Source organism: Chiroxiphia lanceolata, chromosome 10, assembly GCF_009829145.1.
Source record: "Chiroxiphia lanceolata isolate bChiLan1 chromosome 10, bChiLan1.pri, whole genome shotgun sequence".
Taxonomy (NCBI): domain Eukaryota; kingdom Metazoa; phylum Chordata; class Aves; order Passeriformes; family Pipridae; genus Chiroxiphia; species Chiroxiphia lanceolata.
In genome coordinates this window covers 12,584,638-12,656,726 of record NC_045646.1, presented here as the reverse complement: position 1 = coordinate 12,656,726, position 72,089 = coordinate 12,584,638, and the positions used below count along the sequence as shown (strand labels likewise).

Below are 72,089 nucleotides of genomic sequence, written 5' to 3'. Positions count from 1 at the left end.
CTTTGAAAGTTGGCGTGTGACGGAGCGTCCCCCCGGGGAGCGGGGCAGCAGCGAGCGCGTGCGTCTGTGAGCGGCCCTGGCCGAACGCCACACTCCTTCCGTTTATTGACGGTGCTTTATCAGGGGCTGCGGGCTGCGATAAAGCTTATGAAAATAAAAGGCATCTCCAGCAGGCCGGGCGAGAGCAGGCCCTGCCGTTGCTTTCCCACACTGATTAGGATCTGGGCAGGCTTCGGCACTCCAGATCTCCGATGAAAGCAGCAGGACCGGCAGCACTTCCCTTCCTGGCCCCCGCTCAGGGCCAGAGGCGGTGAGAGGTCAGCAGGCTGCACGCTGTGCATCACACAGCACACACTGTGCTTCACATGGGGCACCACGCTGGGCACTGTGTGCACCACATCGCACCACATCATGCACCAGGCACCGGGCACCACTCTGGGCACTCTGGGCACCACACCACATCATGCACCAGGCACTGGGCACCACACCAGGCACTTTGGGCACCACGCTGTGCCACATGGCATACCAGGCACCGGGCACCTCACTGACCACTCCAGACACTCTGCATTGGGCACCCATACTGGGCACTGCACCACCCACCATTCACAATTCTGTGCAAGCCAGGCACTGCACACTGTGCACCACACCACGCACCCCGGGCGCTGTGTACCCCACACCAGACACCATCCTGATTCCCACACTTCTCTGTTGGAACCTGGGGATGGATCTGCAGCTTTTCCCTTTGAAGGAGCCCATGGATGTGCAGCAGCACCCATGTAAGACATCTGGCTGGGATGCATCTGGGGCAGGACCAGGCCTGTCCCCTGTGGAGATAGCATGGTCCCTGCCCTTGCTGGCAGCCATCCCCATTCCCAGGATGTTGGCCAAGGTCACATCCCCTTTCCGCCAATTGTTTGGTGGTGGCCGGGCTGTGGCTTCCTCCTGGTCATGAGTCTGACTGTCACCCTGGCATGAGCACTGGGGCTGGCACCTCAATCCCTGCTGGGCACAGGCACTTCCAGGGCAGGCAGGCTCCAGGGAACAGAGTCTTCTGCAACACCTCCAGAATTCACCAGGCTGCACTGCCAGGCAGTCTGGGCAGAAACGCTCAGGCAGACAAGGAGCAAAACACAGGGTGTACTGGCTAGAAAATAGAAGTCTGATCTGACTGCCTCTGGGGTTAAAAGGAATGTGGGCAATGGCAGTAATGGAAGGTTCTGTCCCCCAAGTGCTGCAGGGCTTGGAAATGTTCAGTTAAGTGTGGGTTTTGTGGGGTATGGTTTTATTGCCCCTTTTCACCTCCAGCACACTCTTGAAGAGGTGCTGGGAACCGAAGCACTTAAAAGCAGCTCATGATGAAACCTCAAACCACACAAATCATGCTTGGTCTGGGGTTTTCTCACAAGCTCAGAGCGCTGGCTGGGTCCTCAAAGGAGCTGTGACTCCCTGAATGAGGTTGGCTCGCAGCTTGTGGTTTTAAGAGAAATGCAGCTCCTCCTCCCTGACACCTTCTCCCTTCTTATGGATTGTTTCCCTGCTTGAAAAAAATCAGGTGGATGCTCAGAGGCAAACTTTGCTTTGGGTGGTGCAGGATCCCTGCACAGACCCTCCTGCTGCCCTGGCAGCCCCCCCACTGCCACCCTCTGCAAACCAAACAGTGGGGAGGGCTCTTTCCTTTCTTACACCGAGTGTAAAGATTTATGGGGCCCTGGCAACAGATCAAAAGCAAATTCAGTCATTTACAGTAAAATCAAAGCAGGCAGAACAATGAATATGAAGCGAGGTTAAAACACCTTGTTACAGGAACAAATTGTGCAGCTGACATCAAAATAATGGAATTTATGTCCCTGTTGGTTGAAGCCAAATTATTTTTGGTGACATTTGTCTAAGCACGAGCTCTGGGAGACGTGCTTGATGCTGCTGCTGAGATATTTTGGGTTCAGGCACCAGCCTCACACATTGGAGTCGCAGGCAGAAGGTGGCCAGTGGAGGGCTGCCCACGGAGCCCAGGGCTCAGGACCTGGTCCCTGTCGACTGTTTCCCATCCTCTGAAGTGGGGTGATGTGGGGAACCCCCTACACCTCCTGGGGTGGATGATGCACTGCCTGTGTGGTCTGTATAGGACTTGCCCCAGCTGGAAAACATGGATGTGTTTCTGCTGCTGGCACCTGCCCAGGAGATGCTGCTTGCTTCATAATGAATTCAGCATGCCCTGTAGCCCCAGAGCCACATATCAGGTGTGACGGGCCCTGCATGCTGCTTACTCCTCACCCGAGGTGGCCTCCTGTCTGGGAGGCATTGCCAGCTCCCTGGGTGGCAGCCGGAGTTTCATCCCACCCCTCAACTCCTTTGTCTTCCCATCACTTTTGGGCAGTATGTCCTTTTTCCTTGCCTGCCTAACCCTGGCTGTGCTCATATATCTCGCGCTTGCCTGACTCTGGCATGTCCCAACAGATGACACAGCTCTAAAAATCCACTTACTCCTTCCATGTCCCCCCATCACAGAAATAATCCCAGTGCCACTCCCAGAACATGGATTGGGATGCCTGGTGCGTTGGGACAATCCCTCCCTGTCCCCTGCCCATGGCCCTTTGCCAGGCTGGCGGCCCCTTGTGTGAGATGACCACTCCTGGGAAGGCAGACAACACATCCCACTCCAGCAGCTCAATCTGCGTGCAGCATGGCTGGGCTTGTTTTGAAAATATATTGTGAAGCACTTCATTGCTATGGAGACTTACTTTATGGACAAATAAATATTTGGCTGTTTTTCCTCTTGCCTTAAAAGTCTGTCCCTTCTCCACTATCTCTGCATTCTTTCAACTCTCTGTATGGGTGTTGCCTTGCAGGGTCTCTTTGCTCCTTCAGCCTTTCTTATCCTCCTCTTCTGTCCATGCTGCGCATCTCTGCATGTCCTTCGTCACCTCTCAGTCTCCTCCTTCTCCTTCTCAGCCTTCAGCTCAGTGTCCTGGGGACCATCCAGCATGAGAGAGAAGGAGGCTCCCTCCCATCTCCATTTTTAAGCATTTATGCATTTACCGAGAATCAAAATTATTTTATCCTCTTAATTCTTGAGATTTGCATCCCCGCAGCAACAACGCAACTGTTTTCAGCTTTCCTGGTCCCAGTGCTGTCTCCTTGGTTGGACTCCACTTGCCACATCTTGTGTTTCCATCAGGATGGTCGATCCCATCAGAGTTGCTCCTCTCTGTGACCCCCATGTTTCTTTTGGGACTTTTTGGGGCATTTCAGGAGATCTGGGTGAAGATTTTGCTTTGCACAAAATTTTGCACAAGCAAGATCTTTGCCCAGATCTCTTGAAAACCCCCAAAAGCCATTAAAAATAGCAACTGGCAAAGCAACACCACCAGTTCACTGAGCAGGGGAAGGGAAGGCAGGATACAAATGAACCTCCTTCATTAATAAATCCTAACAGCTGTGGAAAGTTTGAGGCAAGTGAGAGCACCCAGACAGAAAATTAAAAAACTAATAAAGTCCTCAGTGTGGGGGCACTGGCATCAGGTCAGTTTTACTTCTCTAGGCACCTCGTAAAGAGACATTCCAGGACACTAACTCATAAGGGAAAGCTGCAGGGGTCAAGGAGAACAGTGGAAAGCTAACCATGGTAACTCAAGTATACTAGAAAGGCAGCAGAAAACCAGCAAGGAGTTGGGTCTTTTTCTTTTCCCCCTCTTTTTTTCTCTCTCTGTTGGTTGTTGGGCAAACAGAGCCTGCAGTTGGAGGATCATGGTGGGTATGGTGGGACAGCCAAGCAGAGCCTCAGTGAAGAGCCCTATCCGTTGGAATGGTTGGGAATGGGAACCTGAAGCACAGGCTCTTTCCAAGCCAGGAGCAGAAGTTGCTCACTGCCCTCTCTCCCACACTGCCTGACCCAGCTGCACCACTTCTTCTGGTCTGGGGATGTGCAATAGCTTGACACCGTACTCTAAAATGCACAGTACGCTTCAGTGTTAACTGTAAATCTAAATGATGATGCTTTAGTGTAATAAGGGCAAAAGCTGAAAATTATTCCTTAATATTTTGTATTTTGTTTTGTGCCCCCAGCTGGTGCTGAAGCTCTTACCCCTGGAGCCCACTCCCTGCCTTCCCACTGCCTCCCCTCCAGAAGGTGGGGAAAACACAGACCCTGGGGTGGAGGGAGCTGCTCCCCTACAGCACAGCTCTATGTGGAACCAGGGATGCTCTCAACTGGGTGGGGGGATGTGTGTGTACCCCCCTGCAAGGGAAGCTGCATGCCGTGCCTTTGGGGGCCCAGCACTATTCCCAGGAGCTTGCTGACCTCTCTCTCTCTCTCTCTCTCTCTCCTCTTTTCCAGCCTTCAAGGTAGAAAGAGTAAGGGAAGAAAGTAGTCTTGCCTGCCCTGGGAGATCAGACTCACGTGAAATTCCAGCCTGCAAGTGCTTTTTGCAGCTCTTTAAAATAGGCAAATGCATATATATGTCAAGAGCAGCTTCCCGGAAGTGGGAAGGGATGGGATTAAGGGAGGAGGCCTGGATGCACATTTGTCCCATGGGCAGGCAGCACACCCCGGGAGAGAGCAACCAGGGCAGAGTGAGATCCGGGCTCAGCATGCTGCCATCCAGGAGAACCTCTTACAGGGCTCCAGCCGCAGCATAAAAACCTCCTGCCAAGTCCTGGGCTGGAAACATCCCTCAGCCATGGCTGTCTATCAGGCACCTGGACCAGGATGCACAGCTCTTGGTCTGGCTCCAGGGGAGGGACATCATGGGAGCACGGGGATGGTTATTGCAGAGGAGTGTGAGGTGGCTTCCTGGTCCTTGTCTGGTGGCCAGAAGCCTTCAGAGTCCCAGTCCCACACCCTCACCCTGCCACAGCTCACCAGAGGTTTGGCCCCTGGCTCTGGTGCTGTGCCTCTGGTTTGTTTGTTGGTAAATTCACCTCGTTGTTTGCATTGTCACATTGCCTGGGATCCCAGGATCCCATGGTGCAAGTGCTGGCCAGGCAGCCCTGCCCTGCCCTGCTCTGCCCTGCCTGCCCTGCCTGCCCTTCCTGCCTGGGGACGCAGCACTCTCCCTGAGGCAGGCAAGGACCAAGGACCACTCATGGGGTCTCTCAGGGCTACCAGGGCAGTGTGCCGAGCCCTGCTGCCCACATAGTTTGCTGAATGAGCCCCTGTGGTTCGCCTGCCAGTGAGAAGCAATGTGCAAGTGTGGGAGCAGCTGCATTGAATATTTCAGCACAAAACCATGAGTTTCCCTGGCTTTCCAGAGCCCAGCCTGGAGGCCACTTTCACAGCCAAGCTATAAACCTTGCAATCAGGGGTTTCTAATGGAAACATTGACATAACCTGTAGCTGACAGAGCAACAGCTCCGTTCACATTAAGCCTGAGTTTTCATCCCTAATCCCCCCAGCTCCTGGCCTGTCTCAGAAACGGACCTGTGCAGCTGGCTGAGCATCCCGAGGGACACGGTGGGCGGCTGGGCTGGGGGGATCACAGGGGTTCGGCTGCTCCCTGCAGTGCCAGCCCCGACCTGCCGCACTGCAGGCAAGGGGCTGATGGCTGGGGGAACCCTTCTGCTGCAGCACAACGGTCCTCTGCCACCAAAAAGGCAAAAGAAAAAGGCAGAGTGGTTCAGTTGGTTGTAAAAATTAATGAGTTCAGATACAGACTTGCTTTATTCCGGTCCAGCTGCGTAACCACGGCGATCGTGTCCGGCACACTAGACAGTTACATCAGCTCCACACCCCTGTACAATAAGACTCTGTTTGATCTCAGAAACAAGATCAGACTCCTGGGCTTTGCACATCCTGCTTCCTACATATGTAAAATCATTTTATTACCAGCCAGGAGAGTTCATCTAAGCCGCTCTTGCTGTGCAGCTGATGTGGAGAGAACATGCCCCTGTCTGCACTTCTTTTACCAGATGGAGATCTACAGAGAGATTGCAGAGCTGCTACTTCTCCAAATTTGTTTTGTTCTGTTGGTTATTTTTTTTCTGTTTGTTTTGTTTTTGTTTTTGTTTGTTTGGTTGGTTTTGTTTTTTGTTTTTTTTTTTCAAATTCCTTATCTTAGGTTGGAAACTCGGGGGGCAGGACCTGAGTGTCGTCCTGTGCTTGTGCAGTCCCAGCACAATGGGAGGTGTGTATGGCTCAGCTCTCCTGAATATAAGTGATAAATAAGCAGCCATGTGTTTTTGCTTGGCTTTACCCCCTTTTGTCCTATCTGCCTAGGAGAGGAAGTTCCTATAAAAAGTCTGCTCTGCCCTTCAAATGTCTGTTTAAATCCCCCTCTGTTTGTCAGGTCCATGAGACACTGGGGAACTTACAGATATTTAGCATCCTCCTTGTGTTTGAACATTTACCCTACCCCACATGAGTAACCCCACTGTCACCAAGGCAGTTATGAATATGCCCAAGCTGCTGCAGCCTCATCCTGACCAGCCTCAGCACCACGACTCTGCTGATCACAAATCACTCAGCAGTGTTACAAGGCACTGTCTCCCTTTTAACCATGGCTATTCCAGTTACATGTTACAACTGGTGCTGTTCTGTCACAGGCCTGATGTATCCTGACCGCTGAGCTGCAGGACACGGATGCTGGCTGTTGTGCTGGGTGGCACAGCACTGGTGTGCAGGGACTGCTGGGTTTCAGGATGTGTCTGCAGCACCGGTGCACATCACTGCATCCCGGGATGCCTCTGCAGCACTGGTGAGCAGAGAACACTCCAGGGCTCACCCAAGTGACAGCACATTCCCACAGAAAATACACTTTTCAGCCCAGGTGTTCTCTGCTGCTGATGTCTGCAGGGTTGCATAGCCAGAGCTCAGTGACTCACTGCACACAGGTCATCCTGCAGCTGCTGGGTGGTAACTCTTATTTGCTGCTCACTTGTGGTTGGATTTAAAGCAGCTCAGGCGAAGGGAGGGGAAATCCCCTCCTTCCCATCCCAGCCCTGCAGAGTCATCCAGTTTAACTGGAGCAGCTACTCTTAAGTGCATCTAGTTTAGGGCCTTGCTTTACCCTGAGCTTCTAGCTGAGCTGTCCTGGTTTTGTTAAATTTCCAGTCCAAAGGCTTCAGGGCTCTTACAGCTCTGGAGAAAGCTCTTTGAGACCTAGCCCAGGTCACACACCCTGTAGTGCAGAAAGCTAACACCAGGACAGGTCTGTTCAGCAGTAGCAATGAGAATTTCTGTACTCACCATCCTGTTTGCAAAGAGAAACCAGTGACCCAGTATACAGCCCAATGTAGTACCTACCAGCATGGGCATGGGCTTCCTCATCCCATACAGCCCTCATACACCTCCTTGGCAGCTTGGGAATGCTAACCTGCTTGAATCAGACATGACAAAAGATGCTGATGAATCCCTTTTGCTGAAAGCCATTGCCACACATGTGCCAAACCAGATTAAAGTTCAGCTTTCCTGTATATGTCCCCTGAAGAGCTTTGCAGATCAAGTCATGCACTTGGGCCACTGTGGCACTGTTCTGACTCACATAAGATGTCAGTCCCCTGTACCTCCCGTCCTTGCCTCCTGGACCCATGAGTCAAACAGGGATCTCATCCCCTTCTGGGGCCTTTCCCTCTAAGACGTGGTTTGGAGAAACTGAGGCTGGCACATGCTTGCAGGAGAGGAGGCTGTAGGAAGCTCTGGCCACTACTGTCCCAGCTGCTTTCATGCTCTTAAGTGTGTATTTATCCCATTGCCGCCAAGATAATTGCCAAAGATTTTGCATGTAGCAATGACTTCCTCCTCCCTGGGTGCTCCCCAGCTCTTCCAGAAACATTCCAGGCAATTTTCTACTGCATCTCTCCCCATCCTCTCTACACCCTGCTTTTTGTAAGCAGATTTTGACCTCAGCTCAGGACCATGTGTGCATGTTTTTTACAAGCAAAGTAGACCAAAAAAACCCCAACCGCCTCTTCAACCATTCCATCGCAGTGCTGGAGTGCCTGCCACTTCCAGTGGCTTTTCCTGTTGGTTTGTAATTACCTTGGGATGCCATTCCCCACATTGCTCCAACAACTGGGATTTAAGGCCCTGCAAAGAGCAGAGCTGCCTGATCTCCAAGCCCTCCCAGGTTTACAGCCAGCATCGTTCTCATTAATCATCTTCTGTCAGATGAGGAATTTGAGCAACTCCAATCCTAATCGGAATATGGAAGGGAAGCCCTCTCTGTCCCACCCTCCCCTGTTTGAGAGCCATGCTCGAATAAACAAAACCTGAAAGGGCCAAGGCAGCTCAAAAGGAAACTGTAAACGATCCCATCTGTGAGCCTTGGCGAATATCTCCTCCAGGAGGGGGGTGTGGGGGAGAGAAAACAAGTTGAAGGGTCTTTTTTTTTGCACTTAGAAGGAAATACCATTGCATTCAAACGTTGCTACTGCTCCAAATGTCATTCCAGAGGCCAGACCGAGGTTCCTCCTCAGACAGGTCTCTTATCCTGGATGGTGGCAGGACCCTTTGAGAGAGACTGTCGTTTGCAGGGATAATTAACAGTAAAGCCGTTCACATGGGTGAACTGAACTCAGGGTTGAAGATGTGGATCAGGAAGCAAAAGCAGATGATATGTGTAGAAGTCATATTCCATAGTGATAAGTGTGTTTTGCAAGGCAGTAAAACAACATCCCTGCTCACACTGGAGAACCCCAGCTTGCCATCTTCCTGTCCATGACTCACAGGCACTGGTCTCTGGACCAGTGCTCTCTTGGTGCTCAGAGCTCAGTGAGTGGTAGCTGGCTGGGGACCTGGAAAAAGGCAGGTCCTGGGGTGGAAGCCAGGAACAGCAGCATCTGGGTTAGGCAGCCAGCCTGGAAAGGTTGTCTGTGCCCAAGTTTAGAAAGTCAGGATAATCCAGGAGCATCCAGACATTCATTATCCTCTGCCCATTCTTGAAGCCTGCCTAGTTTTCCAGTTTTCAGGGCTATGGCATGGCCTGTTAGACTGTCCCCCACCACCCTGAGACTTCCCAGGCAGCCTCTCTGCCTTCTGGCCCCAAGCTCACAGGTTGGGCTAAGCACTTGATAAGGGACATTGCAATTGTATTGGTAGCCTCGGTGCATGACAAAAGCACTGGCATCACAAAGCAGCTTTATCTTACTAAGTTCCCATCTCTGTTCCCCAGTCTCAAAGGCTGGGGTTGTGAGTAAGGGCACTTTGCATCTTCAAAGAGCAGGAGCAATTTCAGGCTCAGCCCAGGGTGCCCTGGGAGACCCCAGCAGTCTGCTCTGAGGGAGTCTGAAATGCAGGTCTGGGATGAGGAGCAGAAGCCACACGTGCCAAAGGCAGCTGGGCAGACCCAGGGGACAGGCTTGAGAAATGCTCTGTGCATCACCAACAACCACTAACAACTTCCACTTGGTCAGTCAGAGAAACAACTCACCAGAAACAGATGCAGAAGGCAAAATATTCCAGTGCTTTTGACTTATGATTGGCCTTTAAACACGAGTTAATATTTAATTGAGAATTAGCTTTCAAGCATGCCAGTGAGAGTGAGGAATGAATGTTTAAGACAATGTTAATTGCACTGGAGACAGGGAGCTGAGGCAGGGAGAGGGGACCAGGTGATGGAGGGCTCAGGATGAGAACTAAGGGCTTTCTGGTCCTTGGAAGGATTTGGCTCCAGCAGAGTGCTGCTGTGGCTAAACACCAAGGAGGTCCTGGAACACTGTCACAGGAAAGAGCTTATCACCTTGTGGTGCTCACACCGCAAAAATGTGCTGAAATGTTGGTGAGTGCCAAGAGAGTAATAAAAATTACTTGAAAACAAAAACTAGCTTTCTGGAGTGAGAGTTGCTCAACCAATTTTGCACTGAAAAACGAGCATTTGGTTAAATTTCTAAAAGTCACGATAGGAAGAAGAAATAGAAGAATATTGAGTCTAGTAGCCAATGTTATAACAAGATTCAAAACCAGGAAAGGGAATCGGGGCACATTTAACAGGAAATCAGGCATTTAAGTGATAGGGTTAGAAACCACTGTAACAAGCAAGGAAAAGGAGAGACACATGCTCAGTCCGAGGAGAGATGATTTTCTAGCTCTTCCTGGGGTCAGCTTAGGCATTTCTGGGCAAAATGAGATACCTGTGAAATGCAGACCTGAACAAATCCCACCAGCTCCTGCAGCTGTAAGCAATACATGCTCATAGACCTAGGAAGAAAATGGGGGCAGTGTCATCCATGAGCAGAGTGGGTGGGTAACAGGCACTGGTCCAGCGGCTGCAGGTGAAGTAAATGAGCGTGAGGGTGTAACTCCCGTGGACACTTGTCCCTGGGAGGGGGGGCAGGCAGTTCATTTGATGCCAGGCTCTTACCTTCCACCCTCCTGGAAGTGCCACCCCTTCAGCTCACCAGGCACACACATGGCCCTCACTTGCCCTGGGACATGGATCCCTGGCTGCTCCCTGTCCCTTTTACAAGCACTGTAAAGCAGAGGGGGACGCTGTTTCTGCACCTCTACCTCTGCTCGTTAGCTAATGTGAATTAAATCCCTTTTATCTTTACACTCATTTTCTAAGGATAATAATCTCTTTTTGTGTGTACCCACTTTAACTGTTCCCAAACTGAGCTGTAATTGCTGATAGTAATTAAGTTAATACATATTTATAGCCATGTAGAATTACAGAAGGTCTCCTGTAGTTTTATTTGAGGCATTTTCTTTAACCTGCTATAAAATCATCAACAAGTTGTTCAGTGTTAATTGCCTCCAATGCCGATCTCACCCCCTTGCCTCCGGACAAGGCAGGGCAGCAGATGGCTTCCCTGGATGGCCACTTTCTCCCTGCTCCCACCCTGGCTTTATTGTAAGGCAGAAGTGACCATCACCTGTCTTTCCTACCAGTTTTGCTGCAGTTTTTTGCCAGTTCATCTCTATGGATAACTTTCCAAGCAATTTGCCAAAACAGCCTTGTAAGGGTTTACATGCCCATGTCCACGTATGCCATGAGGATGGGGAAATGGGACCCTGGGAGAGCAGAGATGCAGAAGGATGAAGCCTTGGCCGCTGCCTGCAGCTCTATTGAGCACCGTGGCAGCAGCCCCCCCCTGCCAGATTTTCTCCTGCTTGCATTTGTGTTTTTGTGCTTGCCAAGTGCCCCAAACCCCTCAGCAAACAGTGTGTGTGGTGAGAGATCACCGCATGTAATCTCCAGGCGAATCTCCCCATTATACAGTTGGCTAATTAACTCTGGGTACAGGGTCAGGATGAGCTATTGGCTCCAGGAATGTCCTCCCCAAAGGGAAGTAAATATCACTGCAAGAGCAGGGAGCCCCTTTCTATGGCAGTGCATCCTGATAAAGAGCTTCACTCCCATTCTCCTGCTGCTGGCTCCAGCTTAGTGTTTTTAAAGCTGATTCTCCCTGTGCTAATCTGGAGGGTCCATTCAGCCCAAAGCTCAACATCAGAGTCTATTTGCGAAGTGTGCAGCTGTGTCAATTTGCAAAGACAAAGGAAAGCCCCTCTGTCAACAGGTCGGGGAGCTCAGGTAGCACGAGCGAATTGAGGGCAAGAAGTCAAAGTGGTTTCACAAACCATCAGACCATGCTTAAATCCCCTCCAGCCCGAGAGGCCAGAGCAGTGCAAGGGATAAAGGCAGTGCAGAGGAGTGGGCTGAAAGGCCAGGGCTGCAAGGCCGCCAATTAGTGTTATTAAAGAAAGATAATTAGATCTGCTCCATGGAAACCCCAGAGGAGGCAGAATGCAATTTCCATTTGGGCTTATTTTAATAAAAGTTAGAAATGCCAGGGCGTGCCAAAATTGCACTGTTGGCAATATGAGCAGGGCTCTCAGTGTGGGGTAGAAGGGTTACAGGGCAGCAAGAGGGGACCACAGCCCTCCCAGGACACAGACAACTGTCTACTCAGTATTTGTGTCCAAGGGATGGAAGTTCAAAATTTTGGAACACTTCCAGATAAAGAAATCCAACCTCCTTTAGAGTTTCTGCTTCTCCATCAACTTTTTAGGACTTACTCTGCACAGGGGTAGAAGCTGTGGCGATGCTTAGTGGTGATGTGCTCTGAGCTGAGAACAGGGCTGGGAGCAGCCATTCCTAGGGTGCCCAGGATGGAGCTGTGAGGAAGGCAGGAGGCATCCTCCGAAAGAGTACGAAGAGAGTAAGTCCTGAGGAGGAAGTGGGACTTCTTGCCTAGATCCTTAATCTCAGTGCCATCAGGTCAGGGAAACCCTTATCCCTAGTTCACAAAGGCAGAAGGAGAGTCTAGGGAAGTCAAGCCTAAGATTTCTGAAGTCAGCCTGTGGTTTAGGATGTCTTTTAGCCAAGGCTGGGCACTCCTTAGCCATTGGCAATTGAGGACCACGACACTGCAGAGCCCTTGGGGCTGGTGGCAGGGACCAGCCAGTGCTTGAATGGAGCATGGGAATGTTACTGTGGGCATTTGTAACCTTCAGAGAGTTAATGAGAAAAGAGAGTAAGGAGTCATCACACAATCATGTGGGAGAATGTCCCAAGACTCTTCATTTCTAAAAATTTAAATAATTCCCTATGATTCAGAGATCTACAAAATAAGCTGTGTTTGAGCAAATTCATTTTGCCACTGAAAACTTCCCTATCAGAAAACCTTCCACTGGAAATAAAGGCAGCTTCAGTCCTTCTTTGAATTTTTAAGATACAAAGTAAGACTGGCTCATAAGGATTTTGCCAACACTATAACTCTGGCTCATAAGGATTTTGCCAACACTATAACTTTGCCTGTAGGCTGACACTACAGGTTGAAAAGAGGAATTTCAAAGAGAAACAGCTGGAAGGCTGAAACAGCCGAGCATGGTTGATTTTGGTATCAGTCGTGTGCTGCTCTCGCTCCCAGCAGCTGGACCTCCCGGTGCCTGCAGAGCAGGGAGCGAGTGTAACTTCAACCAGTCCTGTTTGGAGGAGATTTAGGTCCATTAGGTAAATATTGACAGATGTGCAATAATAAACACCATTAAATAGCGTTAACTTAGCAAAATATACATCACATATACTGTAGGTGTATCTCTAAGTGAGCATGGAAAGCAGGTGAGCACTCATGTTTGTGTTATTTCATGATACAAGGTCCAAAATTATATTCTGCCCAACTACTTCTTCCTTCTAACACAAATTGCCAGGGCACATATATAGAGATGTATAAAATTTGACTCGATACTACATTTTTCTCTCACAGATAAGCATATTTATTTTGATAATGTCTGGCAATGTAACACCTGTAACATTAATAAACACTGTCATCCTTTTCAAATATATTTTATACCTACTGTACATTTTAATTTTGAGATAATAAATCACTTACATAAACCTTATTAATCATTTAAGCAGGCCCTTAAAACACTGTTGAAAAGATTTTCCAACTCAAACACCTTTTAAGACGCAATGACATCATGTCTGTTGGGACATTGTTATGCAGTGAAGATTGTGAGACATTTTCCCCCCATAAAGTTGCTGTAATAAAGTGTCACTGCAGTCATTAAATCCATGCTTTCTCCTCTTAGCTTCTTCCTTACTCTGAAGCTACCCATTGTTAGGGAAAAAGAGAAAACATGTCATGGTGAAAAATTTGGGGATCTAATCATGAAGTCTTCCACAAAGCATAATATCCATTGATTTCAACAAGGGTTGTAATCTACCAGTCTGTCTTAAGTCCTGGGGTACTTGGCTTCCCTTGAGCAGGCAGAAAAAGTACAGAGAGAAAGAGGAAGGAAAGACTTCAAATTCTAGCTGGAAATGGAGCAAATCTGAGGAAATTGTATTGTTTCATGGAACTGAACATCCTGGAAGGAATTGATCCTCACTCACCTTGTGAGTGAGTGATCCTCACTCCTCCTCACAAGTGAGGGAGTATTCACTTGTTCATCTCCTGGCCTAGATGAAGGTTCTGGCCCAGCTGACAGGTTCAGCAGAGGCTTTGCCTGCTGAACATAGCAAAGGTTTGTTTGACTAAGCTAAAAGAGATCAGACGATACTCACAAGGTGATGAGTTTTATCAGTTGGAGGCTGCGGATCCTGCAGATGCTTGGATGGTAGCAGCTTCTGAGTGAGCTGAAAGCCATGATAAAGATGGTGTTTGGCATCTCTTCCTCCTGTTCCAGGAGCTCATCTCTGTGCTGCTTTGAAGAGCCCTCGGAGGGTGCCACAAGCCCTGTCCCAGCAGCTCCACACAAGCAGCTCTCACCCAGCTGTGGTGATGGTACTTTGGTGGTCTGTGAAACCAAAACCTCAGACTTACCACCGGTGCCTGTAACTCAGACCTGCTGGGTGCCTCCTCCCTCATCCTGCCCAGAGAAAGGGAAGCACATGTTCAGATGAATCTGTTGGGTTTGGCTGCTTCCAGAAACATCTCTCCTGGCAGATGGTCCCTGCTGGGAAGGGCAACGCTGTGGAGTGTGTCGTGTCCTGCAAGTGGGGACATATGTCTGGCAGCGCAATGAGCAGAGCACCTTTCAGAGCAGTTTTGGCCTCAGTATCTCAAAGGTGAAGGCTAGAAGAGCCTCCTTCATGCACACAGAAAAGTTCAGCTGAATTCAAACCTGCTGGTTGGCAGAAGACAGCTCCACATGGCACAGGGATGTGCTGGCTGGTCCCAGTGGGGACCAAAACAGAGCTGAACTTTTCTGACACCCAGCTTCCCAACTGCCCTCACAAATTAGCTCACAATAAAATGCCTAAACCAAGCTCTGACCGAGCCCTGCAATTCCTGCAGCAGGTTTCATTCCCAAAAGATACCCTGGCCAACTTTAAGCCAGTTACCAGGAACACACCTGATGCTGATTAGAAACCATCTCAGATGCCCAGTGATTCAGTGGAGGGCTGTGCACTGCACTGCCTGTGATTCCAGAGGTCTGCCTGAGGGAAGGTGGCACCTCCTCTGCCTAGGAACCTGCATTCCTGGTCATCTTTCTTCTTGCCTGAAAACTAGTCAGAATGCAGACCCCTCGCTAACTGAACAATTAAGCTATTAAGTAACTCAGTTAATAAATTCAGATTTTGCCTTAATACATTTCTAATGACCTTGTCTAATAAATTCTAAGCAATTTGGGAAGAATGCTTGTTACTATATTTTAAAGCAAAAGTGATTTATATTTGCTGAGAGAACAAAGACAGCCGCATGTGATTTATTAGTATCAGTCACTGTATCTTTCATCTCTTTAATTATTTTCTCTACAGGCAGCTTCAAAAGTGCTCTCGAAGGCCGAATGGTGAGGGCCTTTCAAGTTCAGATACTTACTGCTTCGGTCTGAACTGCTGATTTTTGCCTTCATATCTGTAGCTTCAAGTATTAATCACAGAAACTACAATTTAGTTGGTTTAGGTTGGACTTAATGCAACAGATGATTTTGCATGCTTGGTACCCTACCAGAGCCAAATGCCTGAAACCCCTAAGGCTTTTGTCCATCAGTGATATTTACCAGCATGAAAGCCAGCAACAACTACCAGCATCCATAGGCTGACTGAGTTTATAACAAGGTTTAACTTTTGTTGTCAGACTATAGGCAGGAGGTTTGGGAGCAAGTCTGAAAGCTACTCTGGTTTTATTGGGCAAAAAGACCAACTTTCTATCCTTCCCAGAGAGGGGATCTTGCTTGGCATTCACCATGCAGCTAAAGGAGAAGATGAACTAAGTGTGGGAAAGCCTGAAGCCAGGATAGGAGAAACAGAATTACATGAAGAAATTAATCACATTTCCAGAGGGAAAAAGGTAGGAATCACCACTTAAAAGCCCCTCTTCTGTCAGGAATGTGGGGGGATTTCCGGAGAAGCCACATGGAGTTTGGCTCCCATGTCCCAGAAGGATGGGGGAGCCAAGTTCATCTGTCACTCATGTCCTTTGGAAAGCCCAGCCTAGAGCAACAGGGAAATGATTTCTGTCCTTGCTCTCTTACATACCCCAGGACTTCCTAAGATTTGAGAAAATTTGATTTAATCTTTGTCCAGCTTCCAGTCTCTGGTCAGGGCTCAAACTGTGGGAATTTTTTCCTCTAAGACTGTCTTCCAGCTATTTCCAGGTAGCCCTCAAAACAGGCCTGGCTGGGATTCAGACAGGAAAAACAATTTCTACAAGATTTTCTGTCTGGCTTTACAAGCCCTAAAGGTCTGGAGAATGCTGATGAATCATCTCAAACCTCGATAAGCGCCTGCGTGACTCACGGACAGGCTGGACGTTGGGCATGTGGGACAATACATGGCTTGGTCCTTGCAGAGAATCCCAAACTGCCTGTCCTGAATGGACTTGGCTCCCATCGCAGGCGCTGGGGAAGGAGCAGTTCCAGCCCATCCAGGTCTGCATGGCCTAGAAAAATGTTTGTCTTCCAGAGCTCTCCGTGGGCAGTGTTGCAATGTCAGTGTTGCACACGCTGCCCTACGTGACATGATCCTGGCTACCAGCGTCTTGCTTGGTTCGAGTGCTCTACACTAAACAAAACAGTAATAAACAAGGAGCTTCCAAGGAGTTTCTTCTTCCCCAAATCCCTCCAGTCCCCACTCAAGCATACATCTCAAATGACATGCCCTGGGTTGAGTCTCTACAGTCAGAGGAAACTCTCAGCAGCATTTTTTGGGGTCAGTTTTTCATGACTGAGACCTAGTCATGCAAACAAAGATTATTTTTTCTTCTGACCAAAACAACATTAAGGAGAAAATTCTTTCCCATGACTAAAGCCAGGCAGGAATTTTTCAACACAACGTCAAAGCAGAGAGTTTCAGGGAAGGGGTCACTTTGGGGCAATTTTACATGTAATTTTTCTTTTTGTTCTTAAAATAGGAATAAGCCCATGTCCGACATTTAATGATTGTTATGCAGATAAGTATGGTGGTCTTTACCAAGATAAGAGTCCTGCCCATTCTCACTGCTAGCTAGAACCAGTACTAGCATCAACTGGGATTGCATTTGACAGCATTGTCTGGCTTATGTGTTAATTTTCACCATGAATGAGGTGAGGTGTCCAATCATCACAATTATTCACAGCCAGTAAAAGCTCAGCTGTCCTGTACCAAATGCCTCGAAGCTCTGGAGGTATTTAAAAACTAAGTATCATCACCCACCCAAGGACCAAAATGCACTAATGTCAGGACCTTGGTTTTATCTTTGATTTGAAAGGTAGTAAGTAACAACCAGGGGCACTGCATCTCCTCGGAGGAGTGTGTTGAGGACTGTGTTCACCAGCCTGACTTCTGCCCTTGCATGTCCCTCTCCTAGAGCAGTGAAAATGCAGAGGGGACATGTCTTCTGTGCAGGAGTAAAGAGTGAGGACCCACACCAGGCAACAAAGGGCAATACCTTGCCTCAACAACAGAGACCTCTGCTCTGTTCGTTCCCATTATTTCAGGGGATACTAAAAGCATTAATGTGGTATTTAATCAAGTTACTACCAATAAAGCTTTGAAGAGTCAAGCTTAGAAGAGCTCAAAACACTTGCTCTTAATGTTTTCTGCTATGATGTTATAGCCCAGATGTTATAGCTGGCAGAGGGAGCCCAAGTTGCTGCACTGCAGGGAAGTGCAACCCTTCCAAAAGCTGTTCTGAAGCCCAGCTATCCATCTGACTGCCCAAATAAAATGCAGCAACAATAGAAACGGAATTCATTAAACTAAAATAGACATGATTTTGTCCTTGTTGGCCTAACCTTGGTTCCTTGTACATAGAAACCTTCCATTTGTGGGCCTGGACATTAACAGATGAGATATTAACTAGCCATGGCTAATTATAGATAGCTGCATCACCTTCTTAAAAGGGAGGCATTGTCAAGGCCAGCTAGGGCCAAAGTTGAGGTCCCATGAAGTTAATCTTATTGTAAAAACCACTCAATAGAAAATATTTTTTTTTGCCTTCAACTTCCGCTGAAAATCAATTTTATGGTAATTTGAACAATTTCCTAAAGTGTTTGCAAAACAACCATCAAAGCAGGGTGGAGGTAAAACAGGTTAGTCTGTCTTCATTGTCTGAGCTGGCACTGAACAGCGCATATCGGTGAGAAGGAAATCATTAAGCCTTTAAACTTCCTTTCATTTAGATGATATACAATATTGTTAATGAACAGAGTTATGGGCATTTGCCTTCCCCAGCCGTACGACTTTTTACTTAGTACTGCACTTTTAATCTTCCCACAGACTTACAGAATTGTTATCCCTGAAAGGAAGTGAGACCTCCCTCACTGATGGATTTAGTTTGCTAATGTGTTTTGATGAGGCAGGAACACAGTGTGGAAGAATTGAAGGAATAATAAAATAAACATTTCTACCCACAGAGAGAGGAACCCACCCTCCCAAAGCACCCCTGGCTGGTTCATGGGTGTGTGTCCTGCCTTGGGGCCACACCAGAGTCTGGGGTCCTCCTAAAAATGCTCAGCAGGAGGGCGCAGAGCAAGTTTTGAATGATCTAAATGGAGGAAGGGGGCTAAGTTCTGAGGTGGTAGAAGCCAGTGCTGGTGCCTGGACCCCGAGCCAGTGCTGATTTAGCAATGAGAGTCAGGACCTCTCCAGAAAATCTCCAAATGAAGACATTTGTGACATTAACTAAGGCTTTCTAATTAGATGGAGAAAACAAATCTGCTCCACTGCGGGCAGCTGCAGCTCCAGCCAGCATGTTACTTATTAGCTCAAATTATTATTATTATAAAAAACACTTGACTTTCTTGTTCAAAAAGTAAAAAGGGATTAGTGAGGTCTCTCAGACAGCTCTCATCAGACTAACCTTCAACATCTCAGACAAAGCCTCAACCAGAACAGAGACTTTCTCAGGGTATGGACAAAACAGACCCCAAACGGCTGCAATAAAAAGTCAAAGGCAATACTTGACACAGCACTCAACTCTGTTTGCTGACTTTTCCCAATGCATACAATAAAATTCAGCCCAAATATGTCACTGCTGCCAATTACCCAGGGCAACAGCTGGACCCTGGAGCTGGTGAATCAATGGAGACGCCAGGGAAAGCTTCTTTCCCCAAACCTGAAGTAGGTGCAAGACCATGAATGTGAGAAGCACACCAGGAAAGATTAGGGACTGCAGAACAAAACATGCTGGGAGGGCTCCAAGCGAGTGGGTCCCCTCTGCCCACCACCCCTCCCAGCTTGGGCTTTACCCAGAGCAGCACAAAGTCTGTCCCAGGGGAGGCTGCACCCCAGTCCACTCCCATTGGGAGACCAGAGAAAAGAGAGATGACTCATCAACCAAATGAGGATCCCAGGAAACCTACCTATAGGAAGTCTGAGCTTCAGCAGCGAGGGGATGGGGCTGGCTGGCTGGAATGTCAAAGCCAGCTTTCCCCAAGGCAGCAAAGCCCCAGGCTGCGTGGGAGGGGGCAACAAGGGATGGTGTTGGCATTTCATTAAAAATTATTTGATTGGCAAATCCAGGCTGCCTGGGACTTGGAAGATAACAAGCCACAGCTTTGGTGTGAAGAGCTCTCTTTAGCCTGAAAGTATTTTCCTGTTAAGCAAACTCCATCACATACATCCCCATCTCTGCCAGCTCTGCTCACAGACTGAAACTGTTCCCAGTTTTGATGGCTGAAGCACCAAAATAAGTAGAATTCAGTAATTTGTATGGAAATGCTGAACAGCAGTTGGTGTTTTTAATCAGCCAGGCCCACCATATGTGTCTGGGTGCTGTGCAAATGCAGTCCTGGGGGAAGCAACACTTCTTGGGATACAGCCTGAGTTTGGAAAATGGCTGAGCCTTTGCCACGGTGGTTTCTTTACCCCTTCTTCAGTTCTTATGGGTAAAAGCTGTGCCTCCCAAGGGCCCGCAAAGGACCACAGTGGTTTGTGTCAGAAGGATTTTGAGAAGCAAGAGGTTCTGCCACTCCCCTTCTGGGCTTTGCAGCCCTGTGTGGTGTGTAATGGTCCAGAGAAAATCAATTGGACACTGCATTTGAGAGATAAGGGTTGGGATTTTATTCCGAATAACCTGGTGACCCCAATCAATCTCTGTCCCCAAACCTTCTGAAAGTTTGATACTCTAGCTTTCAATTAAGTCTCCACAACCAAGAATTGCAGCAGATGTTCCAGTTAAAACACTTTTATTAACTATTTATTTTTGATGAATATCATGAGATACCAGCCAATGCATTTAAAGGCAGACAACAGGTTTTGTCTGATGGGTATATGCTCCAATTAGGATTTTGAGTTATTTTTCACCTGCTTTTTAAGTTTTCAGGTTTTTTTTTTAAGCTGGTAAAACTAAAATAAACTCTGAAATCACCCAAACTTCCCATGTGATAGCAATTCTGGGAAAAGAACTTAAGCCAAACTGCCACAGTGTAAAGAAGAGAACTTGAAATGTGAAAGGGTATGAGAGGACTCTGTCTCCCTTTCCTGAGAGGGAGTGGGAGACTGTCTCCCTTTCCTGATGCTGCCCTGGATGCACTTGTTCCATTCGCATCAAACAAGAAGTTTTACCTGGTGGGAACAGTTGCTGCTCAGGGCAAAGCAGGTGCTGGAGACAAAGATGAGTCTGGAGAGCAAGTTTTGAACACAAAGGTTAATTCCTCAGATAAATACATTTCTGCTGATCAAAACTTAAGCTTGTTTCCTGCTCTGGGATGCCTCTGGGACAGATGTTCCCTCTGGTACATGCTGCTGCTGCTGCAGGTCATCTTCGTGTGCTTTAGGGCATGGTTAGCAAGGGACAAGAGAGGAATAAATCCTGTGCTCATCAGGCAGTGTGAGGGCACACAAGGAAGATGCTCTCCAGGGGATGCACAAAAAACCACTTTCCCACAGTCTCTGCCTTCAGATATGGCTGGAGCACTCCCTGGCAAACTCAGGCACATGGGATCATCTCACCCTACGGGCCAAGCTTTTGGCTCTGCACCACGCGGCAGCAGGACCAGAGCCCTTGAAAGCCTTTCCCTGTCTGCTGGGCAGCTCAGCCCAGAGTCCCCCTATGACTTCTGCATGTGCAGTCAGGGTCCGACCACGAAGTTCCCAGGGCGGTTTTACCTGGTAGATATTAGTGATGGTGAGTGATGCCCATTTACATATCATGCACGGCCGGCTCTGCCTGCACCAAATCCCCTCAGGCTGGCCCATCCAGGGCAGCGGGAAAAAGGGGCCTTTGGCGGGAAGGTGTTTTTCATCACCCTGAGAGCTGTGTCCAATGGCATTGTCAAAAACAGCAGGTAGCAGTGACAGGCAGGGTCATTCCCCTGCCCAGCCCCAGCCCCTATTGTGCTGCCTTTCAGTGCAAGCTAAAGGTCAGCCCGCAGCCCTGGCTCCCAGCCTTCGCTTTTTTGTTACGATTGTCACAAGGTAAATTAATCAGATTTACGGCATTAAGCCTTGCCGTATCTTGAGCCTTTCAGTCCTTTCTGCCCCCAAAACTTCCCTCATATGAACAGGCTCTTTGTTTATCCTTGCCCATACAATCTTCATTTGGTGATGGGGGAGTGGTAGAGGGACAAAGACTGGAAGAGAGACTGCTGCCCACAGGTACCCCATGACAGCAGTGCTCACCACCCAAGACACTGGTGGTTCCATTGCTTCAGATATTTTTCTCAGCTAATCAGATGGGGAAGATCCTGTTCTCAGAGCTGAGGTGCCATGAGCACATCTTTTGGGAAGAGTTGCTGCCTCTCCAATCAATAAAAGACAAAGGCAATTCCGCAGCAGGGGCAAGATGCCCCCACTGTGAGCACAAAGCACAATTTATGTCTCTCCAATGTACCTACAGCATATGGGACCACTTACACAGTTGTTTGCCTTGGTCAATGGGTCTGCTGAGCCATTGGGGAGCTGGGTCTTATTTCACTTTCTGACGGGGATTTGGAAATGATCAGCCCTGCAGCCAGCATGGGGCTCCCCAGCCACGCTCCCAGCATGAGCCTGCAGCGAGGCCGGGTGGAGGTGACAGGTATCTTTATCCCACCACCCAGGAGAGCTCCAACATCCTGCTGGCAGGAATTTGTCTGCAAATTTTCTCCCATTGAAAGGAGAGAGGTGGCTGATATGACCACTTGATTAAGGGGCAGGCAAGGTGGAGACAGGGGCAGTTCCATACTCTGTGGTCCGAGGAATTCCCCTCCTTTTGGAAGTCTGCGATCCACTTCTCCCCTCTATTTCACACTCATAGAATCACATCTACAACTGTCAGCTTTGTCAGCGAGTCTCATTTCTGCAGAGTATACAGCTTAAAGGGACCTATACTTAATCCATCCATATGGAAAAGCAGTCTTTAAAGAAACAGCAATGAAACTCAGAGAGGGTAATAAATGCAACTGCAGTGAAACTCGCAGCTAGAGTGGGAGTGGGTGGGAAACAATATCAGTGACCTTATCTTCCGTAGGTGTATTTGATTTTGATTTGATTATCATCAGGGCAACTCATAACCATGAAACATAAAACACATTAATGCATTTGTTTTGGGCAATGGCATGCAGATAAGAGGAGGATTATACACTACATTTGGATGCTGGGTTTGTCTTGATTTTTCTGCTTTAAATTTTTTAACTTTTGCAGAAAAAAAAAAAGCGAGATGACTGTACATAGTGGGTACATTCAAATGACCTCTCCATAATCAGAAAACTTTTGGTGTATATATAATCAGAAAACTTTTGGTGTACATTTAAATTTAAAAAGGAGAACCAGATTGATATCCTAAATTCTCATCATCCATCATTCTTTGCAGAAAGACCTCTTCCCAGAGACAGCTGGCAGGCTGACTGCCTTCCCTCCGAAAATAAGCAGCGTGGGTGAGATCGCACATAATCTTTTGGCCTGGTGCTGATACATAACCCGAAGATGCCTGTAATTTTTTGGAGTGTGATTGGTGTCACATTGAGTGAAAAATGAGGCCTCACGGCGAGCTGAGGATCCTCCGTGACACAGAGCTGATCTGTGAATAAAGCCAGCAGAATCCCTTCCTTCCCCAGCATGGGGCCTGTCCCCCTCACAGCCCCCAGCCATGCTCCTCCTCCTGCAGCCCTGGCTCCATGACTCATTAAAACTGTGAGGACTTCAAATATCTGGGTCAGATTTTCCTGAAAGTCAGAGTAGGAGGGTGAGACCGTACCTCTGGTGAGTGTCCTGGGTGGTGGCAGCAATTCATCCCCAGATAAGATTCAGTTGAGAGAAATTAATGGATTGTTAATAAAAAATATGGTCCAGCTTTGAAGAAGAGCCTGATTTTTTTTTTTTGCCACTCCCAGTGTCCCACTGGGAAAGCTGCCCAAACTCTCCACCTCATGTTTGCCCATGCAGCACACAAGCTCTGCCTGCCTCACGGGGATGAAGTGTTTGCAACAGGTTTTTTGCATTTTCAGATGAAAAAGCCTTAATCAGTATAACATATTTCCTAAAAGAAGAAGAAAATAGATGTGATTCATGCTTTCAGGCACACATCTACTTAAATATTTAGCCAGCATACATCAGCTACAATCATCATGGTGATTTCCTCAAGATTAAAAAAAAAGAAGAGGAGGGAAGAACAGGCACTCCCAACTGTCCCTGAATTAAAAAAAGTGTCATTTTTTTTGGCGCTGTCATTAGTTTCATTTCTCTCTTCTCCATCTCCCCTAGAAATTATTAAATCATTAAAATGATTTAAAAAATAGCAAAGCAGATGTCTGGCCTGTTTGATCTCAAGCCTGAATATGGAAGAAAAAGGAGTCAAGACTTTGATTATGGGGAAAAAAAAGTAGAAGAGAGGAAAAAAACTGTAACAAGAAACTCATGAAGAAGAAGATTTGGCTTTGATCTCCGCACTGCACTGGTTTTGCCGAGTGGGGGTCTCTGCTGAGCAAAGCTGGGCTGTTGTGCGACTGCTTCGTAGGATCAGAGGGGCAACACTTTACACCATCTGCTCAAAGGCAAACAAGTCACTCCAAGTGAGATTTCCATCCTTTGGGTATGAGAAACCAAGCAAAATATGGATTTGATGTTTGCAGAATGAAGGTAGACCTCAAATCTTGGATGCTGTTTGGACTTCTACACAACTAGCCTCCTTCAGCTGAAGGAGACTGATTACCAGGCTGCGGTCTTGGCTTGCTCAATAGTTTTAGTTCCTTATTTGTAAAACCTCCTATTTCCCTGCTGCAGGGAATCCAGAGGGAAGGAAATGGCCATTAGAAATCAGAGCAATGGCAGCAAAGAACATTAGCAGGCATACAAAGCTAACCTGCTCACACTGCTCCTGGTGACTTTCAACAGTAGAGGCTATACTGGGAAGAAGAAGGGATCATTCCTCATGTGCTCACTTCTAATAGTCTCTAGGTGTGTTGCAGGGAGATTGAGATTTCAACCATTTACATTTTCACCAGATCTCCATTGGTCCTTTGCCTTTGTGGACTTGCCATTTATTAAATCATTCTTAATGACTGCTTGAATTGCTTTGTAGCTCGAAGAAAAATGACAAAATGGTGAAGATGGCCTGAGAGCAGGACATATTACATTCTACCAGAATTTGGCAGCTCTGATAAAAATATGAAGTGTGTTTGGGATTGCAATTTCCTCCAAACTCAAAGCGCCATCAATGCACTCCAATCCTTTCCTTAGTGAGATGGAGGGACTCTGTCCAGAAAGACAGAACAGGAGCTATCTCCAGGACCTGGTTTTGTTTGTCTGAGAATCAGAGGAGACTGTAGTGAAAACTGTTCAGTCTTGCTTACCACACCTACTCCTTCCTGAGTTGTGAGTTTTACCTGCTACGTGCAGATTTCTCCCAGGTGGGTCAGGCCCAGAGCCCCCCAACTCTGAGAGCCCAGCTCAGGTGTTTTGGAAGCAGAAAGAAGACTGACAAAATGTGGAGGTGGGGGAAATCTGCCCCACACAGATCCTGCCTGAATTACTGGCAGTGATGGACCCAAGCTGTCAGGCATGTATCTTCACATGTCTTCCAGGCATCTTTTAGGATTAAGCATTCTAAAGTCTACCTGGCTGAAAACAATGGGTTCATTCTTTTTGTCAGTGCAGCTCTGGGGGACTGAGGAAGCTGCTGCAATGTCTTGGGCACCAACACCCAACGGAACTTGTTTCTGACAGCAAACCCTCTGTGGGTGGTGACTGTAGACTAATGAGCTGCAGGTGTCTGCATCCATGTAGAGCTCCTGGAGAGAAATTCCTCTTTTCAAACACTTGTGTGGAGCCAGTTTCCAGGAGATGATGCTATGCGAGAGTGATCCTCCTGCAGGATCCCTATTATCCAAAGTGTTCTGTCCTTCAGGTGTTGGATGCAAACAGCTTTTCACCAGCTATCCCACAGCTGTGGCTGCCTCTCACCCTGTTGGAAAATTTGCCCTTAAGAGTTTGAATGAGAACAGACCTGTCCTGAAAATCTGCCACTTGGAGTATACCAGGCATCTAATTTTCCAACTGGAAAAGTGTTTTACGTTAGCCCTGCTGATGAAAATTAATTGAAGACACATGTTCACAAGGCCCAGAGGACATCTGTGTAAGCATTCAGCAAGAAGATCAAGACTAACTCACACCAAGAAACCATGTGCTTAACCGGCATCACCTGTACTGCTGACTGCAGACACTCAGAAGGTGGCCTTGGGGTGCCAGGACACCCACCTTTCATCTTACCTATGCAGGGAACAGCTCTGACTGTCCTCAGTTATGTTTTCAGCCATCACCTCCATTGAGATGCAGACACCCCAGAGCAGACAGTGGCATTTGCTGAATGGCAGGAGCAGCCACTGATCAGAGGGAGCCTGGATCTACTGGAACAGGCAATGGGATGGGCAGAATTGAATAGCAGGAAGCTAATGCAGAAGAGGAGCAAAGCAGACAATAGTTTAAGCTACATGGAGCTGTATCCAGGCTTTACATGGAGCGTTACCAGGCTCCATGTGGGGTGTGGTGAGAGTTTCAGAGGGATGACACATGGCAGCCTGCTCCCTGTCTTCTGACTGCCTGCCTAAGCCACGTGCCCTGAGAAGTCAGCTGCAGCTGGGAGGGTCCTACAGCTCTGCATCATCTGGGGAGTGTAGATACCCCCTGCGAGGTGGCAGCCATGTGAAGGGCCCTTCCAGAAGGTCAGAGCAGGCACAGATGGAAAATGGCCTTTTTTTAGCTTGGAAAGCTTTCCTTTAGGGTGGATCTAGCATAAGGGTGGGCTTCTCTCCACCCTCCTTTCCAAAACAAGGCAGCAAACAGAACAAAACTAAACCAAGAAAGCCTCAATCATACCTGCTCAAACAGAACATTTTAACTCAATCCAAGAGAAAATATTTTGTTTCTTTTTCATGTGTTTCACTTACAGTGGTTTTGTTTGTTTGTTTGTTTTTGTGGTTGTTTGTTTGTTTGTTTTTTAGTTCTAAGCTCATTCATTCGCTCATTCAAAAATAATAAATTCAGCACTTCAGAGTGGAACAGGAGTTCAACACAATACACAGAACTTTCTCAATTCAAAGTGTGTGTGTTGTATTCTTTTTTTACTTTTATTCTCCATCTTTCTTTCCTCCCGAATTGCCCAATGAATATGATCCGAGTTCATAAACAGCTCCAGCCTCTGTGAGCTTGGCCACGCTACCTTTCCACTGAACCAACCACCAACTCATGATGCCAACCAGCGTTACTGCTGCTGCTGCTGAGAAAAGGGATCTTCTTATGTTTCACCAGCATTTCTGACACAGTCTGGGAGGTTTGCTCACTAGCAATGAGCTGTCCAAAGTGAGAACAAATTTTTCAAATCTGGAGGTCCCAAATTGGACCTTTGGTAGAGTTTTAGGCAGTTGAAGAGAACATCCTACAGCTGAGCCTGCAAGAGTGGACGAGCCAGCACCAATAAGCTGCTGCAGCCTTGGTCCTGCTGGTGGGTGCTTCCCATGAAGGGACAGAGTGGGTAGCAATTATGGAGTTTGCCTCATCAAGGCTCACCAGAGTTCATCTGGAAGCCTCCTTGAGCAGTCCAAGGGACCTGTCTACTTCGAATTACTTTGCACATGAAGTTAAAGCAAGTAAAATCCAAGTGTCAATTTAAACCACGGTTGATCAAAGCACACAAACACAAGGCAGCATTACTCCAAGCTAGGAATTTACCCCGCTGTCAAGTGTCTCCCCAGCACCTCTCCCAGGCACTGTGATCTTTCTGTTGTTGTCACCAGCCAAGAGCCAGTGTGTGTAGGGGATCTTCCAGTGACGGCACATTCAGCACACACCGGTGCTTGGAGCAGAAGTGAGTCTAAAAATGGGGAAGGCAGGGAGGGAGCGCTGCATCCCACAGCCCTTCTTGCCCCTCAGGCAGCAGGAGCAGCAATCCCTCCACTTGCTGCTGTGGGGAACATGTGTTGCACAGACATGGCTGAAAAATGTAGTGAGTACTCATCCAAAAACTCAGTGCAGAATAGACTGCTTTAAAACTGAGATTTGAAGAAAACAGTTTCATTGCTTGAAAAGCTCCTAGCCCCAAAACGAGAATTATTGCTCAGTTTTTGCAAAAGAAAGCAGTAAAAGCATCAAATCCCAAATGTAGGCTTTATCCAACTATGTTTGAATAGAAAATGCTTTTCACTCTCCTGTCTGTTTTGATGTTGAAAATGCCTGGTCTTACTCACTGACAAAACTGCATCTCATGGACCACCTCTCACTTCCAAGGAAAACAGCATTGGATGCTCTGCCAGGAAGCATCTTTGCACCTCTACCTCCTGTGGATTTTGCCACTGGCTTTAAGGGGAGCAAGACCCAGCTCAGCACCCCCAACACAAGCCATTGGGAACCAGTTTGCTCAGCATCTCACTCCTCACTTGTTAGAGATTAAGGAGGAGAGGCATTTGAAGCTGTGGGCCAGTGTGATGAGCTGGGACTGTCTCTGGGGTACAGGCGGGAGGGGCTGGAGGGAGCCTCAAGGAGGGAGCCCATCTCCACAGCACAGCGGGGAGACAGCAGTGGTGCCCCTTCCAGCTCTGTGTCCCACAGCACAACACTACCCTCTTCTCCCAGGGGTTTGTACTCCAGCTTCATCTTCATAAGCCTCCTCAGACTGCAGGAGGCACCTCTGCCCTGGGGCCATGGGCAGCACAGCCCTTACTCTGGAAAGGAAAGCCCTTAGCTGCCAGCTGGTCTAATTCATGAGAGCCTGCATGTCACACCACAAAACTGCTGCTTGGAGGCCTGTTTAATACCCTTACATCAACAGCTTCCTCCTGGTTCTCACAGATGTGAGTGATATAAATGCAGCCCAGCCCATGGCACAGGAGTGTGTTCTTGACCAGAGCAGCTTCAAGTGGTCTCCCAAAGCAGAGATAAAGCCTGAACCACTTGGACCTCATAGCTGGACCAAAGCCATGAACAGCTTTGAGAGGACCTCAATATTGATGCTTGCAGCTGGGCCAAAAGCATTCTGGCAACAGTCCTGGCCCTGTCCCAAGCAGCACCTTCCTCGGGCAAGTCCAAGGGATCTGGGGTGATATCCCTGCTATCTTTGATGGGGTATCTGGGGGTGCATCACAGGCTGCATGGGAAGCAGTGTTTGGGGCTGCCAGGGTGATCCTCCCCTCCACTGTGCTGGCCTCCCTTTGGGACTGGAGAGTGAAAACCAGGTCTCTCTGTCCATCTACTCCTGCTCCTTCTTCATATTCTAGTGTCCATTCCACTGCTAAAGGTGGTATCTGAGCCTTCTTCAGAGCTGAAGTAGAGGCACATGAAAGCTGAGTTATGGAGAGACTCCTGACAGGCTGGCAGCAATCTCAGTGACTCACTAACTTGTGATTTCCTCTGTGGTGGTTTTCCAGCACAGCTGCTCCCGGCCGCAGCACATGGCGAGTGCTGGCAGAATGAGCACCGTGTCATTTCTCAGAAGGCCAGGCTAAGTGGGCAACCTGTGCATTGCTCATGCAGATCTCCACAACAAACTCCAGTAATTGCCTCAGAGGATAACAGACCATAAATCTGGGCAGCCGCACATGTGAGGCACGCATGGTCTGGCTCCTGGAATCAAAGTGCGTGTGTTTTTGCTGTTTGCAGTGGCTGAATGTGTTTCTCATTCTGGATTCCCCTTCTCAGAGGAAACTCCCTCCATCCCCCTCACTTCTCTCATCCTCTTTATTGAGAGGACCTCAGGCACTCTGGAAACACAGGGAAAGGTTTACACGACTCCTGTGAGAGATCTCGCAACTTCTTTGTGCCACTTGACACATGAAGAAGCTGCATACAGACTAATTTTCTACACAGAGCTTGTAGGAGATGCTGGGTGAAATAAATTATAATTCTCTGGCTTCTCCCATATTTTTTTCTCTAAGTTTGAAATCATAGCATTGTTTTCCCCACAAACTCAATTATGAAACACCCAGACTGCCTGGGTTACAGGTCTATTTGCAAACCTGAAACTTGGCTCTAGAGTCACAGACCTATTTTGTGCAAACTCAAGGCTAAGGTTTGAGTGAAAGAAGAAAGAAATCTTTTTCTCAACAACTCCATGAAGGAAAAAAAAAATGAAATTTAAAGAGGCTTTGTCAAACAAAACCTAACTTGGCCGGTCCAGGAACCCCACACAAAGGGGCATTGTGCTCAGCTTAAGAAACTGCAAGTCCAGTCTGTCAAGACTGTGTCCTGTACTGCCAGTGTTCAAGAAAGTTGGACTCAGGTAGCCAAATAACCTGATGACTTCACGTCTGAGACCTGGGTAAAAACTATCTTCCTGCCTCCTTTCCCTTCCGTCTTCATTATGAAAGGGACTCAGCAGGACAGATCAGACTGCAAACACAGCTGGTAGGAGTGAGAGGGAACACAGAGTCAGGGAAGGAAGGTCGAGCACAAACCCAGCCAGTGGGACTGATCAGCAGTGGAACTGCACCAGGGGTGCCTGCTCACCCAAGAGAACGGTCAACTGTGAACATGGGGAGCAGGAGCAAGCAGAAAAAAAAAGCCTGGATGTTAGATCAGCAACTGGAAGCACAAATGCATGAGGACGGCTCTGCCCCATGGCAGAGCAGCTCAGCACTGATATACTGTAGTTCCCCAGTAGTCATCCCCGGTGTTCAGGATGCTGCTGTTCCTAGGAGAGCAGCCAGAGCACGGTGCAGGCAGAGGGGAGCTGAGTGTGACTGCCCGGGCTGTTGCTCACAGCTGCCAGCAGCAGCAGCAGCTTAGGGAGTACCACCTGTGCTCTCTGGAGGATGCCACCCTTATTTCTCCGGGAAATAACCTGCTGGGGTTTCCTGGCTTGACATGCTATTGTATTTCCCTCTCTCCCTGACATCTATCACTGCCCAGTGTTCCAGCTCATACATTTAATCTGCCCTGAGAGTAGAGGGCACTGTTCTCAGATCTCCAAGCAAACATCAAGCAGGTAACTTAGCAGGGGCTTGCATTTCAGTGCTATATTAAGGAGCCTTGGCCCTTGAAAGCAAATCAGTGCCTGTTCCTCTTTGACAAGGAAACCAAACCCGTGCAAACAAGTGCAGCAGCTCAGATCCTGATGCAGCATGTGTGCACATCATCTGTATGGCATCCATACAGTCTTTTATTAGCATCTTGGGAACGTGCAGCATACAAAGGGCTGCCAGCATCAAGATTTCTCTCCAGCCCATTCCAAAGACATTCAAGCTAAACAAGTGATTTCCCAGAGCTGTACACTGCACGTGGTCAGGCCTCTCCCTGATGTGCTGGTTTTCCGTAACATAACTGAGACTTCAAGCCATGCTTTAAATAAAACAGCTGTTTTGGCCACTTACAAGAAGGCAGGGAATGTAGTCACACTTTTCCACCCATGGAAACCACATGAAAAGCTCTACAAGCAACTTTCCCCAGCATTCCCACTCTCTTTCTTACAGGCCAATCCCAAGAACATCTTGGCCAGAAAAAGATTTGCAGAGCTGCGTGTCGTAAATCCAGGGTTTCACTAACATTCACCAAAGGATTTTCTCTCTTCTAGGAGGCTGCCTAAATAATCCTTGATGTCAAGTTAGGGAACAAAAAAGACCAGGTCTTTATAGTCAACAGTATTTCTTTTTTGTCTCCCCCTGACAAAATTGTTAGCTGTATTTCCAAATCCCTCAGAGGAGGATTCCTCCTATCCCTTACTTTTCATTCTTTCTGATATTTTTCCCTTTTGTTTTCAGCTTTTCTTTAGTATTTTACTGCCGTCAAGCACAGCAGAGATACTGTTTCATTTGTAGCTATAATTGCCTCTCTGGTGTCCACAGGAGTCTGTTGATCCAGTCTAGTTTGTAGCCTGTGAAAAGTCCCCTAGAACAGAGCAGGACAAAACCTGCAGGTCGTACAGGAACATTTTTAACAGTCTAAACAGCTAAACAGAAAACAAAGCCTTTTCTACCATGTTTTAGGAGAGACCTACAGCTTTAACAGGGACTTCCATTTCCATGGATGAATTTGTAGGTTGTTTTAAAAATATTATAGAAAAGTAAGTACTTCCTGCCTAGAGATCACTGGAATTGAAAGCACTCCCACTACAAGGATTGCTCTTAAAACTGAGCAAACACTGCACTGTGGAAGCGAAAATCAAGGATGGCTTGTTGGATCTGGGACATTCAACAGGACTAAGGTTTGGGGCTGCAGCAAGACCTGCTGAGAAGTTCCTTTATCACAGCTCAGGTACGTCGGCTACACAAGACAGATCTGTGATGCCACAGTAACCTCCAGAAGTTTCGGAAGAAAGAACTGGGAGCACAGACAGGTAGAGATGGACTTTCTGGGCTTGACAGAGTGGGAGCACAAGCCACCTGTCCAGCTGAGCAGCAGCATGGCTCAAGATGGGCTTGATCCTTGGGGCTTTGTCCAATGGCCTTGGAGGACCTTGGGATTTCCTCCAGGATGGGGAGCGGCTGGCAAACTTCTGCTGTGCCCTGGCTCAAACCCTGGCTATTTCCACAGCCATTTGCTACCTTTGTAAAGGACCTGGATGGGCCCACATGGCCTTGGGGACTTCATTTTGTACTGCACAGGAGGTGGGAAGGATGGCTTTTGTTCAGGCAACTGGGCTGGCCAAGGATGTGGGTCACACTGTGGCATTGGTGGGCTGCAGGTGGCTGTGCCCTCCCAAGTACCAGTTACCTCTCCCAAATCAGCCTCCTTACCACCTGTGCAAAACTCCCACAATTCCTTTGCTGCTTTAACAAGGCCATTACAGATTAGTTTATTTACTTCATTATGCACCACTTGCCTTTTTCCTTGCTTTTGGGCTGCACTAGTCATTTTTCTCTCTCTGGATTAAAAAGATTTTTTTTTCTGGTAGATGCAGTAAAATTGCATCTTGTTCCTGCTCTATTATCCAGGCTTCCCATTTTCCATTAAGACTGTTTATCAGTTTCAATGGCTGTTCCTTTCTCTCCTCACAATAGGATAGATGAGGAGTACTGCCATATCCTGAGCAACCAGAAACCCTCCTCTCAGAGCTGTTCCTGAACTGGGGCTCTTCAATAGCTGCCACACTATGATTGCTGCTCTGTGTCAGCTCATTTACTCCCTCTTACCCCTTTTCCCACAGCACAGCAGTGCTCTTGGTATCTCTAGTAATACAAGCAGGGCTAAACCCCTTCCTTTTTTACTCCAAATTGGTATAACACAAAGCCGATTTCATGTTTGGAGGCAAGACTCTTACTCCTCTCCTCATATTTAAGCTCAGCTGTGAGAAAAGCCTGTAGAAGTGTGACAGCAGTCAGAGTTACATCCCCTTCAGCAAACCTGGCTCCAGTGTGGTCTCAAGCAGTGGTCAGCCCCCTGCAGTGAGCTGCTCTGCCAGGGCTGGCTTAAAGGATAGACCAAGCAGGCGTCTACCCACCCCCAGGAAACTCTTGGGCTGCTAAAAAGCAAGCTTGCTGAAGTAAAAATATTTATTCTCAATTTCCTGTTAAATTTGGCAGGAACAATGAATTTTTTCTTGTAGTATTTTATTAGGAGATAGGGATTTAATGGGAAAACCCAGCAAAACATAATCTGCCTCCCCAGCAAACAGGGTAAGTCCAGGGCCACATTTCCCTCTCACAGCTTTAACAAGGACACAACCCTCAGGTTTACCCTTGGACACTATGGAGAAACCTCTGATCCGATGGCTTGGAGGCACAATTCCACAGCCAACAGGACCTTAGCAACAAGCCCCTTGAAAATACCTTGAGGAATGGCATTTAGGGAAACCAACTGCCTCTGGCGAGAGTGGCTGCAGCACTAAGGTCACCACGTAAGCCAACTTGCCTGGCACTGTTCTGGTCCTTGCCAAGTGAGTCAGACTCAGCCAAGCTTTCAGACAGCAGCATAAATGCAGTCCTGAAACAGCCTCTGGCTTGCAGCAGGCAAAGAGGGCAAAACACAGGGTCTTCTTTTCTAGTTGGAAAAAAAGCTAGAGCTAAATACCTTCATGGTACTTTGACAGAATTGGTATTTCTTTTCCCTACTGTCCTTTAAATCACCAGAATCAAGTTAAAACAGGAATGTGCAGCAGTGACCTGAGCATGACAATGAACACTGGGGACCTCCCCACTTAGGCTTGGTTGTAAACCTAGTGCTTTGTATGAAATATTACAGTGTGATTCATCACAGGGTAATTAGGCTTTAATCCAGCTGCAGATTTAGCCACTCAATGGTTAAACCTGTCCTGGTTGCTGAAGACTTCCTAATGAGAGAGGTACTGGTATTTTGTTCTAACTCAGAACATTTAAGTCCTATATCAAGTTATTAACATGAAATGAAGGTTAGTTTGTAACACTGGGGAACAATATAAAACTATCTGCATTCATTTTGCATTGGGCAGCATAAAAGCCATCACACTTACCATGTCACCACCTTGCAGGATGGATCAGATGAGCACAGGCACTTCAGGTACCCTCCCCCGAACACAGTTCATCTCAGGAAAGATTTTGATAGCTCCCTGCAACCTCTTTTCACCCAAGTACATCCCTTCCCCAAACCTATCTCCTCAGAGCCTTTTCTCTAGAAGCACATGATTATTTGCAGGATGAGAGGACAATGAGCTAGAGGCTCTGTACCTCCAGAGACACCCATGAGTCAGTCCTAGACCAGACGCCACCCACATAGGTTTATCTCCATTTTCTATTTGGAGCCTCTCATTAAAGTTAATCACTTTTCTGCTGCCCTGAGTCTGATCTCAGAGACTCTTCTTTCACCTCCCTTTTTTTTCCTCATCCCTAACACAGAAGCTTCGGGACTGTAGCCAAGGCCAGAAAGTTCACATTCCCAGAAGACCTCCTCACCTCAAAAGCACCATGTCTCCCTTCCATGGCAGCAAGCCAGGCTGCTTCCTCCTATTCCCTGCCCCATCACCTTTTATAGCCAGGACAACTGCATAACTCACCCTTCTCTGGTGAGATCAACTACCTTTAAGGTGACGCACCAGTGGGCCTTATTTACCAGTTTTGCAGTCCCTCCTCTTGGTTTAAACACAGCTGTTCACACCAGGCACAGCTGAAGGCCAGTGAGATCTGTGTGTCCTGGCCCAACACCAAGCAAACCGAGAGCACTGTGTGCCTGTGAACGGTCACTGTGCAAGAGCTCACCCTACTTGCACCATGCAAACAGTTTTCCTGCACTAAGGGCAAGATTGTTATTGCCCTCCTCAAGATCCTGCCTTTTATTTCAGCATGCAGAGGATGAATGCACTGACTACAGAGCCCTTTTAGCAAGCAGCCATACAGATACTGTGGATCCCGCAGGAAATTTCTGGAGCACTAGCAGATGGGGGGAAAAAAGGGACTTGCAAGGAACCAGGATTCACTTGGGAAATACACACCCATCCCTCTGGCAGCTCAGGGGCTGCCAAGTGCAAGCTCCCTCCATTACCAGGAAAGCAGTTGGCTTGTGCTCAAGGGAGGAGCTCCTGCAGCTACCTGTGAGCTTTCCACTGCCCACTGGGGAAAGCACTCAGGGCTTTGCATACAGTGGGCAAAACCATCACTAGGCTCTCTCCTGAATTTCCAGCTGGCACAGCCTGAGCCAACATAACCCCATTCCTCAGAGCAGTGTGTCTCTGTGGGCAGACCTGCAAGGTCAGGCTGTGCCACCCCTTGTTGGTGGCAGTCCTGCCCCTGGGGTCTGGCTCCAGCAAGGCTTCTGTGCCCTGGGGTGCCACTGCCCATGGAGTCAGGGAGGAATTTTTCACCTTTACTTAGTTTACTGGAAACCAATTGTGAATACAATGGAAAGTTTCATGCTGTGCAAAAAAACTCCTTCCCATAAAGCAAACATCAGCAGATGGAAAGTTTTTGTCCTGTCTAATGCCAGAGCTGGGAAAGCAGGGCTGCACAGCCACACCAGGAAAGAAAACCCTGCAAATTGCTGTGTCCAGAATGCAAGGGAGAGGAGACAGTTATATGAGAAGCAAATAAGTGCGGTGGACAGAGACCACCCTGCAAAAGTCCCATTTACAGTTATTGCCCAGTACACCCCAGTGTGCAGTCCAAAGTGCAGGTCTTGGTCTGTGTGACCTGCACGGGCTGATAACATGCCTCAATTTGAAAGGACCCCCCCCTTTTCAACTCCATCGATTTTGTTTATTTAATGGCTTCAAAGACACTTGTGCTAACGGGGCTAAATCTTACCTGGTGAACAAGATAACCATCACTGTGCACCAAAGCCTGCAGCTAAGTCAATATTGACGGAGCTGCCCTGGCTGCATCCTGCCTGGCTGGGACTCCCAGGTGTGCAGCAAGGTCCTCCTCAGGGAACTACTCAGGTGGGGACCAGCAGAGATTAAAAACAGGAGCTGCAGAGCGTGTTAGACAGGAACAGTGAGAGCAACATGGGGTTTCACAGTTCCTCAGACACAAGCAGTTCTGTTGGCTACAAACAAATAGGAGAAGTTGTGCATGTAAATCACTTTCAGACCAATGTATGCATTATTGATTTTAATAATTAGATGCAAATGGGGAGAGCCATCCAGTAATTATTCCCATGCTCCAAGAAAACACACATAAGCCACAGGACACAACAACTCTGCTGATGGAAACAATTTGTAGCTTTACTTTCTGTCTCATGCTATTTTTCACTTGTTCCTCTATCCCAAACACATGTTCATCTTCTAAGTGCCCTGAGGCTTTCTATGCAGAACTCCCAGGCAGAAAGGCCAGTCCCTAGGGGTGCAGACAGTCCCACTGGAGCCAGTATCAGGCCCCAACTGACCATCATGCCTGGCTGGTTCACCCCTCCCTAGTCACTCACAGCACACTGCTCACAGTGGTCCTGCAGCACGCTGGAAATACTCCCCCTGGGTCAAACATGAGTCAACTAGAGGCAGGAGGTCGGCTGAACCCCAGCTCTCTGAAAAGTATGCTGTGTTGTGCAGGGGTCTCATGAAATGCTGTAAAGGAAAGGCAATGTCGGGTGATTTAAGTGAGCAATCACATACTGCAAACAGCAAGCTTCCAAAAAAGCAGCTGCTACAAATAGTTTGCAAGCAGCTTCTGCACTGAAACAGCACTTGAGCAGTCCCAAATGACAAATGTTGAAAGGAAAAGTCAGTTCAAAGAGAAAAACTGGTCCTCCCACAGGAAAAAACCCTTGAGGGGAAAGAGAGATAAAGATCATAAACAATTAAAGAGCAATGGTTATTGAATATACTACCCCTGTGATTAGAGCTCCTGAATCTGTTTATCAAGAGTGGGACGGGTGCAATGAATACTGCATAGCCAGAAGCACCCAAATTGTTGATGAATCATGAACTGTTCTGTCAAAACAGAGCTTGTCTACAAATGGAAATCCCAGTGTCCCTAGCACTACTGGCTGCTCCAAACAGGAAACCTTTAGTGTGAATTTCATGGTAAACATCTACCCTCAGCATTTAGTTTTGCCCTTCAGAGTTAAGACAGGAGAAGTGAGTTTGTTCAGCTAGAGCCTTTCCCGAGTCCACCACAGAGAACAGGATTTGTGATGAGATTGGGTTTTAGGCTGGACTGAATGGTTAACCAGTCTGATTAATAAATGCCAGAAGGAGGAAATAACAGGCAAGTTAAACAGAGGAGAAAAATGTCCCCGTACATGGCTATAGAAAAAGTTTACAAGAATTTTGTACCTTGTGGACAATTCTCCCCAACTCTTGTTTAACAGTTTTAGAACAGGTAATTGCAGCATCTTTCCAGTAGGTTTTCCATGTCACCATGTTCCTAAAGGTTTCCAGCCATTTCCTTCTCTCTCCTCAATTCCTGGTGGAAATGAAAGATGGGACACATGCCAGCTGGCAGGAGTTCTTACTCTAGCAGTATTATCTGATGAAGGGTGGTTGGTTATATAACATTTCTTTTGTTTCATGGGGAAGTATTCTATTTTTATCCATTTATTGTTGAAATTTAAAATTTTTAAAATTATTTCTCAACTTCTCATAGGAAGTGCCTGCCATTTTCCAGCTGTGGCAGAACAGAGGTACCCACTGGTACCTTGTTTGGGTTTGTAAGGAGCTGAAGAGCTGTGTGCTGCAGAAAGGAGAGGTGATTCTAGGTATATGCAAAAAACCCCCAAACACTAAAACAGCGGAACATCTGGTGGATGGAGGTTTGGGGGAAGCTTTTAATTCCTGAGATCCACACTAACCCATCTGCTGCCCTTATGTGAGGATGTATTTGAGTATTTAGATAGTAAAACCTCTGTTCCTCATGCTTGGGAATGGAGTTCCAAACTGTTACACAGAGCATGTCCGCAGTGAAGCAGGCTACAGGATTATGTGGAGATGCAGGGATAGTCATGATGCTGTCAAACTCTCTAGCTCAGATACCATCAGGGGCAGGTGAAAGTCCTTGTGGGCCATCTGTCCTGTCATTACCTTGCATTTCGGGAGCACTGTGCTGTGCTCTGCACCACAGTGACAAGCCCACTAACGGCAGTTCCCAATTCCAAGTGATCCGGTGTATTCACACCCGTGGCCATCACAGCACTGCCTACAGCAGAGAGCTTAAAGATCTAGTGACACTGTTAATTGGGTTAAAGTCATGCAGGCATGTAGTGACTTAGTCCTTGCAAATATATACTGGCTTTCAATTTATATCTGTGTCTATATAAAAATCTATATATATCTATAAAAAAAGCTGGAAAACCAAGAGAATAACATGAAACGGAGCCCATTCCTGCTAGAATTCCTGGTGAGTTGAGACTAGCGGAAAAGTGAAAACATGCTTCATAAAATGGTAAAAATGTCTGCTATTTCTAGAGATTTTTCTCCCCACACTGCCTACTTCAGCCTTCTCTCCCAGGCCAGACTAACAGATGGCTTCTGGCTGATTGTACCCACAGAGATACTGAAACCAATGAACCAAAGAAAAGCCAGTGGGAAGTAATTCTGGGACTCTGTGGTCTATTTCTGCTACACAAAAGCCTATTGCTCCAGCTCCGTCCTTAACACAAACACAGCATGTCCCATCCCTGCATCCAGCAGCTGCCACGTGCTCTCCCACACAGAGGATGATGGCTTGTGCCCGGCGGGCACTGGGGGGACAGGCTCCTAGCTGGGACAGGCTCAATAAGGCTCTTGTCTTATTCAGGCTTGTGGTCTATTGCATCCTGGAGCTCTGGAGCCCTCTGCTCATCCTGACACAAACCTGGGAATGAAAAAGATGACAACACACAGGAAATTTTTCTGTGTGAGCAGAAAGGATGTGGGGATTATACTGTGCTCTTCCAGCTCAGAGACAGCTGCTAGAAAGGAAAGGATGGAAACTGTTTAAGAACAGTTCTTTACTGAGGCCCCAAACAACAATAAACTCAACAGTAAAGTCAAAAGCTGGGTGTTTAATGGGGAGATGACACTGACCTTTACTACTGCTGAAAAAAGTAAATGGGAAAGCTGCTGAATAATATGTTCGGTGATTTTTTTTCTTCAGGTATGTGAACAGCTTTTGATTATTTTCATTTATCTATTTGAAATATTTCTGTAGTCTGATTGAGCCTTTGTTTGGAAACAGTTTTTCAAGCTCAATGCAAACATTAGATATTCAAAATTGGAGTAGCTTGGTTATGTTGGATTGGGAATATAAATCAGGTGTCACGATTTCTTTGGCCAAATGAATGCAAATCTTGGAAACACTTCAAATTATCTTTTTTATAGGTTTCAAACTCACTTTAGGTAAACATTTGCTAATGACTTCAAACTGACCATGCCAGTAAGCTCATTTGCTAAAAATGCAACAGAAAACGAATACAAAAGGATTGCAGGTGCTGCAGTCACGTAAAATGCAGACCCAAGGAGGCTATGACACCAAGGAGAGTTCTGTCTGGCAATACAAAAGTTCAGAGTGTCCTTTCAACAGCACTCCTCATTTCCTTAGCCTGCCATTGCTACAACGTGCTGAAATCTGCAGCACGACTGTGAGTCACATGGCTCTGAGCACTGTGCAGCTCTATCATCACAGGCTGTTATCACTTTGGATGTATCAAGTAGCACTGAAAATGCACAGGGCTTGAGACAGGAAGGTAGTCCTGCATCACTGTGCTCATGAACTCATCTGTTCTTTCTAACAAATTAATCCAAAGTATTAGTCCCTCTTGCCAAAGTATTGATCTGCCTGGCTACTGGGGACACGTGTGCCTGGGAAGCACCATCTCCAGTCCTGCAGCTGTGCCTGGATGTCACCGTGCAGGCTACAGCTCTTCCACGTCACCCAGAAATATTGCTGACTGTAGCTACAGACACTTTGCCTGCCTTTCATTTCAATGCATAGCATCCACCTCACTAATGCTCCACATCACTGCACCCCTCAGTCCTACGGCTGAACAGGACCCACACCAGAAATGAGCCACGGGTTGCAGAGATAGTCATAGACTGAATGAACATTTTACATTTTCAGCCTAAAAGTACATTTGTGCCAAAGTTCTTTTGAGGTTCTTTTCCATAAGCACTGTTTGCTCTCCATTTCCTGGCTTCAAGGGAAGGTGGAGAAGCTCATGCAAACACAATATCACAGGATCCACTACTCTCATATAGAACTGCAGCTCTTTCCATAAACACCAAAAAACCCACGGACAAGCTATAGAAACTTTCCAATGTCAGAAAATAAAGGGGCAAAGCCTGAAGAGCAATGAAAATTCACAAAATCTCCGAAGGAAAAAAGTCTGTCCTCCTCAGAGCCTCCATCCTATACTGCCCATGCCCTCCACAACCCCTCAGCCCCTGACCCAGCCACTGAGCACAGCACTGCCAGGGAGAACAGTCCTGCATAACACAGGGGTTGTAGTCTGATCACAGGCTGTCATCCCTTATGCAGGAAGGTGATGCTCAGAGCCTAGATGGCTCAGTTCATACAGCCCCTGGCTGGCTCTTAGTCACACACAGGGCCAGACACACCAGGGAGAGGAGCAGTAGGTGCAGCAAAGGCCACATTCACAGTAAAATCTTCTAAGTGTACATTTTATCTCTCAGTCATAACATCAAGCTCCTTTCCTTAGACATCTACATTTTTTTTCCTATCTGTAAAAACATGAAGTCTTGTTTTTGTGTGGAAAAGAAAGCACACAGAGCCTGATATTTAAAGTGTAAGACATGTTGGTTTAATCCTGTCAGGATTTTAATGTAGATTATATAGGGACAGGCAATGACCAGAGGGAGGGAGAGAGGTGTAAATAATCTAGAGGAGTGTGGACTTGTTGGCAGGGTGGATTTATGTCCTGTGTTAATAAAGTGTCCTTTCATCTCTGGAACCTGGGCTCAGAAGCCAGTCTAGACAGGAATTAATGGGGCTCCTTCTCCACTTACAGATCTCAAGGTTTCCCAACACTGAGAGCTCAATCAACCATGGATTCTGTTTTTTGCAGTGAGTTTTTAAACACGAGCTCTGATCATTCACTGAAGAGGGTCTGCTGCTAGGCCAGGAGACAAATTAAATTCACTTACTACAGCGTTTTTTATGTGTTTGCCACACTGAGATGAAGCCAAGCAATTGTGAGGCTGTTGTAAAGAGATGGACTAGAGCATGCCAAGAAAATACAAGTGTGTGTTGGTGTGGACCAGAACTTAGCTCTGCCTGGAAACCACACCTAGGAACAGGAGTTACTCAAGGCAATACAGCACGAGGGCCTGCAGATGCTGTGTTGTGTGAAGGCTCCAGCAGTGAAAGAAAATTGCTGACTTCTTTTCTGCTTGCAGTGAAGCTTCCCTTCTGTTTATTTGTCCCTCTTAGGGGTCCAAAAGTGTAGGTGGGGATGGAGCATTCAAAAGCCTTTCTTGGTAAAGGATCTGGAATTTCACTGGACCGTGCAGTCAAGAGAAGCAAGGAAAGCTATGAGCAAAAATGTACATGCCCAGTGTGATTTAAAGTATTTAAAGCAAAATTCTTTGGAGAAAGGTTTGTTAAGGATTATGATTTCCTGAACTCTTCAATTTCTTTTCCTGGGAAAAGGGTACATCCTAAACTCCCCTTTCCAGCTATTTACAAGGACTCCCAGATGCAGAGACATTCAGCTCCTAATTTTACATTTGTTTAATTTTCAACAACGGGAGACAGGGAGCAGCAGGATGCACTGCCAGCTATTAAGGAGCCCTTTTGTTATGCAAAATTTGCATCTTGTCTAAGTATAAGGCCTTAAATGAGTAAAGACAGAGCCAGCTAAAGAAAAGGACTAGAAGAAAGAACAAAGTGGTCTCCAAAGGCACAGCAAGAGGTAAGAGCCCACTGTATGCAGTGATGGACTTTGTGACAGGTTCTCTTACCAGGGTATTTCTTCTACAGACATTTGGACAGTACATTTGGAAGTGGTCAAAGAACTTCCTTCTGGGATCTCAATAGCTGCCAACTAGGCAGAAGGACTGTGCAATTTGTAAACTCTTAAATTAAGATATACAAAAGTCACAGGCAATATATAAGCAGTCCTCTGCATGATATTTTATTCTGTTTTTAAAGTTTAGCACTTAGATGGAAAAAACATTGATGTCTCTTAGTGATAGTTGCCCTGGGCTGCTGCACCATGCCCAGGGCAGCAGGAACCCTCTCCTTCCTTCTCCTCTCTTCTGCAGGGTCAGTTTATTACCAAAGCTCACAGCACTGCTCCATGATGATCCCGTGCTTATGGAAGAAAGGGTGGCGGAAGCTTTGTATTTGAGGAATGATGGCTGCAGGACCATGGGTGATATGCTCACCTCCATTCATTAGATAGCAATTGCCCTCTTTGCACCAGCCTGGGAATCTCCTGGGACTGCCTTGCAAAGCAGGAGCCACTGCCAGAGAACATGATTTAAATGAGCTCCAGGCCAAAATGCAAGATAATTCCTGGCCTGGTGAAAGGCAAGTTTTCCTCTCTGTGCAAGAACTAGCAGTGAGACCTTGGGAGAGGAAGCATCCAGGCTCAGCTAGGCTCCTTTAAGGATTATACACTTTTTGCCACCTGCTGAGCTGTGCTATGCCAGGTGGGACTCCTCAGCTACAGCAAGGAGCGTCACAGGGGTTAGAAGTAAGGAAGGGTGTGGAAAAAGATCAAGAGTTTCTTTGTCACGCAGGGTTTTGAGCATTAGTAGAATTCATTAGTGGAGTCTGATAATAAAGAGCAGTAACAAAGTGCATGAGGCCACCTCTGTGCCTCCAGAGCTGTGCAAAGCCAGCCTGCGGCAGGGCACAGCTTCAGGCTCTCTTAGCTCATCTCTCAGTCTGCAGCCAGAGCACAGCAGTAGCAGGGGAGATCCAAACCAGATGCAGCCTCTCAGCCTTAAGCAGAGCTAATGTCAACCAGTACAGCCCTGTTCTCCCAGCTGTGTTCCCCAAAGCCATTCTCCTGGGTCAGCCATGCCTAAGCTGTAGCACGAAGCAGTGCAGGCAGTAATGAATGTGCAGGGTGAACTTTACCTTTCACTGCTTCAGTCTCAAACTTTTGTCATCTGTGCTTCCTCCTGACAGATCCCACTGTACAGACAATTTATAAGCTGGTACAGGCTCTTCTGAGATTGTGTTATGGATGTCCTTGGGTATTTTAGGCTCTGTGCTAGCCAGCTTTTGGTTCCCAGTTTCAATTATGCCCAGGGCTGGGTGCTGCAGTGTGGCAAGAGCAGAGCAAAGGTGACAACAGAGCTCTGTGGAACAGAGGAGAAATCCCCCATTATACACCCCTCTTAAGAACTTATACCCTCTCCGCTCTCATGGCAATTTAAAACTTTCTACTCCCCACAAGATAACAAAGATACAGAGAAGTGGATGGCAGGCAGACGGAATTTCATGCGTTGGCACAGCTGTGCCCAGCACCCTGTGGGTGGCACAACTGACCATCTGTGTGCAGCTGATGAGGGTCTTGCTGTTACCCCCACACCACCTCACTGCTCTGCAGCCCTTTCCATCCTCTCAGGAAGATTCAATGCTGTCTTGGAGATGTGTCAATAAAGGATCAGCCTGCAAGGTCTGTATTTGCAACTCTTTTTGCATCTGCATTTGTTCTGTGCTGGGCAAGTGAAGCTGTCAGGGACAACACCTAAGGCACTTTTTCCCAGCACCACCACTGCAGTTGTTGAGCCAGGTGGCTGCCACTGGCACGTGCACACAAGGCAACGGTTCCCTTGTCATTGCCAATGACAAGGAGCTGTCACCTGGTAGTCCAGCACCACTGACACCTGTCCCCATCTGCCCCCACTGCCTGCAGCTCTGACACGGGCCGGGCACAGGACTGAGGGGCTGTGCTCTGGGGATGAACCCTGTGCTGACTGGGGACAGGAGGGGCTGGGCTGGCCTTTCTAAGGAGAAGTTTGGGCTTATGGCCCCCCCAGACCACATGAGCAATTTGCACAACTGAGAAAGATGCTGCCCATTGTGAACCAAAAGGGACTGGCCTGAGCTCTTCCTCCCACCAGCACTGTCCCCTCCAGTGTCTTGCAGATGCTAATGGGCTGTGGGGGGAGGCTGCCTCCAGACTCAGGGTTGCCTGCGGGGAATTTTCCTGGCTCCTTCAGCTCAGCTCTGACAAGCATTTATCAAACAAAACTCAGAGCTATGAGTCCACAGTGCCTGCAGGTGTTTGGACTTCAGCTCCTGTGTTGGACCCAGCACTCCTGGGCTCTTGATGTAGTTGTAGGAAGGACAAGGGAAGATATGGATTGAGGAAATGTAAAAACATCTAAAAAGCATGATAAAACTGGAGCTGGATGGGATGGATCCTACACCATAATAAGACAAACATGATCTGTGCCCTGGGAGCAAAACTAGCCTAGCAGGGGTGACTGCTCTTCCCTAGGTTGGTCAGAGTCAGAAGTGAGATGAGCTGCAAAAGCTGTGATGTTCCATAAACCCTGTACATTCACAGCCCTCTACCCTATTAAGGTAAAGGGACCCAGGAGCAGAGGAATTCCAAGCCCACTTTCTTTAGAATCCCTTAACAGCCTTGGCACTTCAATCCCACTGCTGACTGCCCACTTGCCTTTGACGACAGTCAACACTGACTATTACTTTCAATCAAATGAAGGGTATCAGAGTCTGCCAGGGAGGGGTGGGTGCTCTCTGGGAGTGTCCTTCAGGCTCCACAGAGTGCCATTCTAGTGCTGGTGTGCTACCTTGAGCACAGCATAATGACAGGGGAGAATCACAGCTCAGGGGAAGGGGATTTGGGTTGTCTCTGGAGGGGGAGACACGATTAATATCAGTGTTTGAAAAAGGAGGGGGGAGCCATGGATCCACAGTGTGTAGGCAGCAGTGGAGTCTCCTCAGATGGACCCAGCTCCTTTGGTCCCAAAGGAACAACTATTTTGGGAGCTCGAACCAAAGTAAGTTAAAAATTGTCGTTAATCACTGACCCCTGTGATGCCGAAAGTGCTTCCTAAGGGAGGAGATATGTGCTTGAAACAAAAGCCTACAATTCCATTCCAACAGTGATTAAATTGACAGAAGTTGTGCCCTGTAACGCAGCATTATGGAAATCAAGGCAAACAAGATTAACCCACATTGACAAGGCATTTATCCACGGCTAAGAAGAGACCCATGCCACAGCACCTCTGTCCCACAAGTTTACACCAGCCCACAAGAGTCTAATCCCTCATGGCCTGTCAAGCTATTAGGCAAATCTCTGGCTCTCATTTGCCTAATCCAATAGCCCCCAGCTTCATAAGAAAGACCTCCTAGGGGGCCTTAACAACCATGTTTGTTAGGCCTTATATAAGTAAACAAAGCTCTTAAAGCCCAGTAGCTTCCTCTTCCATATGGGATCTCAACACCCTCTTAACCTGGAGATAAAACCAACCACGCTCAGAAAAGGAGGATGTGTTTATAACAGGTCGAGTTCTGCCCCCACAATAAGCATCTGAAGGATTTTACCATCACTAGCTCACATTTAACACTCACGGCAGAGTTGCCAGGTACCTGATTTCATCCCAGAGCCTTCATATCATCATGGGTTTATTGCATAGCTGATGAAGTCACAGCGCTCATTCCCTGTTCTGCCAGCTTCAGTGGAGGAATAAGCAGTGTTAAAGCATCCTTTGAAGACCAAGATGTTTTGTGTCCTTGTGCGAGCATCACCAGGAGACCAAACACTTTCACAGGCTTGTACATCTGAATCTACAAATGCTTTCTTGGAAGCCCTCTAAATATTTTCTGAATCCCATCGCTGGCAGTGATACCTCTGACATTAAACAGAGTAGATGCATTCCTCAGTCCTCGAATTTTAGGACACCTCCACCTCTGCTCTAGGGATATATGCCTCCCTAGTGCTTTGGCCAAGGATCCAAACTGTCTCAAGGCTCTCTGGATCTCCTGGGGCTGAGAGCTGCTTTTATCTCTGGCACATCATTAACAATGTCCTTGACAATATGGTTTGCTCCACAGACAGGCGAATCTTTAGGGAGAGTTCAGGCAGATGAATAGTTACTCAAGGCTTGGCTGCCTACGAATCTTAGGTCTCTGGGCATTTGGAAACTAAGCTGAAAATATCACAGGAAAAGGTTTCCCAAGGGGCCTTCCCATACAGCTCAAGTGAGCCTGGGGTCAGGAAGCCATAATCACATTTTCTCCCACTTTTTCCACAAAGTGCATTTGCAAAGGCAGAGCTGAGAGGGTAGATTTTTAAGGAGAAACACATGGCCAACAACACTGAGAAGTCCAGTGAACAGGAATGCTAGGACAAACACCTCTATTAAAGACAACCCATGGACTGTTACTGACAGTTTGCCACTGCCTGCCCCGACCCTCAGCAATTCGGAGATGAGCAGAAGTAGCAGAAGAGCTCTGTGCCACAGACAACACCGGAAGGAAAACGCAGGATGAGCCTTTGCCATGCTGTCAGTACTATCCCTCTCCACGAAACCATCGTGGTACTGTAGAGGAACAGAGGATTTGCACATAATTCCAGAGCTGTGCATGGGCTGGCAGATCCACAGGACCACAGAGTACTAGTAGTCAAAGCCTGGCTGCCCTGGGATGATGGAGGTTGGGTGGTTGGGTCCTTACTGCTGTAGCTCATCTTTTACAAATAGCATCTCTCTAGGCACTCACACAACTCTGGGCATCACATGGAGAGTGAAAAAGCACTTCACTCTTCTACCATATGCATGGTAATTTCAAGGGAAAGGGCAAGTAAGCATTTTAACTTTTAAACATAAAAAGGCTCCAAGACGCTTTGCAGTCCTCCAGCCTTTGCCCCTGCCCAGTCTCCAAGGATGTAGGTATGAAACACTATGTGTTTTCAGCAGCCTGGAGTGGAGTTCCCTCAGAGACTGGTGGTGAGCAGGGACCTGATCCGGAACTGTAAATCCTTCACATCCACCAGCTGAGCAGCTGTTCAGGTTAGGTCTCATTTACATGCAAAGCAGTTCAGCCATCAGCAAGGATCTCTAATGATGTAAATCAGTCGTGTGTCATCCTAGCAATGAAAGTCAAGGGAGCCCTTATTTGCTTGAATCTAGCACATTTCAGCAAAGGTGCCATTTAGTAAAATAATGGAGATTTTTACTGTGGAGTATGTCCCACAACCCTCAGTCACTTTCCAGCTGAGATCACAGCTAAATCGCTTATCTTTACATTTTCATACAAATCTGATTATCCTTGAACAGCTAATTGTTTCATAAGTGCCACTTGGAAGCTATCCATTTCCAGCAGAAATAAAGAAATTACACTATAAAACTGTCTACCTTTGCCATGAGTCACTTTAGCACATAGAATGAATATTTGGCACTCTTCACTTTTTCAGATTAACTCACATATTTATTTTGGAAGAAAAAAAATGGACTGCTTTAATTCCTTTCCATCAGAATTCCTCGTATTTGCTTAGCTTATTGAAACTTTTTTAAAAGACCTTACAGTATGTGGGTTATATAGTGACTGCTGATGGAGAAGACATTCACATCTCCTTTCATGTAAAAAAAAAAAGCAGAAAAATTCTATGAGAGCATTTGATACTTTGTTGAGAGAGTCAGTAAACCCTACAGCTTATGTCACCTGCCATGAAGAAAGGTTTCATCTCTTTGGCTGAGGCCATGGAAACATGCAGCAAGGACGTAAATTCAATGTCTCCTGGATAGAGCATGTGTCTCTCTTCCAAAGGAAAATTCTAACATGTTGCAATTAAATTTATTAATGATCCATTCTGAGCTAGGATGAGAAAACACCTGAGAAAGAAAAAAGGTTCTGGTCTTTGGAAAGCAAGTCAGAGATTTCCCTCATCTGTTCTCTCAGTCTGATGAGAAATAGTTACAAACCTTTGCAAAAGAATGTCACTTAGACTGAGGAAAAAAAATTCTACATATTGTCCCATGTCACCACATAGCTAAAGTTTAAAAGAACAACAAAGTTTAGCTCAGCTTCAGTTAATTACACAGTTTATAAACATCTTTGGATGTTCTTCTAGATGGGCCTGATCTAAATGTCATATCCAGGAGCTGAAACCAAGAGTTCTGACTTCAGTTTTGTGTTTTGTCAATGAAAATCCTGCAGGGTGGAGGAACTACAGGAAAAAGAAATGACAAAAGTCATGAGCATCTGCAAAGTACCACTGGAGATCCAGGACAGGGGATGTGCCTCTTTCCTTCATGCTATGTATTCTTGGTCAAGTCACTTATCCCAGTCTGCAAAATGTGACATTAATTAACAAATGGCCAGGGAAGAAATTGCAGAGCAATATGAACAAGTGGTATATCAGTATGAGTAAGGTTTGTATCAAAGCCTAATATTTTTGTAAAATATACAGTGACCTAACTAAGGACTTGAAAGCTGGGGAAATCAGAGGTACTTCATACAGGTAGGATCCTTCTGTGCTAGAAGACTCTGCCTCTGCAAGGAGCTACGTGTCCTCCATTCCTATCAACTGCAGTGAGGGCTGTGGCTGCTCCTCCCTCCCTAGATTGAAGCCTAAAATTATCAATTAGGAAAACAAATGTGGGTACTAGACATCTTTTTGTGAGTGTCAGTTCAGCAATCACTTTATTACAAGTAATTTTAGTATTGAATGTAGTGCAATTTTGGTAATTTAGCAAAGTACAATGATGGATTAAAGTGCTTGGTGATAGATGCTTATTTCACCTTCTGAAACACAATTATTATGCACTTTACTCAATAATAGTATCTTGTTCCAACTAAAATACACGTTGTGTAATTCTTTAAGCCATAGAATCATAGCAATTAGAGAGGGAAATGGCTGATTAGGTCACTTATTCCAGCCTGTTGCCAGCCCATGATTGCTCCCTGCCCTGTATCAGCTAGAGTTTTCCCCAAACTCCTTTCTTTTACATGTTTTAGTGATATCCATTAAAAAAAAAAAAAAAGAAACTTCAGCCACAGTTGAAAGATTCAGCCTTTTACTGCAGAAAAGCCTGTATATTTGCAGTGGGAAGAGTGAGGGGTTTTCACCTCCTCCTTACAGCAGATGGCTGAAATACCAGAATGCTCTTCAGTGATCCTTCTTCATGGAAGCAGCTTTGCCGAAAAAATTTCCCAGTTTCCCTTCTAAATTAAATGTATAAGTCCTGCTTTTTAGTCTGGAATTCCTCTAACTACTTTTTGCCTAATGACAGCTTAATATTTAGCATTTGCTAAAACATAAACAGAAATAAAAATGAGACTGAGTGAAATTTAACTCAAGAAAAGCCACCGTTCCTGACCTGTACTGGCAGAGGGATAGTTGGGATGTGATTTCTACTGCTCTTTTTAGGGAGCTCAGCTGTACAAGCCATCTCACTGCTCTGAAGACCAGGGCTCTCTCTACTGTCATATGCTGGATGCCCCTTACCACATCCCAGTCAGGGGGACTGAGTAGACACCAAGAGCCTAGCATTTTATTACATGTACAGACACACCTGCCTGCAAGTCCTGTGGAAACAGCACTTCTGGTGCTGGCCTTGTGCCTTCTCTGTGTTTATCCTTGGGTAGTATCCTTGAGAGCAGGTGCAACCTATGGAAACAGCACATTTTAAATAAGTAAAAGAGAACGTCTTGAGAAAGGAAGCTTTCAATATGAACTCGTGTGAACAGCCAGGCAGAAAAAACCGTGCTGTGAGGCTGAGCTCTTCCAAACGTTGAAGAGACAGACCAGTGGGTAGCTGCATGTGCAGATGACACCCCAACAGTGTGGCCATCTCTGCAAAATGTTGCCCAGCTGTGGATTGCCCAGGCTTGGCAGGGCCAGTAGTGTCCTCAGGGTTTGCCATGCAGCCAGCTGGGGCAGAGGGCATGATGTTCAGACACAGGATATGACAACCTCTCCCATCATGGATAAGCTCAACTAGTGATTAAAAAAGAAAGAAATGAGTGATTCTTCTGGACAACTCAACCAAGCAAGCAGAGCCAGAACATCTAACATCCATCCACAAGCCCAGTCCTCACTCCATTATCCAGCTTAGGAGGTGGCTTACTCTACATGTTACTGGAGTAAACAGACATCTCCCAGGGTAAAACACTCTTCTGTGCAAGCAGGTATTAAGCTCAGCCCCATGATGTCCTTTCCCCCTATATCTTACTAGCTCCCTGAGCCTTCCTGCCTGGTGATCCTCCACTAAGGTTATCCTGCAACTGAGCTGCACACAGGAACAGGAGTACAAAGACGCATAGGTACAACTGACCCAAAATTAAATACCAAACTACTTCTATTAAATTTCAGAGGTTCTGAGGCTTCAGCCACAGAGTGAATGCCTGTGAATCTGGAGACTGGGGAGAAAAAATTCCCTGGTGCAACTGTCGGGTGCCATTCAGCTCCAGCCATGAAATCACAACATTTACTTTGTAGGGCTGTGCCTGTGTCTTGTCAGAGGCACGGCCTCTCACAGCACAGGAACAGGCTCTGTTCCCAGCTCTACCACAGACTTCCCGCATCTGTCTGGAAAAAAATCACTGAGAAGCACATCTGAAAAAATGTTACACGCTCAGATCCAGACATTTGATCTAACACCTGGCCTAGCTCTCAGCAGCACTGGACACTGCAAACACTGTTGGCTTCAACTGGGGCACTTGTAAAATCCAGACCTGATGGGCAGTGGGGACGGAGGGAACATCTGCTTCTTCACTGCACTACACAAAGTTCACACTAAGGTACCTTTTCAACAGAGCTGTGTACAAGTCAAACCAGTTAAACCAGTGAACAGTTGGTCTTTGTTCTGCATACATGCCAGAACATTAAAAACTCTCACAGTTTGGCACCAGAAAGACAGAGACCCAAAGCTAGTGACTGTGTTTGGAAACAGGAGACATAAACTCTTTTAGTTCTGTTTTCCCACGTGTAAACAGAGGATGCCAATTTCTGCCCGGTACTTAGGACTCCCAGGCATTTGGAAAGCACTGAGGGCATCCCATAGATGACATAAAAGCTGCTTGCAGTACTTCTTGCTTCATCTGTTTTTAAAAAGTTAGTGAGGTGCTGGCTGGACACTATTATATTTGCTGTGTCAAGCACAGAACAAGATAATGTTGCGCACACTATAAAACAAATTACTGCTGAGCATGCTGAACGCAGGAGTTGCTTTTTGACATTTCATTTAGTGCATTATATTCTGTCCTAGACAAAGAACAAGTGTGTGGAAATAGCTGAACACTGGAGATAGCTTTAAAAGAAGAGAAATATACAGTTTCAGAAGTGTTTCTCTGCCTTGCCATGTTTTTTTGCTCTCGGCTCTCCCTGTACAAGAGGAGGAATTCAAGTGTGACAGTGTTTGCATTTACAGGTACCTTGTTGGAGCAGCACACCTGTGTTGCATGACCACTATCTACAGCAGAGCTGAACATGCTGCTCTGCAGCATGGTCTGTAAGGAACAAGCACCTCATGCTCCAACAGGTATCAGTGGTCTGGATGTGTCACCTCAGCTAAGAGGCAGAAACACACTGGTTATTCACTGCCAATCAGTCCTGATGCAGTGATTTTGCTGCCATCCCAGGAGCTGTATGTTCCACTGCAAGAAACCTGGGAATGGGTTTGATGGGCAGTGTCTGCTGCTGTGGGGAGAACAGCAATCTCAGACCCTCTGCGTGAGGGCAACCACGGGCAGCAAGGACATTGCGAGCAAGCTTGTCACTCCCCATCTCCTCAGGGGGGAGTCAGGCACTACAAGGCCCTCACTGTCACACTCCACCAAGTCTGCTGGGACATGTCATGGCCAGGGATCACTCTTCATCAGGGCTTTTTCAAATAAGCAAAAAAAAGTGAAATGTCAAATAAAACTGAGTAAGAAAAGAAAAGTGGCATCTTGTGTTCTTCTTATCTCCTTCATTCCCAGGAGTCTCTGATGCCTTAAAAGAGTGGCAACCTTTCTGAAAGCAAACCTTTTTGATAAATGATGCGGTTATTTATTTTGCAGAAAGTTGAAATTTGTCTTGATGCCATTTTCAAGTAACACAGCATCTAACAAAGAGAATCATAGGTGATTTACTGCATGGCACTCCATTTGTCTCAGGGGAAGAAAGACCCTGTTTGAAACTCTCAGGATTTGCACCTGTAATTCTACTGAACCAAAGGCTTTGGAACCTGAGGTTCAGCAGTTTTCCCCCTCAAGATAAGACTAGGTTTTCCTGTTCCCCATGAATCACCACAACCTTGCAGACTGCTGTGGAACATGAATTGCCTACTACACAATGCCAGCATCTGTACATCCCATAAGCAAAAGGTGACCAGTGTGATTGTGCAGCCATTCATGCCACCAACCACTCCTGCTAGTGCTCCCAGATTGGATGTTGAGGATTGGGGAATGAGATCTTGCATATGGGATGCATCCTGTGTTCTCAATGCTCCACACTTGCAAGCTGCTCCACTGTTTATGTCCACTGCAGCTTCTCCCGGGGCACCTGACAAGCAGAGGTATTTTCCTTGCCTAAAACTCCAGCTTTGCCTCATGCTAGGGCATGCTTTAATGATTTACCAGGAGAAATACATGTGCATTCAGAAGTAACTGCATGGGCCACAAGTGTCATCCCAGATTTCCATGATTTTAACTAGAAGATGACAAACTTGGAGCTGATCTGGAAGTCCGGCTTAACCTAAATCCCCTCTGCCCACCCCAGGACTCTGGCACTTGTCCTGCAGCTGAAAACGCAAATGCAGAGACAAATGCAATCTTTACAGCCTGGATCAGCACTTTGCCTCCTCCGGGAAGCGTGACCCCATCGTCTGACTGTTGGTTCTGATGCAACAGCCAGTCATTGCACCAGTGAGGACCTCAGACAGCCCCAGGGCTGCACTGTCATTGCGAGATAAACACACTGAATTGCTCAATAGATCCTATGATGATCTGAGGGTGGAAGGACAGCACTTTCATATGCTGCTCTGTTGACTATCACACCCATGTGTGAGGCTAAAGGGCTACTGTTCCTTGGGACATGGCAGCTGTCCTTGAGGAAGTGACCCTGAGCCATGACACCATCCTCGTGCTGCCAGGGAAGGCTGGCTCTGGACTCCCAGATACTCCCCCAGCCAGTGGCAGTATGAATTGTGGCAGCGAGCTGAGCACAGAAAAAGCACTCCGGGGTTTCCAAGGAGAGAAACAAGCAGTTGTTGACAGCATTTTCCCCAAGTGTTACCCAAATCTGCAACAAGTTGTAACAGGCTTGTCATAAATTTGTGCTGCCAAACTCTCTCTGGAAGAATCTCTCCTGACACCCAGGAGGGCAGACCTCCCTCCCTGGAAAGGAGGGGAAGAAGGCGGCTGAGGTGGGTAACCAGATACTTCTTCACTGTCTCTTCTCTCTGCGTGTGCTCAAAGCAGCCTGCCATGGGCACGTCTTCGGAGGTCGGACACCATGGGAGAGTGGCTGCCTGCCAGGCAGGCTGTGAGAGCTGGGCTCTCTGCCTGAGACAAGGCCAGGAGGAAGGAGAGGCCATCTCCTGCCCTGGGTGATAAACCTCTGGCTTTTTCTCAGCTCCCTTTGTGAGCAGTTCAGCCATACCACCTATGCTGTGCTTCACAGGCCCTCTCTGTAGACCCAGAAAACCCATGTTCTAACCCTAGGGATAAGTGCTGCCCTCACACACAGCTAGGAGAACAACTGTCTTCATCCTGCCTGCAGGTTGTTTTAAAGATCACAAGTTCACCCCAAACAGCCTTGGAAGTGGGAAAGAGAGACCAGACAGGTTGTACAAGGTTTTACTCTACAAGAGAAGGAGCAGGTCATAGTTAGAGCACAGGACAGGGAATTAGGACATCCAGGGTAGGATCTCTGCTGACAGACTGGGCAGCCCAGCAGGCATGGTGACAACCCACATCTGTGGAAGCTTGATCCTGCTTAGCTCAAAACCTCTCTGCTGAGGTCTCCTGTGCTGTGCTGATGCTGTCACGCTGGCATAATGTGTCTGTGGGGGATCTGCAAAACAGCTCTGAGAAAGACTAATTTTTCCCACCAACTGCTCCACTTTTTACAGCCAAGCTGTAGTAGAACAAGGAATAACCAAAGAAACGTAGTTAGCTCCCAGGAGATTTTCAGCTGGAGGGAAATGACAATGTCTTGCGACAAGAAGAGGACATTCAGGCCAAGCAGAGCACCCAGATCAGCTCCCAGATGTTTCAGAGAAAAGCATCCAAACCACACCTGAACTGCAGTGTGGAAACAACTTGCAAAATGCAATCAGAGACCAACTAGCCCATGCACACAGGCTGCCAGACAGGTGCCAGCAGCATCACTACCCTCTCCCCTCTCCGTTGTTACCATCTGCCAAACAGGAGAGCAAGAATGTGGACACCTATATCTGCCAACCCATAAACGTGGGATCGGAGCAAGCTGCTGTGAGATACGTGTACCTGCCCCGCCCTTGGTTCCCAGCACTGCCCACAGCAGAGCCAAACCAGAGTATGCTGGTTACTGACAGGGTTTTAGCAACAGGAAGAATTAGCAGAGAAGCTTTTGTGGCCTTGGATCTTAATGAGATTCATTTCCAAAGAAGCCCAGGGTCTCACTGCAGTTTCCAAGCAGAAAGGAATCACCTGAGGGCTTTGAAAGGGAAAGAAGAGGTACTTCATTAGCGCTACAAGAGCAGAGCTCGGCAGGAAGGGAAGGCAGAGAGTTGAGCCCAGGCCACTCTACATGGCAGGGCAGGGTTTTGCTCCACCTGTGGTATGGATGTTCAAGTATGCTGGATTCCATGTTAAAGGAATACACTCTTATGCACATTCTTCTATAAGTAAGTGAGATGCCACTTAAAGATCACAATGAAACTGGCCTCTCTGTGATTCTCTAGGAGTAAAATCAGATTTGAAACTATAGTAATTTAAGAAAAAAAAAAAAAGAATTGCTGTTTAGACTGCACATAGCCTGGGATCTGGTTTCAGAGGCTTTGCAGGGACATTCCGTGCCACTTCCAAGGACTTGTTAAAAAATACTTCATACCATCAGAGTTCTGTGGGATTTTTTTTCTTGCTAGTCCTGCAGGCTACCATGGAGAAATTCACTAGCAGGATTTCTGTAGGACTCTGACTCACACAGGAACTTTTATTACTGCTTTTAAATATTTGACTGCCTTTTGGCTGCTGGCAGAAAAGTTATTAAATGTTTTACCAGACGTGGCCAGAAACTCTTTATAAAAACATCTTGGCCTGGCATAAAACATATGTCTCTACTTATCTCTGTAGCATGTGCTCAAAGCTCTCACATGTCCCCTGTCAGTGGAAGAAACTTGGGACCTTTATGTTTCTAGGCTGTAGATAAACAGAGCATCCAATGTCCTGTGCTTATGTGAGTATATCTCCTGGCATGCAAATAGTCCTGCTGCAGTGAGCAAGATGCATCAAATTTGCAGGACTGAAGAGGACAAGGCCCTGGTACAGACTCGAGATCACGGTTCATATTCACAGCTCTGTGGCCTGATCCTGCCTGGAACTGTCTACTCAACCATTTAACCCTTACTCAAGGGATTAAATTGAGTGAGGAGCTCTTACTCTTGCAAGTAATTAATGTCACTAGGTTTGGTGGCATTTTCAGTACTGTGTGACATGTTGTTTCTTTGCTCAAAGCCCTTTCCCCTCCATCATGGTTTTTTCTCCTTTTATCTTCCTCATTCAGATTAAGAGGAAACAAAGAAAAAGCATCCCACAAACCAGAGCAGAGAACTCCATCCCAGTGCTGCATGGAAGAAAGCAGGAATAAAATATTGCTGCCTGTTTCTGCTTTTACAACAGCAGCGAATCAGAATGTTCTGCTAAAGGGTCTGTTCATCAGAAGGACTTGCGTCTGATCATTTTGTCATGTGTTACAGTGATCAAAAACAGTGTGTTTTCACTAATTGTGCCTGCTGCTTACCTGCTTAGGTAAGCTGTGCTTCAGGAAAGTAGCAAATGCTGCTTCAACTTTTCTGCATCCTTCTGTGGGCATCCTGTAGCTGAATGAAGCTGCGCAGGGATAAACACAGTGGGTAAGGCAAAGGAGAGAGGATCTGAGTTATCAGGGGCAGAGCAGACTGGAAGCAGTCCCATTCCTACCGCATGGGGTGGGGATACAGCTCGACCGTCCCCCACTTTACAGAGGTTACCTCTAAAAGGACCAGTGTGTTGCTGCTATTCTGTGCTGCTATCCACACAGCCTCGGCAGCTCAGGTTTGCTGGGGAGTTTGTGCTCAAGCAGACAGGCTGCTCTGGGTGCCTTTCTAAGCTGGCAGCAGCGCTGGAGTGCAGCAGCTCGGAGCTAGCTCAGGGCTGTCCCTGCGGGCTTCGCTGGAGGCAGATCTGGCGTGTTACACAGCTGTCAGCGAGGCTGAACTCCGCTGTAATGCAGGGGAGACTCGGGCCCAGCCTCTGACCTGCACCACTGCACTGCAGATTAACCTCAAATTCCCACATGTCAGTGACTTCTGCTGGGGTGTAGATGGCACGGTCGGGCCCCGCCAGGCAGGAAGCGCAGAGTGACCATCTGAGGATTCCAAAAGGGTGCCCTCCTGGGTGTGAGCCCTCTCTGCTCCCAGCCACGTGTGCCCTGCACCCACGCACACTTTCACTACTCCATCCACACATCGCTCTGTGCGTTGTGCCCTATCACCAACACCCACGCAGACCCACGGGGGCGAGCAGGCATCCTCCGAACGGGAGGAGCAGGATGGGTTTCGTTTGCAGGCTTCTTCCTCCCACAGGTCCGCAAGCGCTGGGAGCAGCCCCGGGTGTCCCGGAGGTCCGGGCAGGGCAGAGCCCGCACTAGCAAGGGCCGCTGGTGCCCCCTGTTGTCACAAGAACGTATAGGAGTTGCTGGGAGCACGAGTGGGACGTGCCACCCGCGACGGGCACAGGGCACCCGTCTCTTTGTGCTGCGGGTGTTGGGACACGGCTGAGCCTGGCAGAGCCCAGGGAACAGCCCGGGCTGGCTGCAGTAAGAGCTCAGTGGGTTTGCACCCACACAGGGCAAGAACAGCTGCTTCTCGCTCAACTCTTTCACCTCCTTTCTGCGCCAGCCAGGGAGTCTCAGTGCATCCCTAAGTAGATGCCTTCCTAAGTACTTAGAAAGATGCGTCTGCAACAATCCATGAAAATCATGTCGAGATTTCCCAACTAAATAGTACCCCAGCAAAAGAATCTGTTTTTCTTTAAAGAAAAAAAAAAAAAGAGTGCAGAATTGCGGTGGGCGAGGGCTGATGGCTCAATACCTGCTGTGGCACCGAGTCATCTCTGCAGAGGGCAGGGTTCAGCCCTTGCTGCCCAGCTCAGGGAAAAACTGCTAATTCACACATCGCTTCTCTCCATGCGATGTACCAGCATGTTCCAACACCGACTGCTCCGAGCATTTCCCAGACTTGGGCACAGGATCACACTGAGTACTTGCAGGGCTGGAAGTGCTGCTAGGAGTGACACAGTGACTTGGGATTTGCTTATAATCTTGGCCCAGAGACCCACATTGTGGGATCTGCAGCCTATGGCCCCAAAAGACACGTCTGACACACCAGCATACAGCACAACTTCCCCCCATCCTCTTGAGGGGCAGCATGACTCATACCAGCCTCCAAGCAACAGCAGAGCCCTGGGCATCATTCAAGCATAAGGTTTTGGACTCTGGGAAGCCAGGTTGCAGCCTCCCACCTCATTCCCAGACACAGCAGGATGCTTACATTCCCTACTCACCTTCTAATAGAAGCCCAGCCCTGCTGAACAGGCATCTGTGTGTCCTGGAGAGTCCTCAGGCTCAGATACATTTCAAGGCTTGCAGACGATATGATGATACAGCCATCATCTTAAAAATTAATATATGAAAACACAGTTTTAACTGGAGCAGACAGATTTGACTCTGTTCAGAGCAGAACAGACATAAGCAAGAAGTGGCTGGTTTCCACATCCACAGCAATGGTCAGCTGTAATTTGTGTGCACATCACAAGGCAGGACTAGTTAATTATTATTTTAATACTAATTTATTTAGCATCTATCACAAAAAAAACCTCCTTATGGTCTACATATTTTTTAATAACTAAGTCTTAGCATTAATTGTTATCAGAAATGGAAGAAAAATTGCTATCTGGTCAACTCAGTTGAAATTTTACACTCTGTGAATTATCTCTGGAAAGATGTAATTTCTCCATATTTGTTATTAAAAACAGCTGCAACAATTACAGCCTGTGATTCCTGACTCCTTGCTAATACTGCAGCTCAGGAGTTTAGATGTAGCAGTTATGTGCTGTATTTCTACTGTTTGGGATGGTAGTAATGACATACAGGAAATTTCTCCTAAAAAATTGCATTGCTTCCTTTAAATCCCACAAACACACCTGCCTCCAGAGGCCTCAACATGAATATTGGTGGAAACTACAGGCTAAGGAGTGACAGCCACAGCTGGGCCAACTCACAAAGCTCTGAGAATGAATATCAATCAAACACTGGGCAGTGTTGTGCCTTAAGCAGAGATGACCCTCCCTAGGAGTAAAAGTCGTCTCTGAGAGGACAGCAGGACTCTGTTTTTCACCAAAGGAAAGTTTTCACACAGGCTGTCTGAAACTCTGCACCATTGCTTGATCAGGCAGTCACAGAGCAGAAATGCAAGGTAATACAGTGATCTGACCTGTTCTCTGGGTTCTCACAAGCATGATTGAGAGCAGACCTTACACTTGCCATGCCAGACTGGACCCCAGCCCTGCATGGAGCTCCCTGCAGACAGAGCCTCTCTGTGTGGGCAGCACTGCTCGCAGTGGAGGCAAGCACTGCCAGCCTGTACAGCCTGTCCTAGGAACTCCTGGATCAGTGCTGTCTATTTTATTTAACAATCCCATTTCCTTTTCCTGAATTTCTGGAAAGAGCGTGGCATAGATCCAGGTTTTTCTCCCTAAAGTACAGCCTACATATGGAGATAAAAACATTCAGAAAGGAATTGGCCACACTAATTGACTGAACACCTCCAGCAGCGCTGAGAGATGCTCAAGCAGCAGAACAAGGTGAGGAGCTTCACACCTTCTCCTGTAACCGCAGACAGTCTGTTTCCAGTGCCAGGTATGTTTGTTTGTGCATTGTCTCCCTCAGCTGCCCCTATCACTCTGTATTGATCCACTGGAGGCAGGGGCTGCCAGGCCAGACAGGGCTCCCGCACGCAGAGGGATAACAAGTTTTAGGAAGGATTGATTTCATGACAAAAGCCATGTAGGAGCACGGCATGCACAGTGCTCTGCCTGCTGTAGACCACACAGATATGCAGGACTCCTTGCAGTGGCCTCAATATTATTTAGACCAAGTAAATGTTAATATAATAAATAACAAGTAGCTTAATTGCGTTTTGAAGATAGGCCTGATCTTGTAACAAAACCTTTGTGGACACCCCAGTGCATCTGCATAAATCAGGCAGGACCAGGCAAAATGCTATAAGGATCCCATTGTGTTACAATAACATCTTCAGGATGCTTATGATTCCATCTGGATCCACATCTCTGGAAAGTGCTTTGGCAATATCCCCTCCGAAGGGCTCACTGAAATAATTTACAGAGGGAAGATGAGAGAGGAGAGCAAACCCCTGGCTAGAACAGTGCAAAGAAGGACCCAAGCTCGTCTTTCATGGTCAAGGTTGCTCTTTGGTTCATTTAAAATTTCTCAGTCCGAGGGAGCTGGGATCCAGAAGGCTCAGGGGGATTTATTGATACATATAAATATCTGCAGTGAGGGTGTAAACAGGACAGAGCCAGGCTCTTCTCAGTGATGCCCAGGGAAAGGACCACAGGCAATGGCACAGACTGAAACTCAGGTTAAGCATAAGAAAATACATATTTACTGTGAGGGTGGCCAGATACTGGTGCAGGTTGCCCAGAGAGGTTGTGAAACCTCCATCCTTGGAAGTATTTGAAACCCAGCTGGACACAGTACTGGGTGACCTGCTCTAGTTGACTGTGCTGTAATCAGAGGTGTGGAATAGACAATCTTGAAAAGTACCTCTGACCTCAACTATCACATGATTCTATGAGTAGAGATCAAGATTAGAATTAATAGAAAATAAAAATATCACAAAAGATTGAAAGAAGCTGTTGAATGAGGCATGCCACAAGTACTTCAGTGGATGCTTAAGTGAAATGTCCTTTGCTTACAGATGTTATAAATGCACTGTGCTTTTTTGCATCCCGAAGGCCAAACAGGGACCAAAGGGAAGCCAAAAAAAGGAAGCTGGTGGTCATCAGGATTAGTGCTTTCACTTGTCAGACTACTTTCTTTCTGAATGGGAGAGCCAAACTAAGCCATTGCTAAAAATATATTTTTAGGATGATCTTAAAATTTTTTAAATTTTATTTTAAAATAAATTTTATTTATTGTTTTATTTTAAAATATAACCTTTGGTCAGTGCAGTTTATTCAGATTGACCCTGTATTTCTCCTGGAAAGTAGGATTTATACTCAGACTCAACATTTTTCCTGGCTTTTAGATGCACAAATTAAACACACAGTAAAACTAGATATGTCTCCCCATGGCAGGTAGAGAAAAGCAAAGAATTCTTGGTATTTTAATCACCCCATGAAGATCAATAGATGATTTTATGCTTTTTTGTGGAGAAAGACAGGACAGGGGAAAAAAATCACATATATTGATTCTCAGGCATCAGTGAAATGAGTAATAGGGTGAAATGTCCTACGTAAGTTCTTTGCAGGTCTTGTGAAAGCTGCCTGCCAAGGAAATGTGGCTGTGCATGTAGGTTGTGATTATGCTAAAGAGGCACTAAATTAGTACATTACATGCCCCATTTAGCACTACTGTGCAAAATCTGAGAGTGCTAATACATTTTGTTTCTAGGGTCAAGAATCATTAAAGAATGGATTCATGGTCATTCATTAGCCAGGAAATTAAAGTTTGACAGCTGCTTTTCAGTTCTGATTTCTCTTAAATGGCAGTATTATATTAGGAGGGTTTTTTTCCTTTTTTTTTTTTTTTTAAACCTCTGAGGCTGTAGAAAGGTGTGTGTCATCCCTAAAGCACAGTATCCCCAAGCCATCCAGCCAGACTTTCTTCATAGAGTGCTATATGGCTTTGGGGATTAATTACAGGAAATGCTGCTCTGTGCTACCTAGAGTGGTTTCTTGCTCAGCTGCATGGTTGTAAATGATCCGGGTTTGGAGCTGTAATCCCGCTCGGTTTGCATTACAGAGGAATTCTACATTGTGCAAGTAGAAACAGGGCCCTGCAGTCCTCTGTGGGCCACCAGGCTCAGGAGGGCAAATGGCAGGTGTGTGTTTGGAGAGGGCAAATGTGTGTTTGGAGAGAATGAACCTCTTCATTAAAACAAAATGAGCAAGTAAACCAGCAGTCTTCTCAACTCTCAGTAGGGCTCAAGGTAGAAGAAACCCTGCTTGCCCACTAAGGTAGGCATGTAACATAGGGCTCAGGGGAAGTCCTCAGTAACCCCAACAAAATTCCTTGGATTAGGGTCTCTGATCTGCAAAAGCCTCTGCACGTGAGACGCCTCCCTGAGCTCAATGGTACAACTCACGTGACTACATGGCACAGACACAAGTGTTTGCCAAACTTCCATCCAGCTGACAAGATGTGTAGTCCAAAGCAGAGATTAGCTGACACTTAGGATGGCTTTGTTCCCTGCTCTGTATCGGCAGCCACTGCAAATATATAAGCAGTCATTCCTCTTTTCTGTTTTCCAGTTTGGTTCTATGAAATTTATATCACTAGAAAGGGTCTTGCTTGCTCCACACAACAACCATCCTAATGAGAGCCATGTTTTACCCCTCCAGTGCTGTTCTTCCCGGCATGCCTCAAAGCATTTCATACACTACAGCCAACATCTGAGCACCCTAAGTGTCCTATGGAGCTAACCCTGATTTTCTGTGTGAACTGAACTAGGTTCATGCTGATCTCTCTGAAGAACTAGTACCAATCTCTGTAAAAAAGCAGCTCTGAAATGGCAGCTTTGCATGGGAGAAAAGCTTAACGATGGAGGAAAAAAAAGTTACTCTCAGAAAAAAAGCAAAACAAAACAAAAACCCCAGCGCCTGGAGCATTCTATTGATCGGAGCCCACAGACTGCCTTTGATTAATAATCTCTGCATCAATACTGCAACTGATATAATATCCAAATATATTGCATTAAAAATGCCAATATCCAGTTGAATTGATCTGGTTATTTGTACTACAAGAGGCACTCAGTTCCAGTAAGAAGAACAGTGATATGACCAACTGTATGGCTACACAGCAGAACTTAGAAAAACATAGCAAAAACAGTTATTTCACATTGCACTCACCATAAAACAGTCTCTTCAAATAACTCCATAAAATTACAAGGTACATCTGAAAAACTAGGACACTTAAAGAGCAGAAACAGACTAAATTCAATAATTTATTCATTAGATATCATTTCCTTCTTTATAAATTTGTAGAATCGAAAGATCATATTTATAATGATAAAGCATTGCTCAGTTCTAAGGATCATGTGCTCTTTGATAAAATTTATGCTGAATGCATTTCCCTTTTGCTGAAATGCAGAGAGCTGAGCAGCAGCCAGCTCTCCAGAGCTGTCCCCAGAGAGCAGAGCAGCAGCCAAGGAGCACTAGCAGTCTGACTTCAGATTTAAGTGCTTTACCCAGTCCTGTATCAGAGGTCTTCCCCAGGATGGTGTGCCTCTATCCTCAAGGATTATTCAGTTGCTGGAGCATTAAATAACTTGCTTTTAGTGTGCTCCCAGCCCAAGGGTGACACGATGCTGAAGCTGGGCCTCAAGGTTATTCTGGTTAGAAGGAGGTCAGTGGAGATCCTGCCTCTGCAGGATGTGATCCCAGGCTGCCTTCAGTGGGCACCTCGGAGCCTTCATGGTGTGCAATGTTTCTTGGACCCATGAAATTATTTCCACAAAATGCAGCTGATGGTCTGCCATAACCAAGTGACACCAGGAGCTGCAGCCATTCTGAGAACACAGGAGTACCCAGAGAACACTCAAATACCCAGATCCTCAAACCAAACCACACACGCAGCTGACATGCAGCTGACATGCAGCTTTGGTGCTGGCAGCCTAGACAGTGCTTTTTCAGTCCCTGCTCAACTTCTAGTTGTATTTGCTAGTACAGTCACAACTGAGCAGAGATGGGGACCCAGACAGCCCTGCTGTGCTGGGACCAGCCAGCACAGCCCCACGGTCAGGTACCCTTGTTATGCCCTTTCCTCTTGCTGCTTTCTGCCACTAGACCCAACACAGCCATCCCGCTCCGACAGCATCTCTGGGCTATGTCTCACAATGCTGGCAATTATTCTCTTGCCAGGCTGTGAAAAACCAACTCTAATTAGTGTTTTCTGGAGAAAACCCCTCCCCACCACCCTAGAAAAGATACAGCAGGAGGCAGATGTGCAAGCACAAGGTGGTGGGGCAGAGAGGAGGGTTCTTGAAAATACTCCAGGAGTCTCCTGGGCCAAGTGTTATCTCCTGCTTCCTTTGAGAGCCCACAAGAGACAGCCTTCCCAAAGCAACCTCTGAGGTGGCCTGTTCAGCTTTTGTCTCCCTCAGCAAAAAAATTTCTGCCCCAGCGGCTCCGAACAAGGCTTCCATTAACTCCGTCCCCGCGAGGGCAGCACGTGGGACAAAAAGCCCAACACTGTGTCCCGGCCCTCAGACAAGCCTGGAAACAAACGTTGCAGGAATTTGTCAGAATAAAATCACCCGCTCGGTGTCACTGCATAAATTTACCTACCTCAGTGCCTATTCAGGGCCCTTCCAAAAGGGCAATATTAACAGAGAGAGATCGGACACCATCTCTATAGCAACACCAACACGGAAAAGTTATGGTTTCCCCAGCAAAGGGGATGCCTGTTTTAGCTGCACCATAGACTAAAGTCTATGGGTTAGTCCTGATTTTAAAAACAATTCCCCTTCGACTTACTTCTGTTCTTTGTGATAAAAATTATTTAAGGAACAAGAGCAGAGCAACCTGAGTGGAAAGAGAGTGATTGGAGGAAGCCCAGCACAAAAGGGATGCAGCAGAGTGAGGGCATGTAGTGGCTGCAACACACACATCTGTCAACAACTTAAATCACCAGCACGCTGCTGTGGGGAGCTTGCAGGCAGGGATAGCTTTTCTGGTGCTATTAGACTCACAGCAAATCCAAGGGCACAAAATTATCTGATGCCATACCTGAAAACTAGGATAAAAAGCATAAATCAGAATTCCAGTTTTCATTGAATCAGTAATCACCAATTTCCCTTCAAAGAAAGTTCCTGAAATTAAACGAAGTGCCTTTAAGGCAAGAAGAGCAAAGAAAGCTGCTAGAGAGCATGAGCTGGAGGAGGAAAGTGGGACTCATTGAAATGAGAGCTTGATCCTGCAGAGGATATTAAAACCAATCTAGCCAATCTAAAACAATCTAGCCTTTAAATCACTCTAAATCTGCTGTATGTGAGGTAGAAATTAATGAGGATTTAGTTATACCCCAAACTGGATGAGCACAATGTTTGTGCATACAGAGATGTGAGCCTGTGAGCAGTGTCTGGATGACTAATGGGAACAAACATGAGAAACAGTGTCATTTGGGGAAACCAGCCCACGCAGGATTACCCCTTGCAGAGCCAGCAGCAACCCAATCTGCATGCTTTTTATGCTGGTGGCATGATCCAACCCGTAGGCTCTGGTAATGCTTTCAGATGCTTTGGAAAGCATTCCATACACTTGGAAGGTTGGGTCTCAGGTGATGAATTTCTAAATTTAATATGCAAGAAGCAGTTTTGGAAAGTAGGTGATCCAGCAGCACTGCAGACACTCTCACTTCATGAATTTTGACAATTTACGACATTGATCTGCATTAAAACTAAATGAGAAAGCTTGAAATAGCCCCATAATTATGCTGCAGAGAAGCCTTAGATGACCTTCCATTAACACCTGCTCTGCACTAAATGCTGAGCATCAATTCACACCAAGATGAAAACTCGGCTTGTAGCTGGGTGTGACAGTGTTCAGCACCTCATGGCTACCCTGACTGCAGATTTGTCCTTCTGCACACCAGTATCCTAGTGAAGGTATCCTGAGTAAAGGGGGAGGCTCAATAAGTTCTGCTAGAGAGGGCTTTGGATGGACATCTGGAGGAAAGACCCTAAAGTGCATAGCTGAGCTGTGGCTTTATACATGACTTTCTCCCACTAAAGTAAAGATTTCTGGAACTATCATAACCTGCTTGGGGCTAGTCTGCCTGTCCAAACTCCAGCTGCAGAGCAAACTTGTCCAGCTGAAATGCCATTAGAAATATTAATGTTTAGCAAATGCATTTAAGTCCTGGGAAGGAAGGAGCTAAGTCAGTTCAGATAAATAAGGGGAAGTCTACTTCTAAGTCATATTTGTACAGTTGCCTTTCAAGTATGCTTGCCAATAATATGTACGGTGGAATGGCTTCAACAAGTAGAAAAGATAAATTGCAATATATTCACACCTGATAGTTTGACTAGGAACACCATGCAGAGGTGCTTTCTCTTCTCTGTGGTTCCTTTCTCTCACAGATACTCAAGATTCCTCCCTCTGCTTGCTCACCCACCCTTCCCAGGTCCATGGGCTTTTCCAGTTCCATAGCACTGGGCCCAGCATCAGCAAGCTTCTTGCCTGGAGCTCTAGGATTCCTCAAGGAGAGAGAGTGGAACAGGTAGGAGAACACAGCAATGGAACCCCCCACTGCATGGCTCGTAAGATCTCTTATCCATGACCAATACACAATCACAGTTCATAACAGAAAATAGCTCCCTCCAGACACCTGCCAAAAACTTTTAGAGACCAGTACAGTCATAAGAGATGTTCCCTTCTTGGTCCCTGTTTCTGCCCTGTCAGATTTACTGGATAACCTTTTCTGCAAAGTGATTCTCTCAGTCCCAATGGTAAGAAATATTTAGAGGCTGATGCTGCATGTGATAAACAGCACAACCCTTGGCAGCAGTAAACCAGACCCTTCTGAGCTGTGACCACAGCTTCTCCTTGTTAAGCTCTTTATGTCATTAAGTGGCCCCACCGGGAACAGCAGAAAGCACAACTGGGAACATTAATGAAGATCTACAGCATTACAAGAAAAAGCTCAATGAATCAATGCCTCGTGCCTTATTCCCATGGCTGTGACCTGTCCCCATTAGTAACAGGAGAGGGTCTGAAACGGGAGAGACCTCCCCTTCTCCTCTTTCTCCCTTGAGAGGTCTGTACTGCTCAGCACTGATAGATGCTTGCAGGCAACAGAGGTGACTCTGGCTGACTTGTTGCCCTCATGTATCCCTTATGTCAGTCCAAACACCCAAATGGTGCAGACTCCAGCAGCTGGGACCAGCACTGGCTCTGTCACGCATCTCCTCTGTCAGCTGGCAGCAGCTATGTTCACTGCAAAAACAAACACCCACCTTCTCTTGTAACAAAAATGTGCACAAGGGCTCAAAAGTGCAGCCAGCAGAAAATATGAGGCAGAAAGGGAGGATTAGGAGATTTTTAGGCTGCTTTAGGAAAACCCCAAAAGCATGCATAAAACAGCAGCTTGCTGAGCAGAGAAGCAGCTCTTACGTCCCGAAAGGAAGATCTGAGGCACACGTTCAACCATAGGAGCCCAGGTGCATGCCCAGAGGATTATAAAAGGGCTTTACACCTGCCCACGTTCACTCCCAGCTGGGTTCATACTCTGATCAAATAGCTCAAGCAGTGGGAGGGATTGGGTGGTGGAAGGGGTCAGGGGGATGAAGCTTTGTGACCGTTGCAAAGTGATTAACGCAGACCCGCATCAGACACAGCCATGAGTGGTTGTACTCTGTGAACAACACCAGCATCTCCTGTCTAGGTCCTCTGTCCTGCTGCGCAGCCCTGGGGAATGAGAAGTGCTTGAGAGATTCCTACACCCACAAGGACTGTCTGTGGGAACAGGTGTATGCCTTTCTGCACTGGGTTGCACCATAGGAACATATGGGTTTCTATCTGCAGGAATGAAGAATGATGAAAAACTTGGAAACTTGATCACATTTTGCTGATATTTCCTGTACACCCTTGGCAAATAAAGCAGCAACCCTCAGTTGCTCAATTATATTAAATTCCTTACTTAGGGTTGTTCAGCCACAGGATAGGGAGATACATGCCTGCACCTATCCATGGCACAAAAGCAGCTCCAAGGCTGCCTGCAGGGAATTATTCTGCAGCACAGACCCTGGTTTCCCTTGCTGTCCTTAGTACCTAGTATCATACTTTCTTCGAGAGTAGCGGCAAGGACTATATGAAATTAATTGATTTTGCATTTCTTTGCAAGGGATTTTTTTGTAGAGGCAGGAGTCCCTTCTTCAGCAATGGTAATATGAGAGCTCAGTGTTCACTCAGGACAGCATTGAGGGCAAACAGCAGTAATAAGGCTTATACTGAGGGTAGATCAAAGGATCTCTGGAGCTCTAGAGCTTTCTAGGAGGCTTGGCAGAAATTTTTACAGCACACTGGTCACAGGTCTGGGACACCGATGATGATGCTCACACTGGTACCAATCAATCCCATCCACCTTTCCCTGAGACACTACTTTCTTGCAAAAAGGATTACCAACACCAGTTGTCTGTGGAAAGGAAGAAACCAAACTCATGGATTTGTCTGAGCTCCCTGTGAGTATGTCAGGAAGTCACAGCTTTCCCTTCCTAGGCCTGCTTTGCTCCTCATAAAAAAAAGGGGACTTGGGTTTTGTGGCTTCCTTGTGAGCCTGCTTACCCCTCCCACTAAGGCAACAATTTATCTGTGAAAAGACTTCAACACTTCTCTCTTTTGCCTTTCTTTAGGCACAAACCACATCTCCTGCTCTCTCCAAACCCTTCTCCACCTCACCAGCCCATCGGTGTCTCTTCTTCCTCCAGGTTTCTCCTCTTGGCCCTCATGGGTGACCAGCACCACTGAGTCAGTCTTGATATGAGCAGGATGTATTCCTGACCCAGTGTTACTGACACAGTGGCCATGTCTGTTCCTTGCAAGAGAGCTTTCCCCAGGTCACCTCCTGGTGACTTGCATGGCCAGTATCAGGGAGCTGCAGCGAGGGGCTGTCTGGTACCACACCAACTTTTATCCAAGTGACCGTGATGGGCTCATTCAGACCTTGCCACCAGGCAATTTAACCTCAGGGATTTAAAACTTTAGAGAGTGTCAGCCAGATAGTAACTTGTCCTCAGATTGGAAAATCCCAGAAGAGGACAGTGCAAAGCAACTCCCTTCAGCAGACAGCAGCCCCCAGTCCAAGAGGGCCACAAATCTCCCTAGAAAGAGAGGACATAGAAAGGATTTAATCTATTTTGGCCTTTTTTCTGGAAAGCACAATGAAAGAGCATGTTAGCAACAGCTCACAGCAAAATCTGCCTTTCACAGCACTACAGTGACCAGTGGCATTAGCAGTGGCTGCTCTGCCTCTTCATAAATACTTCAAGAGCAAAGTGCAACTCCAGGTCCCAGAGTCCAGTTCCAGCTCATGCTGCCTCATTATCTTCTCAGTCTTGTTTAGTCTTTGTCTCTAATGTAGATGGTAAACTCTCAGGGGCAGTGACCATGACTCAGTTCACTTAGTGCCAGACAACTGCTGGAGCTTGGTTAATGATGAGACAATTCCCATGGGCCCATTGTCTTAAGTGGGAGTTTTGGCTAAGTGAAGACTTCTGGGATTTGCCCAATAATAAGTCAGTAATTCAGGATGCACTTAAAGACACATTCAATGCGCCTTTGCAGCAACATCCTTGGGAAGTGAGCATTTGTACTCCAGACCACAACTGCGAGGAAGTCTAATATTAATTAGGAAGCAAACTCAAGGGCCCTGAATAAGCCCTTATAACAAAAGATCTTTTATTGAATAACTGTAGAGGAGTGCAAAGCCAAAGTTTTCATGCCAAAGTGACAATAAATGAACTGCAATTAATGCCTTTAAGGCCAGTCTGTAAATTCAATCTTAGCTTAAACAAAACAAGGAGCTTCTACAAGCATCTTTTAAAAACAGTAAGAGGAAAAAAGAATGAATATAAACCTAAATAAAATACACAGGTTGATTCAACCTGTTTCAGCTGATGAACGGCATGGTACTTGTTCTGTGTCAAAGTGACACTTGACCTCTATATATCTTCTTAATGAAGTCAGCAGAGAAAGACACCCAGTGAGCCTTTGTAACACTGCAAGCAAGTTGCAAGCTGGGCTTCACTAATGGGAGCTGTCACTTGGTTTTTTCCAGGTCACAAACTAAGAAGAGCAATTAAATCAAATTGGAGGCTGTACAGATTGGAGCAAGCCTCAATAGACCAGGTACCTAAATCATTAAAGACATAGTTCTTTTCCATGATAAATTGTTGAGGAGAGTGAAACATGCTGCTGGTCATTAATCTAGGCTAATCAGCTTGAAAGCTAGGTTGTTTTATTTAGTAATTAACTGGTTATTTGAAAAAAATGATACATGGCCTATAGAGCTGCCATCCAGCAGATAATAATGCAGAGCAGTGGGGAATCTCTTGAGGGCAATTCATGCCTTTTCAATTATAGCCATTGGCAAACTCTGAAAAATGGCTCTAGGTTTGTATTGACATGTAGGAAAGAAACACACTCCAAGCAGCATAGCAGGCATCTTGTGCATGCTGGTAATTGCTCTGGCCTGCCCCTTACACAGACCATGCTAAAGCAAACCAAACATTTTGTTGGAGTCTTTCCCATCCCTTCAATTTAGAGTTATTGTTTGTCAGACTCTTCTTCTGGAATTGGGGGAAAAGAGCTGCTGTGTGTTGATAGCCAGCTCTGCAGTAAAGGGGGTCCTGGCCTACTCTTTTACAGGTGGGGGCTGCATGTCCCCACACCAATGCACAGTAACCAGTCTGGACTTCTCCAGAAGAGCTCCACAGGGTCCCCGACTGGCTGAGACCAAATGCAATTTAGGCAAAGAAGCTGAAGCCTAATGCCTGGGGAAGCTGCTGAGAAGGGACACCAGTTGATCAATTCTTGCTGTCTTTGTGCTGCACTGAGAAAGTATCTTTGCAAGAACGTGCTGTAGGGACAGTGTGGTTCCCCTGAGAGGAACCAGCCAGTCCCACCTGCCAGTGGAAGGTCAGTGTCTCCCAGTCCCAGCCACAGCTACAACAAAGTTTTTTCACACTCAGCCCTTCCAATCATTTTGCACAGGAGCACCTAACTCCTTTGCTCCAGCCATGGATGTATAAAGAGTTTTCATTTGCTGACAGAGACAGGTCTTTTAGCATTACCAGTAATTGCTTCCAGGTGTCCACAAAAAGTCACTCAAATGTAGGGATCACGTAAGCAAACCACATATCCCCAGAATATTTTTTGTCCTTTGTTAAGTACAAAGGACAGGAGAGTGGTTAAAATTCTGCTAGTAAAAAGCCTCTGGACATAGAAGAAAATCTCCATTAAGTTATATTGAATACATAGACAACAGCCCTGGCTCAAAAAGCTCCTAACCACGAGTTGCTGGCAGACCACACTGGAGTATCATGCACACTTGTCCTGTTTTTCACTCTACCCTAGGCATGTGCTGCTGGCAAAAGTTGGAAAGAGGATACTGAGCTACCCAGACCAGTGGTCTGGTGCAGCATGACTGCTCTTTTGTTAGGTATGTCCTCTCTTCTAAGATTCAGGGGAAAAGAAACGTATGGCTGACACAGCAGCAATAAGGATCCAGGCTGGAGGGAAAGGCAGTACCCTTATTAGCTGGGTAAGCACTGTGCAGATGGATGGGCTTGTTGCTCAGTCACTGTATCTAACCAACTGTACTTAAAAAAATATTTCCTCTTTTGAGAGCCTTTGATGGAGATTTTGGAGGCAGGAGGAGAAAAGAAAGAGCCTACTCAGTGAGGCAGGAAGCAGCATCCACCACAGAGAAACAGCATCCACCATATACACAAAGCTTGCAAACACAGGCCATGCAGGGTTATTAAACCTGGTTGTGGGGGTCAGGAGAGCTCCTGAGCCAGTAACATCCCACAGAGCAAGCAAAGCAAGTTCCAACCAGCTTAAAAAAGCACCCGCTAATGAAAAAACTTTACCAGGAAAGCAGATCACATCAAGGCCACACAGAAGCCTCAGATCCTTTAAGCTGCACTTTGAAGACCAGTGGTGACAGACTGACAGATAAAGGCAAGGTCACAGGCCATCGAGACCCCCTCCAACACACCGTGCAGCTGAGTTGGAAAAAAGAAGAAAAATCATTGTTGCTATTTGACTAAACATTATAAACTAAAAAAAGCTGAATATCTCTGATTAGGAGAATTCCAAGGGCTTACAATCCTTGCCACTTGGGGTCCAATTTTTCTCTCTTTCATTATGGGCATTAGGTTTTGGACAATACCATGGCTACAGAGGGCATATGTTAAGTTAGTCTAAGCCAGCACCACGCGAACCTTTGCACCCTGTAGGTTACTTTGCCGAATATTTCTGTCTCCAAATGAGCTGTAAAGGTTGCAGTTTTTCTGGCAGCAGCCAGCACAGCTCCCATTAACACGTTTCACAAGTATAATTTTCAACAGTATTAATAATTGTCCTCATAAAAGTCCATGAGAGGAACTTAATGGACTAGACTGTTTTATTTCCATGAAATTCCTGCTCTTTTAAAAGCTCTCCATGCCTGGATTTAATATTTTCTACTTTCAGACTCCTACCAACTGTTTCCAGGCATAAAGTTCCCTACTTCAAGTGTGCTAATGCCAAATGAAAAGCAAAGTGATTTAAAGTTCTGCCAGACCCTGCAAACTGTGTTGAAGAAGTCAAAGATGAAAGGGGTGCACCTGCCAGTCATCCTCAGATGACCAGTTTGAGACTTCAGGGAATCATTAGCTCTAAGCAAGGACTTTTTTGGCTGCACCAAAGACCTCATCAGCCTTCGGGAATGCTCACTGCAAGGCCTATCCCACAAGGGATGGCAACCAGCTGGATATGGCCACACAGATGTAAAATCATGATCCAGTTTCAGACCAGGAGCTTGGGCCAGGAGTCAGGTAGTAAAGGAGCAGCATCCAGGATTGCTGAGCTGATTTCTTTGGCTCATTCAGGCACTCTCAGTTTCCATCAGCAAAGCAGGGCACCATCTCTGCAGGCACCGAACACTCTGAGCGTTGAAATGCAACAGCACAAAGTATCCTGGTGGAAGCTGGGAGTGTCTGCTTAGAAACCAGCTGCAATACCTGGGCTTAGGGCAGTAGGGAACAGAATAACTACCCTCTAAGTTCAACATCCAGTCATAATTAACACAAAACAAATACAATTCAAGACAACACCTAATTCAGCAGATTAAAGGGCAGAATGAGATCTCAGAGCTGGAAACTATAGCACAAACTTAGTCAAAATAAGGTGGTAATGGTCATTGACTGAAACAAACTTAGAAAACTTATCTGGTGACAAGATCCATTACAGAGGATTGTTACATCAGGCCTCGATGTTTATCGCAGGTCTCTTTTAGCCCAGCAGAATTTAGAAGTTTGGTGCAGGTGATCACAGAGACCCATTCTGGTCTTACCACCTAGAAACACCAAGCAGTAGGAATTGAAACACCTGT

The 72,089-nt window shown here is 46.7% G+C and overlaps 1 long non-coding RNA gene across 1 annotated transcript; it reads right to left on the bottom strand.

Moving 5' to 3' along the window:
* Positions 1 to 42,635: 42,635 nt before the first annotated feature.
* LOC116791977 lies at positions 42,636 to 70,747 on the bottom strand. Its single transcript, XR_004358922.1, has 3 exons — positions 70,585 to 70,747; positions 55,455 to 55,543; positions 42,636 to 42,849 (listed from the first exon to the last, which is right to left on the bottom strand). It is a non-coding gene; the product is annotated as an uncharacterized LOC116791977 (long non-coding RNA).
* Positions 70,748 to 72,089: the final 1,342 nt, after the last annotated feature.